Genomic DNA, 72,089 nt, shown 5'->3' on the forward strand with positions numbered 1-72,089 from the left:
TTTATTTCGGTAACTGAGGCCAAGTGCCTGAGGATGCAGTCAGAATGTAGTCAGAAAAGGCTTAAAAATGGACTTCAAATAAAGAAAACAACTAGCACGACTTGAAAATTATTACGGATAAACCCTTTCTGTTCCAAAACAAAATAATTTACAGGCCAAATCGCAGTTATCTAGTGTCATGGAAGTAACAAGATTGCTTTCTTCATGGCTTTCGTTAGGGTGGCGATGTGCTTCTCGTCACCATATATGATACTCGTGCTCTAGACACTATTTATACTGCGTAACGATGCAAAGTACTTCACATTTTTTTGAAGGCTATTACTGGTAGCCTGTATCAATTTCTCGAGGTAGAGGATGTACCCGCGAACTCTACCAAAAAAATTTCGGTAGGTCATCTGGGATATTTTCTGAGTGTTTTGATACAAGGTAGCAGTGGTCCCTTGAGACACGTTACAGAGTACCTGCCTTTCGTTTGACTTCTTACTTCTCTCCCTTTTGCTGCACAGTCGCAACGGTATGTGCTATGTATGTTGTTTGCAAACAGATTTGTTTAATTCACTCGCAGCATTTGGTATTGAGAACAATACTGCACATTTTACTCTTGGTCCTCAAACTTGCGCCGGCCGTTGTGGCTTAGCGGTTCTAGGCGCTTTAGTCCGCAACCGCGCTGATGCTACGGTCCCAGGTTCCAATCCGGCCTCTAGCATGGATGTGTGTGATGTCCTTAGGTTAGTTAGGTTTAAGTAGTTCTAAGTCTAGGGGACTGATGACCTCAGATGTTAAGTCCCATAGTGCTTATAGCCATGTGAACCATCTCAAACTTGTATTTAGCACTTCTCGTTCCTGCCTCTGGTTATTTCTACGTTGAATGTGGTAGCTAAGTGGGACCGTTGTTCCTTCAAAATTGACTGACAGTGTTCTGGAGACAGGTGCAACAAAATCCCGGATATGTCCGAGGTTAGCAGCTTAGCTGAATAGCTTGGGCAACACAGTCTATATTTTAACGTCAATGCTTCCTGTTAAGTTCCGATCTCTTGGTCCGAGAAGGTACTCTGCAGAAGTGCCATATCACAGAGTACAGATGTTTCGGCTATTTTCAGTCCGAAGTATTTGGTGGATTTGATCATTTCTGAAGGAAAAGTAACACTCTGCGAAGTACTATTCTGTGGTCATTCAATTTCTTACGTTACATATTAGTCGAGGTTGCATTTAAAGCTATGTTCTTCTGATTTATAGAAACTGATATATAACTAAAAAGGTAGTTATAAATGATCTGCGAAGATCTTGGAGGGCCATCGTAGGCACTGGAGGACGCTGCTTCAGAATTTGCTTAGGGCATTCTGTCGACTTGTTACTTTTATCCTGCCTTGACTCACTTCAGTTTTAGGACCTGTTGTAGAAAATGTATGGTTATTTCTTGTGTACTCGCTCTGTGTGGATACAGAAATGTTGGCAAAGGTATTTACTATTAATTATATTTAACGTGACTGTTGATGCTTCCAGCTAATGGATTTCTGTCAGCCTCTGCGACCGAACAGTCAAGTAACATTGTAGAGGCACCACGCCGTCACCGAACTCTCCCTTTCGTCTGTTGTGCTGCGTTTAGAACGCCGTGTGCGCACTTCACTGGTGGGTCCTCACAGGCGCGATCATAGCTACTCCTTGACGAAGCAGGCTCACCTTCTATTGTTGGTGTCGTTGAAAAACTGATTGCGTTTTGAATACTGTAGATGTTCTGTACGAAGTCAAAACATAGCCCCCACGTGTCTTGCTATCATGGCTGCGTGAGGTACTATGGTCGCGCCACAAGAAGTCAGCTGTCTGAGGGGCTGTAGGAGGATAGTGTCGCATGCGCATGCGCAGTACGAGTAACGAAGTCTATCCGGAAAACATCAGGAGTCTTACTGTTAGAGAGGTAAGTGGGCGAATGTTGGCAGTTTAGGCTGTAGTATCGGCACCGGCTCATTTGGCTTCAGTCTACTGCGACATCTGCAGGAGTGAGAATAGAATGTGCGATTTATCTCCGTGCAAAACTCTAATGCGGAGCTCGCTCCTTCCGCTACGTGTCTTTGTAAGACGGCAGGCAGCAGTGGTGAGTTAATACTTCGTATCATTTCTCAAATGACATCTGGATCTCTTCAGGGGGAAAGGGGGGGGGGCATATTCTGTGGCTTTTGGTGAAGAAGAGTAGGAGTGAGATATTAACAGACTGAAAGCGTGAGGTGAGCTCGGAACGTTTGCTACGTAGAACATCGTTAAGAAAACGCAAATGACAGTTTCGAGTCCCGAGCGTACACTCAGCTTTAATCTGTTTTGATACTTCATTGCAGCTTACAACTCGCTTCCCCATTTATGGGTGCGCAAATGGTCACAGCTTTGTTTAATAGGTGCAACGGAAATGCTGAAAAATCTGAACTGGCAGATATCTTTCGGGAGGCGCCGTAGGTCTCGCAGAAAGCGTACTTCCGCAATTCCAAGAACCGTCTCCGCAGGTAGGTACTACAGTCTACTCACTTGTGACAGGAAAGGTAGTGATGAAGCGTTTAAAAGTTGCCGAACCCATTGAACTGGCTGTTGTTCTGTACTCTCCTGAGATAGTCCCCCTTGATATGGTTTTACCTCTTTATGGCTCTTCTTCCCGATTTCATCTGAGAATCTCAGTGTTTCGTTAACACATTTTAGTAAACCTGATTCTGATCTTAACATTATATTTCGTAAGAAGATCCAAGTTAACAGCAATAATTAAACAAAATAATTGCGTATCAAATGATATAATAACACTTCAAAATCGTTTCAAGCGTTTCAGATGTAATTTATAATGTCGGAGATGCCTTTTTTCACCTATTGTTGGCAACTGTGTCTCAGACAGCACCCTGTATATAAATATGGAACGTTCTGGTGCAATTGTTACGACAGTAGAAGTCTGTTCACAAGGTGAACGTTTGAAATTGATGTCTCGTAATGTTTTTTGTAGCTTTCGTCGCTATATTCAAATGAATGCTACAATAATTACTTCAACAAAGGCATGGCCAATTACTCAACTGTCGTCTGTAGTGACGAGATGTAAAACCATCAGGCTTATTCTTTTTATTACATCAAAGCAAGCCTCCGATGATGGCAGCTACGTGTTCATGTCGGTTCCTTGTGCAGTATAATCTCATAAATGTAGTTCCTTAGCTACACATCCTGTACATAAAGGCAAATAAGAATTCAGTTGTGGAACTGAGAACAAAAGACAAACGTGGCAGATAGAGTCCAGACCTGTGGAAAGCTTGTGACATGTTACGCAATATTGTTCACCGTGCCTTAAAACATGTCGCCATTACTAGGTCGCTCATTTAGCAATCTTACCTAAGTACTGAAGACACAAACACCTGGGAGGAAGGCCAGATTGTAGCGCTCCGTCTACAATTGGGCCGTTACAGTCAGAGCATTAGCTCAGCTGGAGAACAGTGTGGGAGGGAATCGCCTGCGATCTTTACGAAGGTTCCGCCCCAGTATTTGCTTTGATCGTTTTACAGAAGCTGCAGAATTCGGAAATCAGAATGATCGGAAGGAGATCTTAATCGCATACGTCGAATCTAGCGTCAACTGCTGCACAGGTTGCCTGGTGAGATACTGGCATCCGCAAATCAGGGATGGTGTAAGGTTTGGAACATATTGCACAACGTAGTTTGTGTTCTCGTAAAACATCTTCTCATCAGCGCGCCAGGAGAAGCACTTTATTAGAAGGGATTAGTGACTCTTTTGATATGGCCTAGTCTTTTTTCTTTTTTTTAATTCGATATGTTTTTGTATCGTTTTGCATCTGTACGTGGAAGACTGTGGAATTATCGGTGTGGGACGTCGGAAAGTTCGAGCTGTGCAGTGAAGCGTTCCTTGTCGAGAGCTCACGACAAGTTTCCCGCAGGGTGTAAGTCTGGTTAGGTAGTTGGTACGCAAGGATGATTAAAATTTAGCGTGTCACCGATACAAAAATCATTGAATACGGAAATATGACTCAGATTGGTGTATGAGAAAGGAAATCACCCATTTGCTTTATGTCACTTGAGAAACCATGGAAAATCGAATTGCAGAAAGAGAAAGGGATGAAGCTTTAACTTCCTCTCGAAGACGAAGTTATTAGAGACGGAGGGAAGCTCGTATAGCAAAAGTCGAAATCTTACTAGTCTTTTTGAAGGAACCATCCAAGCATTCGACTTAATTGCTTAGGGAAATAATGGAAAGAGCAGGTAGTGTTGCTAGAAGCAGATTGGAACCCTGCTCTTTCCAAACTCGAGTAGGGTGTGTTAAGTTCTCTGTGGACACTGGAAGAACGGGAGAGGGACGAGTACCAGCAACAAATTAGCGCTTCCAGTCGGGATTTTGATGATACCCCAGTACTTCAGACGGCAGATTATTACCTTTGAATGCCATAGATCTGCTTCTAAGATCGATTAGCTCAGTTGGTAATGGGTTTCCCACGGAATGTTGAGGTCCATGCCCCAAATATGTTCTGGCACACATTGGGTCCACTCGCTCAATGGAACCTTAATCTCGACCACTGTAGTTCGTAGGCTAGACGTTTTTCTTGGTTGCTACCTGCATATGAGCAATGTAGCGAAGTGGTTAATGTTTAGCTAAGTGGTTTACGCACTGTAGAGCCATTAGGGAGAAATAGGATTAAAATGGCGATCCGACTTTGTCGATGAAGGTCTTTCATAATGAGACTTTCACTCTGCAGCGGAGTGTGCGCTGATATGAAACTTCGTGGCAGATTAAAACTGTGTGCCCGACCGAGACTCGAACACGGGACCTTTGCCTTTCGCGGGCAAGTGCTCTACCATCTGAGCTACCGAAGCACGACTCACGTCCGGTACTCACAGCTTTACTTCTGCCAATATCTCGTCTTCTACCTTCCAAACTTTACAGAAGCTCTTCTGCGAACCTTGCAGAACTAGCACTCCTGAAAGAAAGGTAGGAGACGAGATACTGAAGTAAAGCTGTGAGTACCGGGCCTAAGTCGTGCTTCGGTAGCTCAGATGGTAGAGCACTTGCCCGCGAAAGGCAAAGGTCCCGTGTTCGAGTCTCGGTCGGGCACACAGTTTTAATCTGCCAGGAAGTTTCGTAAGGTCTTTCATGTTTTCCCTAAGTCGATCAAAGCGAATTCAGGGATAGTTCATACGTCTAAACCTACAAAAGTACCACTCAAGGCACCGTATGCTGAGTAGCAGCTAATTATCCCCCTTCCTGTTCCACGGCCGACCTTTGTGGCCGAGCGGTTCTAGGCGCTACAGCCTGGAACCGCGCGACCGCTGCGGTCACAGGTTCGAATCCCGCCTCGGGCGTGGATGTGTGTGATGTCCTTAGGTTAGTTAGGTTTAAGTAGTTATAAGTTCTAGGGGGCTGATGACCTGAGAAGTTAAGTGCCACAGTTCTCAGAGCCATTTGAACCATCCTGTTTCACTCGCAAATGGGCCACGGGAAAAATGACGGTCTATGTGCTTCCGTACGGGCCTTGATGTCTATTAACTTTTGTTTCTGGTCCCTATGCGAGAAGTGCGTTGGTGGCAGTAAGATCGATGTGCATTCTGTTGCAAATACCGGTTCTCTAAAATTCCTCAGTTGCGTTTCACGAAAAGAACAGGTTCCCTCTAGGAACCCCAGTTCATGGGGCAATTCCTTAAAGCTCGCATCATGATCGAACCTACCGGTAACAAATCTAAGCAGCACGCCTCAGAATTGTCGCGTTGGTTTATTTTACACTGAGGTGACAAAAGTCATCGGATACCTCCTAATACTGTCTCGGACCTCCGGCCCAGCGTAGTGCAGGAACTCAACGTGGCATGGACTCAACAAGTCTTTGGAAGTCCCCTGCAGAAATATCGAGCCACGCTGACTCTATAGCCGACTATAATTGCAAAAGTGTTGCCGGTGCAGAATTTTGTGCACGAACTGACCGTCCGATTATGTCCTATAAATGTTCGATGGGTTTCATATCGGGTGATCTGGGTGGCCAAGTCATTCACTCGGACTGTCCAGAATGTTCTTCGAACCAATGGCAAACAACTGTGGCCCGGTGACAAGATATCATTGTTCGCTAATAGCCCATGAATGGCTGCAAATGATCTCAAAGTAGCCGAACATCCATACCATGTAAATAGAGTCCACACCATTAGGAAGCCACCACCAGATTGCACAGTGTCTTGTTGATAACTTGGATCCATGGCTTCGTCGGGTCAGCACGACACTCGAATCCTACCATTAACTGAAATTGGGACTCATCTGACCAGGCCACCGTTTTCCAGTGTTCTAGGATCCAATCGCTATGCTAACGAGCCCAGAAGAGGCGCGTCGTGCTGTTAGCAAAGGCACTCGCGTCAGTCTTCTGTTGCCACAGCCAATTGATGCCAAATTCCGCCGCACTGACCTAACGAGTACGTTCGTCGTTAGTGCAATATTGATTTCTGCTGCTATTTCATGCAGTGTTGCTTGTCTGTTAGCACTGCTGACTCTACACAAACGCTACTGCTCTCGGTCGTTACGTGAAGGCCGTCGGCCACTGTGTTGTCTGTGGTGAGTGGCAATGCCTGAAATTTGGTATTTTCGACACACTGTTGATACTGAGGATCTCGCAATATTGAATTACGTAACGGTTTCCGAAGTTGAATGTAGAATGTGTCTAGATCCAACTACCATTTCTGCATCTACATCCATACTCCGCAAGCCACCTGACGGTGTGTGGCGGAGGTTACCTTGAGTACCTCTATCGGGTCTCCCTTCTAAGCCAGTCTCGTATTGTTCGCGTTCAGTAGTGCGGCCATAATCACGTCGGAAACCTTTTCACAAGAATCACCTAAGCACAGATGACTGTATGTGTGAATATCGCTAACCGATGACTTTGTCACCTCTGTGTACAGACATACAATAACGACATTTTCCGTACAGTAGGTCGTCATCAGCAACCAGTCTGAGATTGCTGTTCACCCTATCCGTCAGATCGTATATGTTCGTTTGGGAAAGAACATGGCTCATCTCTTTAGCCAGCCTTTACCAAAATTGCACTCATCCTTAATTATCTCGCTATCGACATGACTTTAAAACCTAATCATCCTTTCCTTATTTGCTAGGTTCGAACACGAACATGAGCTTATTCTGTCTGTAGGGACCAGTTTTACAGAAAAGGCTTTACTTTGTTTAAATCAGGTGCAACAAGTTTAACATTCTCGTAAGGGAGAAGCTACAAAAGGGCAGGCGTGTCTTTAAACAGGCATTCTAGTATCCTTTTCGCCAGGCGTGGTTCACCTAGTCGCTGCAGTGGTAGCTGGAATGCCCCTTTCGCTCGTGAAGAAGCTCCCGAGTACCCCTGGAAAAGGCGGCTGCGGTGAACGGTGGAGCGGCTTGTCCTTAGAGGCCGGATCGCCCGGAATGTGGGATTTTCGCACGAGCGGGCAAAAGCGGTCGCTTCCTGACATTCCGTGCGTTTGGAAAGGAATCGGCGGCCGTGGCATTTGGCGCCCCCTCGCTCCAGAAACATTCAGCGCCGGCCGCCCCCGCGACCCGTCAGTTCCGATCAGGCCGCCGCCTCCGCCGCTGCACACTGCGGTGTTGGCTCGCCTCTACACGGACAGCGGACAGCACGCTGTCGGGTCCCTGTCCCCTTCCCTTCCACTGCTGTCGCCGCTGTGCTCTGTCGCTACCTGCGTCATTTCGCCCTCGTGGGTAAGACACCTGAATGACTTGAAGGCCTACTGTGCCTTCTCCTTGAGCGCTAGACTCTATTTTCAGTATCACATGGTCGACAACAGATAACATTGTGCTTCACTTCTCATTGTCTAACTAGGGACGTTTCAGTACCACTTTCGTTACTGTATTTGACATCCATACCAGTACCTAAAATTCCTTCAATATCTCGATAATATCGGACGGGTATTGATGGGTTGTTTTTTAACCTTCTCTTTAATTCTTTAGAATACGAGGGGAAACGTAGAAATAATGTTTTCATGAACCAACTTGAGTGTAAAATCAAAGAGGAACGTAAGTGATAAAGGACTAATATTCCAGCGAAATATAGGTCTTGACATATATTATCTGTTTCCCACACAGCCGGCCGCTGTGGCCGAGCGGTTCTAGGTGCTTCAGTCCGGAACCGCGCTGCTGCTACGGTCGCAGGTTCAAATCCTGCCTCGGGCATGGACGTGTGTGATGTCCTTAGGTTAGGTAGGATTAAGTAGTTGTAAGTCTAGGGGACTGATGACCTCAGATGTTAATTGCCCATAGTGCTCAGAGCCATTTGAACGATTTGTTTCCCACACATGCCATTATTAGTCCATCATCGTAAACTTTTCTTTAAGGTGAAAGCACTGATTTACAATCAGCTTCACTTCAACACAAAAGCGCTTATTTTTAATAATGGGCAAACTGTAGAACTTCTACCATGTTTGCATGAACAGCTCTCGTTCCTTTTTTTTTTTTTTTTTTTTTTTCTTCCCTTCAGTGTTGCTCTTACACCCTACGTGGTTCAAAATGGTTCAAATGGCTCTGAGCACTATGCGACTTAACATCTGAGGTCATCAGTCCCCTAAAACTTAGAACTACTTAAACCTAACTAACCTAAGGACGTCACACACCTCCATGCCCGAGGCAGGATTCGAACCTGCTACCGTAGCGGTCTCGCGGTTCCAGACTGAAGCGCCTAGAACCTCTCGGCCACGTCGGCCGTCCCCTATGTGGTCAATTATTTGCTAGATGTATTCCAATCTCTGTCTTTCCGTACAGTTCTTACCCTTTACAGCTCACTGTAGCATTACGGAGGTTACTGACTGATGTCTTAACACATATCTTGTCATCTTTTCCCTCCTCTTTTCCAGTGTTTTCCGTATATTCCTTTCTTCGCCGATTCTAAGGAGAACATCCTCATTGCCTACCTTATCAGTCCACCTAATTTTCAGCATTCTTCTGTAGCACCATCTCCCACAAAAACAGATACTCGAGCCACTTGAGAAGGTAACTGGTATTTATTTAATATAACTGGTGTATGTTGCTGGAATATCTTGTGTTTATTGTGCACCGCACGTGGTATGTAATTTTTACCACTCCACTTGTGTTTCCTGTATAACTACACAGGAGGTCCTTGCATTTTAATTCTGATTAAACTAACAGTGAAAGATTATTTTCTGCAACACCATTCGATACTTCAGAAACCTATATTTTGACATTTCGTTGGTTTTCTTATTACCAGTAGTCACAGCTATATGTAACTGTGTAAATCACAATGCTTTCGGCGTCTGACTGATTTTATTTCTTTCTGAATGCACTACTGCAATTTCGGTTTTGCAGTTGTTGTCTACGATTCATTACTGTCCTTTCGAAGTTAGGGTTGGGTTGTTAGGGGAAGGAGACCAGACAGCGAGGTCATCGGTCTCGTCGGATTAGGGAAGTATGGGGAAGGAAGTCGGCCGTGCCCTTTCAGAGGAACCATCCCGGCATTTGCCTGGAGTGATTTAGGGAAATCACGGAAAACCTAAATCAGGATGGCCGGACGCGGGATTGAACCGTCGTCCTCCCGAATGCGAGTCCAGTGTCTAACCACTGCGCCACCTCTCTCGGTTTTCGAAGTTAGTTACATCGGAAGAAATCCATATCCTTTATTTGTCCATGCAGCGATTGTGTTGTTAATGTCACAAAACTTCTGATTATGAGGGTAGGAACTTAAATCGTGGCAACTATTTATTCACAACCGATACAAAAGAGTTACATGTTTGCACCTGTTACTGTTCTTCAGAGTAGTCACCAGCGTTGTGTAGAACCCGTTGCCAGCGATGTGGAAGGAGTAGTATGCCGTTAGCACAGTCTGTTCTGTTGATGGTGCGAATGGCGCAGTCTACTGCCTGTCGAATCTCTGGAACAGTTCTGAAGCGAGTGCCACGAAGTGGTTCCTTCATCTTAGGTATCAAATCAAAGTCACAAGGACTTAAGTCCGGGAGGTATGGTGGATGGTACAGTAGTACCTAGTCCCATCGACCTAACAGTGCAGCCACAGCTTGCGCTGTATGGGCCAGCGCATTGTCGTGCAAAATGATAGGTGGGTTGCGCAGAAAGTGTCACAAATTCTTTCGCAAAGCTTGTCGCAGGTGATGCTCCAAAAGAGAAGAGTAATACTGTGCATTGACGGTCTGCCTTGGAGGAACGTAATGCGTTAGGATAACACCATCACAGTCATTCACGAGAATCACCCTAACTTTAGACCACTCCATTCGCACCATCAACAAAACAGGCTCTGCTAACGCTATACTACGCCTTCCACATTGCTGGCAACGGGTTCTACACAACGCTGGTGAATACTTTGAAGTACAATAGGAAGTGCAAACATGTAACTCTTTTGTATCGGTTGTGAATAAATAGTTACCACTATGCAAGTTCCAACCCTCATACTTGATACCACATGTGTCGTAACAAAAGCATCCGCACTCGCTCGCATCACTGATACCGGAATGTTTTCAAGTGTATCGGTAAAGCTGCTTTGGGCAACCGTACATAAGACTAATGCAGCTATAATTATGGGCGCTGAAAGAAAACAGCCGGCTGGTTGGCCGAGAGGCTCTACGCATTTCAGTCTGGAACCGTGCGACCGCCACAGGTTCGAATCCTGACTCGGGCATGGATGTGTGTGATGTCTTTAGGTTAGTTAGGTTTAAGTAGTTCTAAGTTCTAGAGGACTGATGACCTCAGAAGTTAAGTCCCATAGTGCTCAGAGCCATTTGAACCATTTTTTTTTTGTTTAGTGCCATAGTACTTAGAGCCATTTTTGAACTGCTGACCTCAGGTGTTAAGTCCCATAGTGCTCAGAGCATTTGAACCTGGAGGAATGTGCTGTAACGCAAGCTTCTGGCAAATAACTGTTTGGCGGATCGGTACTCGGCTCAGACCGTCAGCTCTAGTTGTTTATCTCACGATCTGTCTGCAGGTTTGTATGTATTAGTGTGTATCTCGTACTTTCCTAACTGTTTGTCAGAAAGTTTCATTATGGCATGCAATCAGCTAGAATGCGTAAGACGTGTTCTTAAAAACGTAATATATGCCGTAAGTCATTATCCTTCGTAAGTGTTAGCCCAGCAAAGTACTCAGAAAAACCACTCCAGAGTTCGAAAGGAACAAGAGGGGTACGGACAAACGGAAGCATTCCGCCGAGCCATGTAACTTCCATGGGCACTTGGTAAGGGCAATGAGCTCCAAAGACAATGATTTGGAACCCGGTTCTGCTATGCCTCACATATTTAATTTATCAGAAGTTGTCATGATGCTTGCTACGGTCGTAGGTTCGAATCCTGCCTCGGGCATGGATGTGTGTCATGTCCTTAGGTTAGTTAGGTTTAAGTTGTTCTAAGTTCTAGGGGACTGATGACCTCAGATGTTAAGTCCCATAGTGCTCAGAGCCATTTGAACCATTTTTGTCACGATGCTTGCTCCGTAAATCCTAGGTTATCGGTGGGGTATCCAAAGCTGCAGGGTGCTGAGTTTCCGGTGTCTGTACAATTTGAAAGTGATCTGGCTCGATAATCTACCTCAATCCCTACGTATCTGGCTAATAACTTGCAATTTTTCACGTCCATTTGAATAAGTTGCACTCGATTGTTCCACTGGCGTGGGTGTCCAAAGGTTAGGCGCAGGTAGTTGGTGGAGGCGCCCGCTCGTGGCCAGTGTCAGATGGTGGCCAGATAAGAACTTCAGTGCTGTTGTTCCGCCCGCCCGGCCCTGAGCTCTGTGACACTGGACTCCGGCCAGAGGTCGCGCACGTGAGCCGATGAGCAGCAGACCGCACGGTTCCGTGATGGCTGCTTTGCATCATCTCCCCTGGGGATTTTCACTCGCATGAGTGATGCATCCGGCTTTGAGGTGTCTGCTCGGTGCTTCGTAAACGCCCCTAGCTTACCACGGTTTCCTCTGTGACGGGCATGCACGGTTGGGAGGGGGGGGGGGGGGGGGCATATATGCCGCTTATGAAACTTCCTGGCATAGTAAACTTGTGTGCCATATCGAGACACAAAACTGGGACCTTTGCCTTTTGAGGGTACGTGCTCTTACGACTGAACTGAAGCTAAAGTTTGGAAGTTAGGAGAAGCGGTAGTGTCGAAAGTAAAGTTGTGAGGGCGGTCAGTGAATCGTTCTGAGATAGCCCAGTCGGTAGAGCACTTGTCCACGAAAAGCAAAGGCCCCAGGTCCAAGTACCTGTTCGACATATGGTTCTAATCTGGCAGGAAGTTTCAAACCGGGGCGTACTCCTTCGCAGGGTGCAAATTCATTCAGGAATATAAGATTCCTCTAAAGATACGCTTTACATCTAAAACAGATATTTTTACACTAGTTCTTTGGTAACGGTGCCAAGTAACTGAGCTCTGTGATAAAGACTTCGAACTTGCATTCATAAGAAGAAAAATTGAAGTTAGGGTTCAACGTGCCGTTGACGATGTGGTCATTAGGGACGGATTGCTCACTCGGATGGGGGACGGATGGAGAGGGAAATCGACCATGTCATTTTCGAGGGAGCTGTCGCGTGTGTCGTAAGTGGTTCGATGAATCCACGATAAACCAAATGTGAATCATCGGAGGGGGATTTGAACTGGAGTCTTCCGGAACGGCAGACCTTGGCGGCCACTAGGGATACTCTTCGTCGTTTCAAACACAGCTATTTCACCGCCTTTGAGTGATACAAAAGTGGAAAGCTTACTTATCGTTTTGTTATGACACCTTCGGACTAGTATTGGGAAGAGACAAATACATCAAAAAACCATGAAAGTGTAGTGTAGAAGTTAAGCTTCTCGCCGACAACAAATTCGTTACACACGAAACCCTAGCTGGTTTTCGAAAGAAAGTGCGAAGAAATTGACGTCAAGTGTTTCGTGGAAATATGGAAATCGTGTATGATAAAGAGCAAACGTCGGTCATGTCGTATGTACTAAACACGGAAAGCACTGGACGCAATGACGCAGACATGAGCTAGCAACGCTAGATGTGCAACTTTTGCAGGGAGTTCAACAGTTCAGGATCACCTGACGACCCCATATTCCAGGCTTCGTATTACAACAGCAACCCTTTGTCACACTCATTAAAATCACAGTGTCGTGTGTGTGTGTGTGTGTGTGTGTGTGTGTGTGTGTGTGTGTTTGGAGCTTGCGGTCGCTCAGCGGTACTCCTCGAAGATGGATCGTCAAATGCTAATCTTACTTCGGTAAGTGTAATTTAAGTGAAGCACTAACTTGAGAATATACACGCCGCCTTAATAAACTACATTCGTTCGATCTCCCGCCACAGTTTAAACAAGGATAACCTTTTGGAAACGAAACCAGGATTTCAGATGACGTGGTGACCCGTTTCTAAGCTCCCTCCGACATGAGTGACTGATGATCTATTTCCCGCCCGGATCTCGTGGTCGTGCGGTAGCGTTCTCGCTTCCCACGCCCGGGTTCCCGGGTTCGATTCCCGGCGGGGTCAGGGATTTTCTCTGCCTCGTGATGGCTGGGTGTTGTGTGCTGTCCTTAGGTTAGTTAGGTTTAAGTAGTTCTAAGTTCTAGGGGACTGATGACCATAGATGTTAAGTCCCATAGTGCTCAGAGCCATTTGATCTATTTCCCGATCCTCGTCCTGGCTTATGATTCAATTTTTCTGCACAGCATTTCATCGATGGACAGGTGTTTCACATAATCTCCAGTCATGTAGAAGAATAAACTAGTCTATCCGCGTAAATAGTCAGAAAAGTTACTGATAAATATTTTCAAGTTATCTCACTGGTGTGATTTTGCGACGAATTCCCCCTAGCCATCATCAAGAGAAACGAGTCCCTATTTTAGTTTTGTAGCCTGCCTGTCTGTGTCGCCAGACTAGAACGAAATCCTTGTTTGTTATCGGAAAACCACACATGGGCTTAAGAGATCTGAAAATGGTTAAAGCGTTTGTTATGTACCTTTGACTGGTAAGGCATTCATTAAAAGGCTGTTGTTTGATATTCTGCACCATTAAATCAATATACTACATTCACACTTCTGAAATGCGGATACTAAAAGCTATCACTCCAAATGCTGAGTTAAACATGACCTGCTAGATATAATATCGAGCGAAAAATTTGACTAACAACTGGATAGCATTTGATATTTAAACAGATAAATAAACATTCAGAGCGTTACATGTATGTGTATTGCTTGGTATTGCGCAGGCGATAGTTCTCGCTAGTAGTGTAACATGCTTGGTCGGCTGGTGTGGCCGAGCGGTTCGAGGCGCTTCAGTCTGGAACCGCGCGACCGCTATGGTCGCAGGCTCGAATCCTGCCTCGGGCATGGCTATGTGTGATGTCCTTAGGTTAGTTAGGTTTAAGTAGTTCTAAGTTCAAGGGGAATGATGACCTCAGATGTTAGGTCCCATAGTACTCAGAACCAACTCCTTCACTGGGTGGTATGCTGTAGTCTTTGGAGTTCAAAATGTAGTGTTTGAAATGTGTGTAAACTCATCTAGGATCATAAAGGCCTATTGCCGTACCACCCAACTGTGTCAGAGCCAAACGTTCAGTAATTCGACGAGTAAACTGACCACAACGTGTAAAAAAACATTCATATTTCTTTACGTACTACACGAATATGTAATAAAAAATGGGGGTTCATGTTTAAAAAAACGCAGTTTATATCCGTTTGACCTATGGCAGCATCATCTATAGTCTGTCGGTAAACTGAAGAGCGAGCGCGCGAGTCCCCACCCTGCCCTCCGCCACACACCGTTGGGTGGCTTGCGGAGTATAAATGTAGATGTAGATGTAGATGCCTACCCTGCTACGTCACAGGGCGCTTCTACAGGCTGTTCCACAACGTAGTACAGTCCCTGTCGCGGCGCGCGCTTTAAAGCTGTGACGACGCCGTGTACAGATACGTCCCGTCTGCGTTTATTTTTGGACAAATGCGGTAAGATTATAAGGAAAACAAAAGACGATAGCTTCTTCGAAACAAAACATTATAGAGTAAATAATATTAATATAAGAACGGATGTCAGGATTCTACTACAAACATAGAACCGAATGCCTGTTCATCTGAATGTATGTTCCTCTATTCGTAAGACGAACCAGATATAGTGCAATCAGTATGTAGAATTTAAGGCTTGTTCTTACTTTGTGCTTCTACTAAAAGGTAGAAGTTTTCTTTGAAGGGCTGCATTAAAACTTAACAATTTTTGCAACATGAAGAGTGTTTAAAAAATACACAGAAATTTATAATTACGTGTTTTGCATTGGTTCGATTCGCACTGCTTTTTTGTCATTGTCTTCGTAAACATGTCTGAAAAATATCTTCAGGTAAATCCCATTTCACGCAATGTCTTGTGTAAAATATCTTTCTGCAACGAAAATGTACTTTTTGTTTCACGCCAGTAAGTAATTTCCGTAATGTGGGCATTATTTTTTGGTTTTCCTTCGCGGCGATTCCAGTAAACCATGCGTCTTGTTTTCGCGTTCCTTCCTTATGCGTCCTATTTTTGCGAGGCTGACGTTTGCATAAACTGCAGCCTTTGATTGGGATTGGTAATACTAGCCAACAGTTCTTTTTGTGTAGCCTCCTTAACACAAGCTATAATAACGTTAGAGACGATCTAACGCTAGTTACTCTGCAAATACCTTCTCTTCTTCGTATTCTGCACATTTTCTTGCAATGCATGGGGAATATCCATCACTTCCGGATACTGAAATATATCAGTGAGTACACAGAGTCAACTGAATGAGATTGGCAACTAAGATCCCACGAACAGAATCGACGTATATCACTGCACGCCGAACTACACCGCTAGAAAGGTAACGGGCAGCTGATTTTGAGTTGCCCTGTAGGCCAGTGGCAGGGTTCTTCCGGGAAAGGCCACTTCCCCCACCAAAGGCGCTGCTCGCTTTTCAGTTTACAGACAGACTATAGCGGGCCAACATTAGCGCCATCTGGTTTCCCCCTTCAAACTAGACGAGTTCCGTTGTTTGTAGTTTTTTCGTTTGACGCTTATTTCGTGCGATATTTGGCCCGCTCACGATGAATGGATCACCCTGTATACACACCTTACCTGAGGCGTTGAACGGCAATTGGCTTACTATCTTGCTGCAATCCCGTAGGTCGTTCACTCGTTTAGTGGATGGTATGGTGACGTTTCAAGGGACCAGAATGTATGGAAACACCTAAGAGCTTGAGAGTGCGCTGGTATGCCACTCAGCCGCGGCCAGACCGACCGTTCGGTCGACTATTCGTCGCGCAGTACTGTCAGTGAGACGCGGCGCGGAGCTGCCCGCAGTGGTGGCAGTGGGTGACACTTGGCGATCCGGCCGCGAGGCGGCGCGCGCTCCCGGCGCTGCCGCTGCTGGCGTGGGCGGCGGCTCTCGCGAATTTCGCGTCCGGCCGCGGCGGCGCTCGGCGGACCGGGCCGGTGCAGGCCGCAGCGCGGTGCAGCGCGACGTCACGCGTGACTCAGGGGCTGGCGGCGGCGGCGGCTGCAGCGCCAGCGGCAGCCACCAGTCTGTCGCCAGCGCCGCTCCGGTCTGCACGCAGCCACCAGCCACCAGCCAGCAGCAGCCGCAGCGCACCGCACGGCCATGGCGGCGCCACATGTCTCGCACGGTACGCGAGCGCACCCGCCGCTGCACTGCCGGCTCTGCGCCCGCGGTCTGTGCGCGACCTGCTCGTGACGGTAACGAAGTCGAGCTCCGTAGCAGGTAGGGATGTCCGCGGACATTCTGTCAACTGTGCCAGTCGGCGCCTGAAGACGCCTCGTGTGTACAGCGAAATGCGTTCCCTTAACGTCGTCTTAAATGTTACGTCGAGTCCGTGAAACAACTGCATACCAAAATCCAACTCCTGCGAACAGTACCGTGACAGACATAGCTTTTGCAATTGCTTTTTATATCCACTTATACGCCTTTTCTTTGTATACTTGCTTAACACTGAAGTCGTATCACAATGTATGTAATAACACATAATTATATCCCTGCTAATCTGTCTAAATATTGGAGACAATATAGCAAACGATCAATTACTAAATCATTTAAGGTAGCCCTTCGTTGAGCCATGGATATTGTCGAGGGCGTTCGTTCGTTTGCCGGGGAAGAGAATGACATCCTTAATAGATACGAACTACTAGATGCACTGTGATATTGAGCGAACAAGCGAACTCGGAACTTTTACTAGCGTGTTAAAATATATGTGACGTTGCAGTTATGAAATTTCTTCGAAGAGAAATGCATTGATAAATGAACTTCGAAAACTGAGAGGTTTTTTTTTTTTTTTTTTTTTTTTTTTTACGTGAGCAACTTTTTCCTTTTGTAATGTTCTTGTGTTGCGCGTTCTATTCAAAAGCACGGTATCCATGATTTACGATCCATTTAGTGTAATTTTTTATTGCATACAAATAATAAGGTTCATAATGGTTCAAATCGCTCTGAGCACTATGGGACTTAACTTCCGAGGTCATCAGTCCCCTAGAACTTAGAACTACTTAAACCTAACTAACCTAAGGACATCACACACATCCATGCCCGAGGCAGGATTCGAACCTGCGATCGTAGCGGTCGCACGGTTCTAGACTGATTCGCCTAGAACCGCTCGGCCACACCGGCCGGCTCAAGTAATAAGGGTCGAGTGGACTGATGACCTCAGATGTTAACTCACATAGTGCTCAGAGCCATTTGAATAAGGGTCGATTTTGTTTAATTAATGTCTGACATTGCGTACTTCATGTATGTCGCGTGAAAAGCATACCCTCTAGTTTAGCGGAAGTTTTCGTGGATCTACTGGAATAGAACAGAATAGAATTTGAGAACCTGTATGGGGCTATGCGAGCTTTCAGTACTAACCGAAAATTACACTCGTTCGAGGCCTATTTCTGTATTTCGTAATTACGTCAACTCGTTTTTTTTTTTAATCCTTTGTTCCCCAACGGCACAAGCTTAATGCCTCTTACAGTACAGAAGTAATTTCACCTTCGTATGACTAATTATATGGTTGTAACGGAAAATGGTTTTCGAGGATTGCAGTTATGGCACAGGACAGTGATACTATAGAAAGAAGAATGGTCGTATACTTTCGAATCATCAGTTTTCTTCAAATAATACACGAATTGTGTTCAAAACTCAGCGCACCAAGTCTGGAGTTAGTATCATTTGAAATGGATTTATGACTTTGATTCCAGTCATAGTTTTTGTTTTCATGATTTTTCGACGTTTCATGAGAAAAAACATCTTCCCGTTTCATAGTTGTCAGGTAGCTGGCGGCCAACTAGGTGAGACTCGCTGCTACCTGAGATTCAAGTAACCAAACTAACACAAAATAAGAAATAATACACAAACGTGGGCGACTCTAGATCGGCATCTTGTATTCTCTTGTCTCTCATTTAATGACGTCGTCTCACAGAGATTCAAAAGCGACTATTCTCAAAGTATTAAATCTATTTTCAATTATCCTTACGTTACAAGTACTGAACTGAGCAAATACAGTGTTTCTGCTCCAATAGCGTTTCTGTCCTGGTGGTTACTTTACTTCATTGTTGTATTTCCCGTCAAATATCTCACCTTTTCATTCATCCTCTGACTGCCCAGCAAATACCTGTTTGAATATTCATACGTGTCTTTATGAAAGGCTAAGTAAGGATGGGAGAGGACCTAACTGCATCCCGCTGCTCTCGAATACGAGGTAAGTGTCCAATTCGCTACGCCCTATCGCTCAGTGCGATTCCCATTGTAGACGAGGAGCAGCTCAGTTCTCGGCAGGTTGTCGGTAAAGAGTAGTCGCGATCTGTTCGACAGATCCTCCACTAACTTTTTAGAAATAATATTGCGGAGACGCAGGGAACCTAAGTGATGATTTGTGACTTGTGTTTCAAAATAGCTCCTGCAGATGAAGAATGTAGTGCCTAACTACCCAGCTATCACTCTCGCTGACACAACTGCATTTCGAGTCATCTGAAGAGTTGAGTTTTTCACAGTGACTTCTATGCTTTAATAAACTTACTCGCAGTTGAAAATATGAACCACCTTCGGCTCTGTGTCAAGAGTGACGACAGTGAAAATTTGTGGTGGACCGCGACTCGAACGAGTATTTCCCACTTTACGCGAGCGATCGGCCTGATCGCTTCGGCTACCTGTCCACGAATCACAGCCAGACCCAAACTTCCACGTGTCGCCCTTATGTCACAACCTGCACTCGCACGTTACGTATATTCTCATCCGGGAATGACATATTTATCGAAGAGTACAGCACCAGGTATTAGCGAATAAATACGAAACAGCAGTGCTAGTGTTAAAAACTGAATACTTATTTGAAAATGGGAATTACACTTTCACTCGGAAGTGATATTCACACGTCATGTTTCGTCTTCCGAACAACTTTTCTCTCTCCTACGGCAGAAGGAAGCAGGTTTGTTGCAAGTAGTTTAATATTCTTAAAGCCAAAGCGCCATGTTTTAGCTACTCCTACAGGGATGGTACATCTCCATTTCTCTCCGATTCCTTAAGCAGCACCCTCATTCATTAAAGGTACCGTCGATGGCACGAAGAGATAAGCTTTCGATTTCTATTTGCGCTATGAGAAGCGACAGAGTGAAATTGTGCCGAGTAAATTGCTCCCTCGGGTCCACAGCGATGGTTTTGCAGCGCGGCGCAAACCTGTCTTCATTCTAGACGCCATAGGTCCGCCTGTGGGCACTCGCGTTACCGTGCGGCCGAGGAAGGCGCACACTGTTGCGCTACCGGTCTTCGCGGGCTGCGCCGCGCCGATGTCTGGGGGGCCCCTTATCGAGCAGGCTCGTGTGACCCCGCGTAGCAGTAAACACCGGAGCGTCTCCAGCCTGGTGTCTGCGTTGTCTCCTTTTATGTTGTGAAATACCGGGAAAAGGCGAGTCATACAGCTGCGGGAAGCTGTGCAATAAACGCGGCGTGCCGATCTTCCCCAACCGCAGACAGTAACGTTAGTGGAGGGCCGCTACGCATGCGTTGCGAAGTTTCATCGTTACTATCGGCTGTTCTACACGCCCTTTTTTTCTCGTTTCATTCCTCGGCCTTGTAGGTAGTATGCACTGTTGTACAAGCTATGAATGTTTTTCATCCAGCTGCCAACCAGCTGGGACGCTGCCAAGAGCGGTCCCATTCGACAATGTGTAAATGTGTAGGTGGCGCTTTCCATTTCCGCTGTTCGGCTTTCAATTAAGAGAAATCTATTTCGAGGACTTGCAGACTACTGATGTACGAGTCTACTGTGTGTGCCTGTGAACCCTTTGGCGGTATGAAGACAGTCAAATAGATAACTCTTTCGAACTTTACTGGAGTCTGCCAGATAACATCTTTTATACCTCTGAGACAGAGAGTTCGAAACGAACTAGACTTATTTTTTAGAAACAAATCAATGAAATAAATTATTAGGCAATTCATTTTTATGTCAAACCAAGAGTTTTATAAATCTGAACTGCATATCATACAGTTTTGTTCATCTCTAGTCAGTTAATTATTACATACCGTTATTGTTATTAAGTACTCTGACTTACGACAAGTCAAATAAGATCTTTTATTTTCCCCCTCCAAGTCTCCCAATATCCTCAGTTCTTCTGCATGAAGAGCGCTGACTTCTTCCTGTAAATCATACTTTAATTAGATTCATTGCTTCACTTTCTATGCAATAACTACTTATGGCAACATTTACTTCTTGAGCTGAGTCATGTTACCATAGGCGGCATCTATCTTCCATCCCCGACTCTGCTATGCATACCTTCATTAAAAACCTTATCCCTTCAGTTTAGTAATTCCATAATTTTCCACCCCACGTCTTAGAACTCCGTCCAGCCACCCTGATCTAGGTTTCTTCAAAAGCACGGCTACATCTGCTCCATATCCCTCTTCATCTGAGCTCCTACGTCTCAAATTAATTGTGTATAATTTCCAATTTCTATCTGTATTTTAAAACTCACTTTTGGTTTGTAAGTATTTTTAATTCAATCATAGGTATTCGAGCAATTCGAGTTCTTAAATTCAGCTGTCTTCTTTTCATCCTTGGGTGAACGACTAGGCTGATTCGGAAACTGTATTACCAGTTACAGGCTTAAAGAGCCAAGATAATCTATTCTCCAGCGATGTAGCAAGCCAATGCCGCTAGATCAGAGAGCAAAATTTCGGTTGCTACTTGCTTGATTCTGGGTAACAAGAAATGTTTCTCTTTAGGATTTCATTTAGCAGATGGCGGGCTCCAGTTGTCCAAACGTAGCCATAAAAAAATGCAGCCTCTTTCAAATTCGGTTCGATTGCATAAAAACGCAGGTGTTCGCCTCGTTGGGGTGGTCGGTTAGGGAAGGCTCGAGACAGGGTTGTAGGCACCCACCCGCTCCCCCCTCCCCAGCGAAGTTGACGTGTCTGGGACGAGACCCACTCAGCATGATAAGACCGGCTAAGGAATTACTCGGGTCAAGAAGCAGCCTCATCATGACTCAACTTCTCGCCGTAACGCTCGAAGTGACGTGGCCGATCACGTGACTCCCTTGAACGGGCCAATCGCGACAACTCACGGATGTGATTGGTGGAATGAAGAACGCACCTCTTCCTCGATTCACTCCTGACTCTCGTGTGAAATTAACGGAGAACGGTATTGTCTTCATCAGTATCAAGGATGCTGCCGCCGCCAATATGGCTTTGCTATGAGACTACAGATACGACTTTTGAGAACTGCTCTTTAATACGGATGATATTGTGTCAGGAGAGAAACAAGATAAGATCTTTCCCCTCCATAAATTCGTTCTGTTTGACTGCGTTAGAAATTTAGCAATTTCCTCTGCCTCTCTCACTACATTTGTGCGTGTTGTACCGTAATTACTGTCCATGGGCCTTAATTACGATTGCTATCAATAGTTTATAGGGTTGTAGTGTCTGTGATTGACTCATAACACGAGTCAATAGTACCAAAATAATGACACGGTCATTTTTAATTGTATGGTTGGGATTTTTGTTTTTTAGTATACCTTCTGCACAATATTTACACTTAATTGCAGGAGCTATGCTCTATTATGGGCTGCTGAAGTCTGCATTAAATTACAGTAATGAATTTATAAGTATGAGAGCTTCGCCTGCATCGTATGTTGACCCAGTCAAACCTATAGACAGATTATTGCATAGTTGTTGCGGCACTGGTATTTAAGGGTATCTGGTTGCTTTGCTCGGCGTCTAAACAGGGCAGCTGGCACAATGTCTCTTCTAAAACTGACAAGAGAATTTCAGTAAAGTATTATCGAACTTTCACACCGACTTCCAGTTTCTCCGCAGTATAGGCAACGGCAGAGCTGTGTCAACTGACTATACTTTTTATCGTCTTGAAATTGGTATTAAAGACACCTCCCATAGCACGATAATATAGCAGTTAAATACCTACTCTTCAGAATGAGAATTCCACTCTGTCGCGGAGTGTGGGCTGATACGAAACTTCCTGGCAGATTAAAACTGTGCGCCGGACCGAGACTCGAACTCGGGACCTTTGCCTTTCGCGGGCAAGTGCTCTACCAACTGAGCTACAGAAGCGCGACTCACGCCCCGTCCTCACAGCTGTACTTCTGCCAGTACCTCGTCTCCTACCTTCCAAACTTTACAGAAGCTCTCCTGCGAACCTTGCAGAACTAGCACTCCTGAAAGAAAGGATGTGGAAGGTAGGAGACGAGGTACTGGCAGAAGTAAAGCTGTGAGGACGGAGCATGAGTTTTGCTTGGGTAGCTCAGTTGGTAGAGCACTTGACCGCGAAAGGCAAAGGTCCCGAGTTCGAGTCTCGGTCCGGCACACAGTTTTAATCTGCCAGGACGTTTCAAATACCTACTCTGCTTGCAGTTGAAGATTATGCTTGACGTTAGTTTTACTTCCGTTTCCCAATGACTTAAGTTCTCTGTGACGCACAGCACTTTGCTCAGATGCCTGATTCCACCTCTCCGTCCGTCGCTCAAACTGTTGCCTTACATGCCCTTTTATTGGATCGGTACAAGTTTCGGAAGTTGAAGATATTACCTGAATCCAAATGTTCCTCTATTGATTCGCGCAAATAGAGTGGAATTACATGCTCTCTAAGCCATGTAGCTGAGACGGTGACTATAACTTGCAATAGAAGTGCAGACTGAAGCACAGAAGTACAGTGTGCATGCAGTCTGACATGTTCGTTATAGTGTGCCGTCTGCATTCATATTAAAGTATTTATAATATTTACGCTAACGGTTTGGTAAATTAAAATAAGTCATGAGGCTAGGGCCTTCCGTCGGGTAGACCGTTCGCCGGTTGCAGGTATTTCGAGTTGACGCCACTTCGGCGACCTGCGCGTCGATGGGGATGAAATATGATGCTGATTAGGACAACACAACACCTAGTCACTGAGCGGAGAAAAATCTCCGACCCAGCCGGGAATCGAACCCGGGCCCTGAGGATTGAAATTCTGTCGCGCTGACCACTCAGCAAGGGGGTAGACAACGGTTTGGTTATAATGCGCTTTATTCATCCAAATTCAGGCATTTGTTGTTGCACACAATACGAAACACTGTAATACGCATTGCTTCCAGAATGCATATCTATTACGCGCTATCTAATAAGCTTCCCTGCTGAAGCATTGCTGACAGCATTAAATACATACTTAATTTACTGGTTAGAATGTGCAAGATTTGTGTAGAGTAAAATGTTAATTACAGTGTGCAAGATCGTATACATATTGAAGTCATTTCTGTAACTTGTAATACGTGTACAAGTCGAAATTTTGATGACAGCATGGAACCTGCGTTCAGGATGTGTTGTTCAGCATGTGTTATATGGATGCAAGTCGAAGTGCTCACAGAAACTGACAATATGAATGCTTGAATGTATGTCCCATGACAATACAAACCAATAAAATATCCATAAGCTTTCGGACGGGAGCTTCTCGCCCTTTGTAACTACTTGACAAAGGTGGAGCTGTACTCGTCCGAAAGCTTGTGGATATTTAACCGCTTGACAAGATTGGAAGTTCGAAAAATTTTATTGTTACCTGGCCATGCTGCAATGTTTACACCAAGGTGAAACTTGAGCCGCAGCGGACGAAGGCATGTTCCTGCCTGACGGCCCCTCTCTGTCTCTTTGTTGCAGATGCCCAAACAGCGAACGCACGCGCTCTGATACACGGCCGCGGCAATGTTCGCCATAATGCCCATTGAGACGGACGAGCGGCGAGAGTTCCGACGCAAGATGCGCGCCAAGTGCGAATTCGTGTGCAAGTACTGCCAGCGCCGCTTCACCAAGCCGTACAACCTGATGATCCACGAGCGCACGCACAAGGACGACGTCACCTTCACCTGCGAGACCTGCGGCAAGACCTTCAAGCGGCAGGACAACCTCAAACAGCACAGGTGGGCCACCAGCCGATCGGCCGCGATACGGCGAGCAGGCGCGCTCGGCACGTGATGCTGCGATTTATGCGCTAGCACTGCCTTAACGCGCCCGCCACTTTCTTCACCCAGCCTGTGAAACCTGTTCTCACATTGTAACACAGTCTATTTGCGCTGGACTGTGCTCCGATCGCTGTCCCCGTGTGGTTGCAAGGCCACAGCTCCTTGCCGGTTGTGCCACTGAGCTCCTTACAACCTCACTCCCTCGTGTACGATGGCCACCGACTCGACACAAAATAGACACAAATTTTCAGTACAAAACAGTGACCATAGGAAATATGTCTAGGAAACAAATACGGTTGGATGACACTTTTACGCGTCTCACCCCGTCGGAGGTTCGAGTCCTCCCTCGGGCATGGGTGTCTGTGTTGTCCTTAGCCTAAGGTAGATTAAGTTGCATGTAAGCCTAGGGACCGATGACCTCCACAGTTTGGTCCCATAGGAACTTACCGCAAATTTCCAATGACATTTTTACCTTTAAGTGCTTCACACTGAGGTCCCAAATGTCGTGAGATACCTCCTAACAGTTTAATACGTAACTTAAAGTCAAAAACCCATAGAATTCATTGACGATACAAGATATCGAAATAAAGGCGCAACCTATTTACTTTGAAATGACACAGGTGATGGGATGCCTTCTAACCTCCTTTTGCTTGTCTTAGTGCAGCAACTCAAATGGCATGAGCTCAACAAGTCGTTGCAAGTACCCTGTAGAAACACTGAGCTATGCTGACTTTTGCGAAAGTGTTCCCGATCCAGGATTTTCTGCACGGTCTAGCTTCTCCATTATGTCCCGTAAATAGTCGATGGAATTCAGGGTGGTCAAATGATTCTCTCGAATTGCCCCGAATGTTCTTTACATCAATCGCGAAAAATCGTGGCTCGGTGACATGGCAACGTTGGTAACATGAAGTCCATGAATGGCTGCATATCGTCTCGAGTCAATTATCATTTTATTTGGGCCAGAGGACAGTCCATTCCATGTAAACTCTGTCAACACCATTACGGAACCATAACCAGCTTGCACAGTGTCTTGTTGACGAACTGGATCCATGGTTTCGTGGGGTCTGCGCCACACTCGAACGTTACCATCAGCTCTTACCAACTGAAATCGGGACTGGTCTGACCAGGCCATGTTTTCCAGTCGTCTGGGATCCAATCGATATGGTCAAGAGCCCAGAAGAGACGCTGCAGGCGATATCGTGCTATTAGCAAAGGCACTCGTTTTGTCCGTGTGCTGCCACAGCCCACCAACGCCAAATTTCGCAGCACTAACGGATGCGTTCGTCGTGCGTCTCTCGTTGATTTTTCCGATTACTCAACGCAGTGTTGCTTATTTGTTACCACCGACAACTCGACGCAAATGCCACTGCACTTTGCCGTTCAGTGAAGTCCGTCGGGCACTGTGTTGTCCACGTTAAGAGGTTATGTGCCTGAAATCAAGTATTCTCGGCACTCTCTTGACACTGTGAATCTCGGAATATTTAATTCCCTAATGATCTCTGAAATGGAATATCCCATGCATCTAATTCCAAACACCATTTGCGTTCAAAGTTTAGTAATTCCCGTTGTGCTTTCATAGCCTTTTCACATGAATCACATGTGTACAAATGACGGCTCCGTCAATTCACTGCCCTTTTATACTTCGTGTACGCGATACTACCACCATCTGTATATGTGCAAATAGTTGTGCCTTGCCTTTTGTCACCGCAGAGTATGTGACTTACTACTACACAAAACTGTAGCCATTCGATCATGAAAGAAACTAACTCAGAAATGTCATTTATCAAATTCGCACTAATGTCGACATTAGTGTTGAAAATTACGTGTTTGTTTCTATGTTTGTCTTGGCAAAAGATCTGCCGTGAAAATTAACTGGTTAGTTCCTGGTAAGGGCTTTGCAATGAAAAATTTAGCGCTTGTCACAGTGTAAAACAAGTTACACCCGACTGCCACCAATAAAAAAAAAAACCAAATAATTAGCTCTGATTATGGTCGTGTAGAAATGAAACGAAAAGTATTCAAATGTCCCCTTACACATTGCCTTCATACATAGCTACACTCCACAAAATACTTTCAGTACAGACGTCCTAAAACTTAAATACATATTCGACGTAAACAAATTTCTCTTCTTCAGAAACGCTTTCTTGCCACTGCCACTCAACATTTTGTACACTGTGTATTTCGGCTTTAATCAGTTATTTTACTGTTCATCAAATAGCAAAACTCATTTACTGCTTTATGTGTCTTGTTTCCTAATCTAATTACCTCCCATCACCTGACTTAATTATACTACATTCAATTATCCTTTTTTGCTTTTGTTCATGTTCATCTTATATCCGCCTTTCAACACACTGTCCATTCAGCTCAACTGCTCTTCCAAGTCCTTTGCTGTCACTGACAGAATTACAATTAATCGGCAAAACTCAAAGTTTTTATTCCTTCTCTATGAACTTTAATTCCTTCTCCAATTTTTTTTTTTTTGTTTCCTTTACTGCTTTATCAGTGCACAGACTGAATAACATCGGGGATAGACTACTGCTCTGTCTCACTCCCTTTCCAGCCACTGCTTCCCTTTCATGCCCCTCGACTCATTATAACTGCTGTCCGGTTGCTGTACAAGTTGTAAATAGCTTTTCGCTCCCTGTATTTTACCCCTGACACCTTCAGAATTTGCCCGTTGGAGGTTAGAGTCCTCCCTCGGGCATGGGTCTGTGTGTTGTCCTTAGTTAGTTTCAGTTAGATTAAGCAGTGTGTAAGCTTAGGGACCGATGACCCCAGTAGTTTGGTCCCATAAGACCTTACCACAAATTTGCTTTCCTTCAGAATTTCAAAGAGAGTATTCCTGTCAACATTGTCAGAAGCTTTGCTTAAGTCCTCAAACCCTAGAAACATACGTTTGCCTTTCCTTAAGGCCTTTCCTTAACCAGCTTTGTAAACAAATCGCAGGGTAAGTAATGCCTCGCGTGCTCCAACATTTCTGTGGAATGCAAACTGGTCTTCTCCCTTGCCGTTTTTTATCAGTTTTTCCATTCTTTCGTATAGAATTCGTGTTCGTATTTTGCGACCATAACTTATTAAACTGATAGTTGGTAATATTCACACCCGTCAGCACCTTTCAGTGGATTTGAAGTCTGAGGGTATTTCGCCTATCTCATATGTCTTGCACACCAGGTGGAAGAGTTTTGTCATAACTGGCTCTCCCAAGGCTATCACTAGGTCTGACGGAACGTCGTATTGTTTCGACTCAGGTCTTTTAAGTGCTCAGTCAAATTCTTCTCGCAGTATCATTCTCCCATTTCCTCTACGTCAGCACCGCCCGGAGTGGCCGAGCGGTTAAAGGCGCTACAGTCTGGAACCGCACGGCCGCTACGGTCGCAGGTTCGAATCCTGCCTCGGGCAAGGATGTGTGTGATGTCCTTAGGTTAGTTAGGTTTAAGTAGTTCTAAGTTCTAGGGGACTTATGACCTAAGATGTTGAGTCCCATAGTGCTCAGAGCCATTTGAATTTTTAGTTTCATTTTTAGGCGTTTGTTGTCCTTTTCACCTACTTCATTTGCTGTATTTTTTAATTTTTTTATTTCATCAATTAAATTCAATATCTTCTGCATTATCCAAGGATTTCTATTAAGCCTTGTCTTTTTTATCCAATTGATCCGCAGCAGCCTTCACTATTTCATCTCTCAAATCTACCCATACGTTTTCTACTGTAATCCCTTCCACTGCTCTAGTCAATCGTTATCTAATGCTCGCTCTGAAACACGCAACAACCTCTGGTTATTTCAACTTTTACAGGTTTCATCTCCCTAATTTCCTACCTTTTCGCAGTTTCTTTGGCTTTAATTTACTATTCATAACTAATAAATTTTGGCCAGAGTCTGCATGAGCCTCTGGTAATGTCTTACAATTTAAAACCTGATTCGAAAATCTCTGTCTTACTATTATGTAATCAATCTGTAACATTCCACGTAGACAGGCTTCTTTCATGATTCTTAAATGAAGTGTTAGCGGTGATTAAGCTACACTCTGAGCAAAATTCTACCATGCCGTTTCCTCTTTCAGTTCTTTCCCCCAATCCCTGTTCACCTACAATTTTTCCTAACCTTCCTTTTTCTGCTATCGAATTTCAATTCCTCACAACAATTAAATTTTATTCTCCCTTATCTAGCTGAATAGTTTCTTTTATCTCATCATACATTTTTCTTCGATCTCTTTATCATCTGCAGAGCTAATTGGCGCAGAAACCTGTACTACCGTGGTAGGCGTGGGCTTCGTGCCTGCCTGTATTTTGGCCACGATAATGCCTTCACTACGCTGTTCGTTGTAGCTTGCACGCATTTCTGTTTCCTTATTCATTATTAAACCTACTCCTGCATTACCCCTATTTGATTTTGTATTTGTAATCCTGTATTCACCAGACCGAAAGTATGGTTCTGCTGCCATCGAACTTCACTAATTGACACCATATCTAACTCCAACCAATCCATTTCCCTTTTTAAACTGTCTAACCTACCTGCCCGATTAAGGGATCTAACATTCCACGCTCCGATCTGCAGAACAGCAATTTCGTGTCTCCTGATGACGATATCCTCTTGAGTAGCCCCCCGCCCAGAGATACGAATGGGGAACTATTTTACCTCCGGAACATTTTACCCAAGAGGATGCCATCATCATTTAACCATACAGCAGAGCTGTATGCTCTCGGGAAGAATTAAGTCTGTAGTTTCCTCTTGCTTTCACCCGTTCGCAATACCAGCACAGCAAGGCCGTTTTGGTTGATGTTACAAGGCCAAATCAGTCATCCAAACTGTTGCTCCTGCAACACTGAAAAGGCTGCTGCTCCTCGTCAGGAACCATATGTTGTTCTGGCCTCTCAATAGACACCCCTCCGAAGTTGTTGCACCAACGGTGGGGCTGTCTGTATGGCTGAGGCACGCAAGCCACCCTAGCAACGGCGATGTCCATTGTTCACGTCAAATTAGCGGAAGGCAACAGAAAATTCCCGCTCAAGCTATAGAGAAATGCATGTTACGGTTCATTAGATTGGTAGTGGTACCGAAGTGTTGGACAGCATCTTTTGCTCGATGTCTGGTGGTGGAACGATACGGTATGTAAACTGGAGGGAAAGTAGTGAACTTTCTCACGTGGCTAGGGTGGCGTCGGTAGGCAGTTCTTTTTGATGTGCAAACAGAAAGCGAAATTTCATGCTTAAATATCCACAGGGAAACGCTGTGTAGACCGGTGGTGCTGTGCCAGCTGCAGTGGATTATCGCCGGGACTGACCATGATAACATTTTGGAAAACAGGTCCTTTCTGCGAAAACTGGGCGTCTCCGCACTATTGAGAACCAGTTCATCCCTTCCCCGGACTCACTCCTTTCCTGTGAGAAGTCGAATAACTCCTAACCCCCCCCCCCTCCACCCATCCGCTCCGTCTCTTCCTCGGTCTCTGTTGTGAGGAAAATATGGGGAACATATACAATAAATAATATTAATGTCATTGATGTTAGTGCATGTTTCCTAGATAAACTCACGAACTTACTTCCCGAAAGACACTAACAGCTGCAAAATGTGGTTCCTAGAGAAACTGGAAGAATGCTGAATACGATCTCTGCGAATGGGAAGATAATAGAAACAAACTGGAGACTGCAAAAAGCCATGAGGAAGTATATTATGATCCAGAAGACAAAACATCCCCAAAAATGCTGACAAATTTTTAACTGAATACCATCGCCAGAAAGGGTAAACATATAAAAAAATGCAAATAAGTATGAGAAGCATCATTTTATAAAACCACAAGCAGCTGAATGGGCTGACAGGCATTCGCTTTTCAGGGATTTTTCAGTATTAATGGAAGGGAGATGCTGGAAATTACTATCAGTGGAAATTCAGACACATATAGTAAAAATTGAGCATAGTGAATACGTCACCAGCCACTCGATGAACCTGAAATATTGCAACTTACAACCTCATGCTGTTTCTGTTGTTAGGAGGCACCATTACAGCCTCGTAAAACAGAGATTAGTGATGATTAGAGTCTTTCGTTGTAAGTAAAAATGGATTTTACGGTTACCACGTGTATCCATGAAATAATTCATACAAGACCTCAGATTCAGGATTTACATACTGTATCGCTTAAAGATATAAGAAAGTAATTCACAGAACACTCTGAATTCTAACTTCAGTTGTTAAAGGCTGGTTGAATGATGTCCAGAGGCTAAATAAAAATAAATAAGTAAATAAAAAGTGAACAAGTATTTTCTGTTTTATCTCGGTAGAGGGAGACTCGTATTTGGTGAGCAATATATTCAGATTCTGACCTATAGTAGTTGCATGCAGGGGTACATACCAAGTCACGACCAGTTCATTCTAATCCTCATACAAATCAAATAGTATTCCCTCAGTTATGAACCTAATGTCAACGAGACGTTAAAAGGCAGAAAAGTAAACTACGGTAGTTCAGTCTTAATCAGTTATGCCAATCGTTTCTTCACAATTTTCGCTACTTATTCTTGTTCGTACTACATATTATTTCGTTTGACAGATGGTGACTTTAGTTGCTTAGGAATGTGATTAATCTCACGAGGTTACCAAGTAAAGCTCCGCGCATTAATTAATTACAAACAGCATTTCACATGTCTATTTGCTTTTAGCAGTCCGCCGGTTCCCTTTATGGAGATCAGGTACTCACGGAATGTCGTACAAGGCTAACTGTGAGGTTCATTGAGTCCGCTGCTTGTATTTCCACTGTAACTCTTACCTATTCGTCAATTTACTCGTGGTGTAGAAGTAAAGCGAACACTCTCTTTTCCAAATGTTCGAGAACACTAATGATTTTTAGTGAGGTAATACTGATCATTCTATTATTTTAGTTTAGGTATTTGGCAATTTGTCACGGGAATTGCTCTGGCGGGATGTAAGCAGACAATGTTAGTGCGTACATTCGCGACTAAAGAGGCAAAATAGAAGTAGCGTGGTAACACTGGCCTCGGGTTCTATGATATGGTAGAAATATCACCTACCATAATTTTAAGGGATGACACTCTGTGTTATACATTCCTCGTCATCACGCTGTACGTCAGTGTTCTCCATTATTCCATACAGTATTTCGCTGCAAGAACATGGAGTATGGCTGACGGTAACCTTTCCGTAGTAAGAGCAGGCGACGGCTTATCGATTTTCAAAGGCAGATGGCGTGTCATTCTGTCCTAATCCATACTCATTCTTTACGTGACGCAAGAAACGCTATTACCAAGAAACCAATCGCTAATTGACAACCATAGGATACAGTTACAGACTTTAAGCATCATTCACTGCTAGGGAAAGAAAACCTGTAATTCAGGAGTAACTAAGTTGTTGCGATAAACCGTTAGTGTTATCCGGGCTTTCATTTCAGATAAGTATAATAATGATCAACTGTTATACGTATAACTTTTATAAAAGACAATTATGATCGTTTGCCATGGAGTCCATTTCAGAAACGATCAAGTGTTCATGCTTGTGGATAATACTTTAGGTTAAGTAGTGTGTAAGCTTAGGGACTGATGACCTTAGCAGTTAAGTCCCATAAGATATATAAAAAAACAGATAATACGTTTTGGAGCATTTAGTAGGATATCAACACTATATGTCACCGAACTGAAGAATAATAGTAACACAGTGATATAGTCTTGGAAACAGCGAAAAAGAATTCGCACTACAACAGATGGAAAAACAATATGTTTTTATAGATGTCATCTGCACCCAAGAACGTATCATGTAGAGAAGGGGGCGGTGGATACAGACGTCGAAACGCTCTTGGAAGTATCACCAAGCTTTAATTAGGTATTGTAATTTCACTGCTAGCTGCTGCATACCATAGCTCTGTCAGTACTTGCCACTACTGCTGATTTTTTATGTCGGAAAGAAATTGTCGTTACAGTCGAATTTCGGTGTTCGAAGGCGTCAGAGGCTAATTACTAGAATTAGAGTCTGAAGAGATTAACAAGCGTTGGACAGTCACTAACAACAATGGATTTATACTGCAGTCTAAGAGAAACGTATTATATGTTGTTTAATCGTCTTCACATTTATGCTAATATAAAGTAATAGTTTTTGCTGTTTCAATTGCTGGTTGAATTAAGTTCTTCTGATTGTGAGTCCCTCACCTTACGTTGTTCTGAACATTATTTCTGCGTTCAGAAAATAACCCGTTCTAATTTCTTACCATCGTACTCGATTTATACTCTTAGATTGTTCATGTGCTTCAGATGGATGTCATGTAAAAATAAAAATACTAACGTCAGAGAAATTAATTTTCTACGGTACATTGCTGTGGCTTAAGGAGTGCTGGATACGAACACCAGTAATTAAGTAAAGCGATAGTCCGTTTGTGTTACTGGTATAGGGTGTTTGAAGTCTACCTTTGCTCTTCGATGCGGCATCATGTGGAAGTACAGTTCCACAAAGCCTGCCCGGCTAGCCGCGCGGTCTTAAGCGCTGCTTCCCTTGCGGGAAAGCGTGCCATTCTCCGGCACGAATCCGCTCGGTGGATTAGTGTCGAGGTCCGGTGTGCCGTCCAGTCTGTGGATGGTTTTAAGGCGGTTCCCCTTATTCCGCCTCAGTTACACTATGTCGACGATTGCTGCACAAACAGTTTCCATGTACGCGTACACCATAATTACACTACCACGTAACAATTTAGGGCTACACTCGTCTGGTATGAGACGTTCCTTGGGGAGGGGGGTGGGGTCCACTGGGGGCCGAACCGCACTATAACCCTGGGTTCGGTTTGGGGCGGCGGCGGGGTGGGTGGACTGCTGAGGCCTGTTGTGGGGTTCCGAACCACTGAGGGATACAGCGAAACGAAGCCTCTCTGTCATTTATAGGTCCCCGGCTTAATACACAATATACACACTGTTGCACAATATGGTGAAAGTGTTTGAGATGCAGCATAGACTCAGTAGAGTTCAAAGGTGCTACATAAATTGTCTGTTCGGTGTGTTTACGAGGAATAAACCTAATGCATTTAAGTTGCTCGCCCACGAAAAAGAGTATCGACCATTGCACTCCCATCACCACTATCAGAAACACGACATCTTCAATCAAACATTCCTAGGGGAGTGATCACGCAAGTAGAGCAAGTTGCCATCATCATGATGACAGTAATAGAAAATTTAGTTTATAACCTACTAGGGAGAGGTCGCTATCGGTAACCATGTCAACGAGATACGGGCAAAACATATGCAAAGTTCTATGATGACGAGAAGTCGTCATCTCACCTGGTTGGACACAGGCCAGTGGTAACGTATCTGGAAACCTGTTTTAATGAAGATAGCAACCAACCTCAGTGGAAGCCTGCTTTTGGTCAAAACCGACAACCTACATCACATAATGGCACATCAGAAAAAGCAAGAAAGGTACTCAACGGCTACGAGCAAAGAAAGCTCTTCTAATTCGGGTGACTGGACCCCTATGGGGTATTCCAGACGATAATTCCATAAATTTATATTGCTCATGTGCTACTATACCGGTTACGCAAAATACGAAAGTGGCTCTTATGTGGCGAGAAAACATGTCCGACGAAAGATTCGGCGCTATCTTTTGAAGAAATTTAGGAAATAGATATTTACATAATCTAGGTCGCTTTGAAGAAGGTGCAATCGAATCAAGCATGTATGGTAATAACTGCTCACATTTTCATGCTGAAATAGACACATCAAAAAAAGGTTTGAGTCACCTCGGTTCCGAGAGTTCCGGAACCTTTGCAGATAATTGGAATAGAGATCAACATAAACATCATTTCCGCTCTTTTTATTGCTCATGAAAACCACACATTGCATGTTGTACCACCATACATCGAGACCTTCAGAGGTGGTTGTACAGATTTCTGTACACACCGTCCTCTTGCATTGATGTGTCAGCCGTGGTGGCCGAGCGGTTCTAGGCGCTACAGTCTCGAACCGCCCGACCGCTACGGTCGCAGATTCGAATCCTGCCTTGGGCATGGGTGTACGTGATGTCCCTAGGTTAGTTAGGTTTAAGTAGTTCTAAGTTCTAGGGGATTGCTGACCTCGAAGTTAAGTCCCATAGTGCTCAGAGCCATTTTCTTGCATTGCATTCGGTGCAGATCACTCAGAGTGGTTTGTGGGTCACGTCGGCCATAAACAGCCCTTTTCCATCTATCCCAGGCGTGTTCGACAGGGTTCATGTCTGGAGAACATGCTGGCCACTCTAGTACAGCAATGTCGTTATCCTGAAAGAAGTCATTCACAAGATGTGCACGATGGGGGTGCGAATTGTCGTCCATGAAGACGAATGCCTCACCAATATGCTACCGATATGGTTGCAATATCGGTCGGAGTGCGGCATTCACGTATCGTACAGCCGTTACGGCGCCTTCCATAACCACCAGCGGCGTACGTCGGCCCCACATAATGCCACACCAAAACATCACACCTTGCTGCATTTGCTGGGCAGTGTGTCTAAGGCGTTCAGCCTGACCGGGTTGCCTCCAAACACGTCTACGACGATTGGCTGGTTGAAGGCATATGTGACACTCATCGGTGAAGAGATCGTGATGCCAATCCCGAGCCGTCCATTCGACCTGTTACTGGGCCCATCCGTACTGCGCTGCTCTGTGTCGTGGCTGCAAAGATGGATCTAGCGATACACGTCGGGAGTGAAGTTGCGCATCATGCAGCCTATTGCTCACAGTTTGACTCATAACACGACGTCCTGTGGCTGCACGAAAAGAATTATTCAAGAGGGTGACGTTGTTGTCAGGGTTCCTCCGAGCCATAATCCGTTGGTAGCGGTCATCCACTGCAGTAGTAGCCCTTGGACGGCCTGAGCGAGTCATATCATCGACAGTTCCTTTCTCCCGGTATATCCTCCACATCCGAACAACATTGCTTTGGTTCACATCGAGACGAATGGACACTTCCCTTGTTGAGAGCACCTCCTGGCACAAAGTAACACACTACTTAACCTAAATTATCCTAAAGACAAACACACACAGACAACACGAGTCGTGTACCTCCTTCCTGGTGGAATGACTGGAACTGATCGCCTGTCGGACCCCCTCCGTCTAGTGGACGCTTCTCATGCATGGTGGTTTACATCTTTGCGCGGGTTGAATGACATTTCTGAACAGTCACAGGGACTGTGTCTGTGATACAATATCCACAGTCAACGTCTATTTTCAGGAATTCTGGGAACCGGGGTAATGCAAAACTTTTTTGATGTGTGTATTTTGTTACGTGTAGTAAGACTGCAGTCTCGTGTTCCTTCGGTACAACGATGACTGTTATGATAATGATTATCAAATGTGTCTTTAGACAGTACATGTAAGGGAATGTTATGGCTACTTCGGTTAAATTGTCTAACACGAGTTAAATGACGACGTCAGTTGAAGATATTCACGGAGAGGATTCCACCCACCTACGTAGGAAGGTGTGAAGGAAGAGCTCCGTTCCACCGCACTCACTGTATCTGAATATTTACAACAGTGTTTACGCTCCAGACACGACATAGTAAAGAGACTGTTGTCAGCAGTAGCGCCTCAGAGAAATCTCTTACCTCCTCGCAGTGAATACCGATTTGCTTCGGTGCAGTAGAGGTGAAAGTAAGTACAGGCGGAGGTATCGTTAGCGTAGAATGAGATATGCACGCCAGTGAATCAGACGGCGGCTACCGGCCGTGACCTTGATGAGACAGCAGCGCCTGCACTGACTCAGGAAGGAATGCAAAGAGAAGCCGAAGCGAGCCGGGGCTCGATCCCGCGACCAGCTGAGCGGCTCTCTGGGTCACTGGGTGCGCTTTAAAAGCTCCTCACCTCACCTCAGCTAACCTCCGCTCTCTCGCTGAGCAACACGCGCCGGCGGCGCCTTTAAAACAGGTAACGCGGGGCACGGAGGGGGATAACCGTGTAGCATTGCGTGCAGCGACAACAGCAGGTAGGAAAACACATTAAATACCTTCCACCGCGAACGGACAGGTTGCGATCAAGTAAGCATTACTGCAACGATTCCGAAAATATCGGCTATGCACAACGCAGCTCGCACTTTCTTACGTGACATCCTGGAACACAAGGGTCGTGGCACTCAGCTAGATGTTCTATTTGTTGTCTTCCGAAAATCACTTGACACAAAACCATATCAACACTAACGAAAGCCGCGCGGGGTTAGCCGAGCGGTCTGGGGCGCTGCAGTCATGGACTGTGCGACTGGTCCCGGCGGAGATTAGAGTCCACCCTCGGGCATGGGTGTGTGTGTTTGTCTTTAGGATAATTTAGGTTAAGTAGTGTGTAAGCTTAGGGACTGATGACCTTAGTAGTTAAGACCAATAAGATTTCACACACATTTGAACATTTTTGAACTTACTAACGAAATAAGGACCTGACTGGACTGAGGATTATCTTGTTTCCTGGATGGCTAATCTTCAACGTAGGTAGAAGTTAACTTCAGGCGTACTTCAGGTAACTGTATTCGGATCATTGCTATTCATGTTGTAGGTCAATGACTTGGTACACAATATTAATAGTAGTTTCAAACTTTCCCCGGGTTACGCAGTTGTTCATAATGACGTACGACCTGAAAAAAAGTTACACAAATAGGCTAAAATTTCAGAGTTGTCCAAATGTTCAGAAATATTAAATTTGGCACATACACATATCCGGGAATTGCAGTTTGAAGGGATATGGAACTGAACGACGGAAAAGCTCTGTTGTACACTCCTGGAAATTGAAATAAGAACACCGTGAATTCATTGTCCCAGGAAGGGGAAACTTTATTGACACATTCCTGGGGTCAGATACATCACATGATCACACTGACAGAACCACAGGCACATAGACACAGGCAACAGAGCATGCACAATGTCGGCACTAGGACAGTGTATATCCACCTTTCACAGCAATGCAGGCTGCTATTCTCCCATGGAGACGATCGTAGAGATGCTGGATGTAGTCCTGTGGAACGGCTTGCCATGCCATTTCCACCTGGCGCCTCAGTTGGACCAGCGTTCGTGCTGGACGTGCAGACCGCGTGAGACGACGCTTCATCCAGTCCCAAACATGCTCAATGGGGGACAGATCCGGAGATCTTGCTGGCCAGGGTAGTTGACTTACACCTTCTAGAGCACGTTGGGTGGCACGGGATACATGCGGACGTGCATTGTCCTGTTGGAACAGCAAGTTCCCTTGCCGGTCTAGGAATGGTAGAACAATGGGTTCGATGACGGTTTGGATGTACCGTGCACTATTCAGTGTCCCCTCGACGATCACCAGTGGTGTACGGCCAGTGTAGGAGATCGCTCCCCACACCATGATGCCGGGTGTTGGCCCTGTGTGCCTCGGTCGTATGCAGTCCCGATTGTGGCGCTCACCTGCACGGCGCCAAACACGCATACGACCATCATTGGCACCAAGGCAGAAGCGACTCTCATCGCTGAAGACGACACGTCTCCATTCGTCCCTCCATTCACGCCTGTCGCGACACCACTGGAGGCGGGCTGCACGATGTTGGGGCGTGAGCGGAAGACGGCCTAACGGTGTGCGGGACCGTAGCCCAGCTTCATGGAGACGGTTGCGAATGGTCCTCGCCGATACCCCAGGAGCAACAGTGTCCCTAATTTGCTGGGAAGTGGCGGTGCGGTCCCCTACGGCACTGCGTAGGATCCTACGGTCTTGGCGTGCATCCGTGCGTCGCTGCGGTCCGGTCCCAGGTCGACGGGCACGTGCACCTTCCGCCGACCACTGGCGACAACATCGATGTACTGTGGAGACCTCACGCCCCAATTGTTGAGCAATTCGGCGGTACGTCCACCCGGCCTCCCGCATGCCCACTATATGCCCTCGCTCAAAGTCCGTCAACTGCACATACGGTTTATGTCCACGCTGTCGCGGCATGCTACCAGTGTTAAAGACTGCGATGGAGCTCCGTATGCCACGGCAAACTGGCTGACACTGACGGCGGCGGTGCACAAATGCTGCGCAGCTAGCGCCATTCGACGGCCAACACCGCGGTTCCTGGTGTGTCCGCTGTGCCGTGCGTGTGATCATTGCTTGTACAGCCCTCTTGCAGTGTCCGGAGCAAGTATGGTGGGTCTGACACACCGGTGTCAATGTGTTCTTTTTTCCATTTCCAGGAGTGTAGATAAATTTGCTGGCAGACTTGGGTTCGCTGGTAGCATGTTGGAAAAATGCAATCAGTTTACTAAGATACCAGATAGGACTAACAGGAAAACTGAACGTATGTGCTATAAGATCCCCCCGCTCCCGCCCCCCCCCCCCTCCCGCGCCACCCTCGCCCGACGACCTCTGCGTATCGCTTTGGGATCTCAAGAGAAAATTAGATTCGTTGTTGCGGGAGCAGAAAAGTTTATGCAATAATATTTCTGGAGATCCATACGCGAGTGGAACGGGAGGTAGGCGCAGTTGAGATCCGGAGAATATGGCGCCCATTCCATCTGACTGTGTGTATGGTTCACCAGAAGGCTGTTCACAAGATAGTGACTACGGGGGCGGGCGTTGTCGCTCGTCAGCGTGAATTCCGCTCCAGTCTGTTCATCCGATGGGGTCAGCATGCGTGCAGGGATATAGTACCGACGCTTTACACCAGTCATCTTCCCATTTATTAACACAAGGGTTTTCTGCGGCCACACGTGATTCCACCCCAAAACGTGACTGAACCGCCTTGATAAGAATGGCGCTCTACGATACAAATGGGTTGCAAAAGTCGTCTTCGTTGCCTCCACACTCGAAGAGCAGTATTGTTAGGTTCTCATCAAACGGCTCTGAGCACTATGGGACTTAACATCTGAGGTCATCAGTCCCCTAGAACTTAGAACTGCTTAAACCTAACTAACCTAAGGACAACACGCACATCCATGCCCGAGGCAGGATTCAACCTGCAACCGTAGCAGTCGCGCGGTTCCGGACTGAAGCGCCTAGAACCGCTAGGCCACCGCGGCCGGCTGGTTCTCATCAGAGAAGAGCGTTGTGTCTCACTGGTCCCTAGCCGACGAAGGGTGGTTTCGTGCCCACGCGACACGAGCCCCTGTCTGAACTTTAATTAGAGGAGGAGCCTTGAAAGGGCTTCTGGCACGTAGCGCCTGCTCATGGAGCCTGTTTGGTATCATCTGTGTTGACGGCTGAACTTCTGTGCCTGTTTGGAACTGCCGCCACAAAAGTATCGCGTTGTGTTGAGATGCCCACTTGCTGCCTTACGCAGATGTCGGTCCTGCATACCTGTTGTTTTTCTTTCATGGCCATTCTCTGCGACATTCGCCTGTCTCATTCGGTGCCCCTTAGAGTGGCTATAGGGAGCCTCTAATTGTACCTTACGTTCTCTAAACCATCCTGATGCGACACGACTATCGTGATGATACACATCACAAGCACTGCGGTGTTTGCAGGCGATATGGTTGCCATAGACAACACATATTGTCCTCTCACGGACGAAGACGGCCTGTTTCCCCTGGAGTTACATTAAAAACAAACCAATGTACTGATACCATAACGCGTTTTTGGACAACAACGTTCAGTTTTAATGTTTCGGCAGTATGCAACATTTATTTTCACCATTGTACCGTAAGGAGGTAAGCCTATACCAGTCTCTCCAGAACCTTGAGTGCGCCCTCACGCGGTAATGGCAGTTCGAAAGGAAGGATGACGTCAGTTGTGGTTTGTGAGACGCGTGGATGATGATCTCCAGCTCCAGACTGAAACTTTGTTTTAACTCGCCAGAACTTTACCAGGATTGACAGGTTTAGATGCGATTTGCCCCTCCGTTGACCTGTAAACTGACTCACCCTGCCAGATAATAGCAGAGTTTGCCCACGGCACAAGTTTTCCGCATTCAGCAACCACTGGCAGAAGTAAGCGTCGAGTGGAAGGCGGTAATAGAACCCAGACTTGTTCGCACTGTAATATGATATTTATCCACTGAGCCACGAAATTAAACACGTTCCTGGTAGCCTTAGGCTATTGAGCACAGTTGATGCTGGCCTTCACTTGAGATGCGAGAGAGTGCACGCGTCCGGCTTGTCTCGCGTGCAGGCAGCGGCTGGTCTAATTAAGCACTCGACAGTGCCTCAGCGGCTGTAGACTGCCAAGCGAGCTGAGCTGGCCCGGCCCGATCTGAGCGGAGGTGCGACGGGCCGGCGTGAGGCGCCGTGAAAGCTGACAGCCGCGTCGGCCGACCCCGAGGTCGCGTCGGCCGCAGTGCCAGCAGCCGCGGTCGCTCTCACACGGGACGCCGGGGGCAGGACAAGGGAGGGCCAGGCAAGGCCTCCTAATTGGGAGACGAGACGAGACTAGGCCGGACAAGATCGGCGTCGCCGCCTCCACGGAAAGTTTCCAAAATCACTGCGGGGGCAGTGTTCCCCTTTCGCTCCTCGGACGTGCGTACAGAACGTCAGCACTTTCCTTACCGACGTTCCACCTGTGAACGCTCCAACAGTAATCAATCCGAGTTGACTTCCGAGTGTGCCTCTTTACTCTTTGAGACGCCGTAACCACCAGAGTCAAAGCTGTTAAGTGGAGTGCAAAGAGTCACATGTGACTTAGTAAGGACAACGGCACCACTTGTTGTGGATTGGCAAGAGAGCCAACCCGGTACTACGAGAGGAAGCCGAAAAGCACGCGTTTTAGCGCACGCAGGCTGGCGTGAGGTCTGGAACAGGTCAAGGAAATTAGACTAGCAAAAAAGAACGTAGCTGTGGAATACTTAACTTTAATCCATAAATGGTGAACATCGCTCTTGACAGTACATGTTTTACATTATCAATAGTAACTGGTAATGGCGCCTTGCTAGGTCGTAGCAAATGACGTAGCTGAAGGCTATACTAACTATCGTCTCGGCAAATGAGAGCGTATTTTGTCAGTGAACCATCGCTAGCAAAGTCGGCTGTACAACTGGGGCCAGTGCTAGGAAGTGTCTCTAGACCTGCCGTGTGGCGGCGCTCGGTCTGCAATCACAGATAGTGGCGACACGCGGGTCCGACGTATACTAACGGACCGCGGTCGATTTAAAGGCTACCACCTAGCAAGTGTGGTGTCTGGCGGTGACACCACACCACTCACAGATACGAGGCTAATCCAGAAATTAAGGTTACAAGAATTTTTTGAAGTACAGAAAATGAATTTATTTTAATAAAATTTACGTGTTTTGTAGTATAGGACTTGCACTATTTTTACGCATAATCACCATTTACCTCGATAAATTTTTTCATCCCTGGGACGAGTTTTTGGCTCTTGTTTCATAGACGTCTTCCGTTGTCTTTTTCAGCCTGTTCTTCACTTTGATTTTCACCTCGTCGTCGTCGGAAAAGTGTTTTCCCCGAATGTGTTTCTTCAATTTAGTGAACAGATGATACTCACTAGGTGCGCGATCGGGGCTGTGAGAGGGGTGGCTTAAAATATCCCAACCAAACGAAGTCAACAACTCTTGTGTTGCATGAGCGGTGCCAGGACGCAAATTGTCATGAAGGAGACAGATTTCTGTTGTCAGCACCCCACTACGTTTGTTCTGCATAGCTCTGCGAAGGTTCTTCGTGGTCTCAAATTATCTTGCAACGTTTATTATTTCACATCTTTCTGAAAAATCAACGAGCAGAACCCCATTTTTCCGAAAACACTGACACCATGATTTTCCTTCTAGTTTACTGAGTTTTTAATTTTTCGACTGAACGAGTATGGGTATGGCTTCACTGATTGTCGTTTGCTCTCTAGAGTATGGTGATAAGCCCGAGATTCATCTCCTGTCACCTCGCGTTCAGCCTGAAAACTGTCAAGAAATACGCGAGTGGCACTGACTCTGTTGATTTTGTGTGTTTCGGTAAGCATCTTGAGCACTTTCGCGCACACAACATGTGATAATTTAATCAACCAGTTACGATTTCTGGATGAGATGTCGGGCCTTACGGAGTACATCTGAGAAGGACCCAGCACCGGCCGGTGAGGCCGAGAGGTTCTAGGTGCTACAGTCTGGAACCACGCGATCGCTACGGTCGCAGGTTCGAATCCTGCCTCGGGCATGGATGTGTGTGATGTCCTTGGATTAGTTAGGTTTAAGTAATTCTAAGTTCTAGGGGACTGATGACCTCATAAGTTAAGTCCCATAGTGCTCAGAGCCATTTGAACCTAGACCGGCTGCTGAAAATGTGGCAGTGAGTCTGTTGTGTATTCTTGGAAGGCAGGTGTGGATGTTCTTGAGTTGTGATGTCCTTTGTGCACAGTGCGGCTATCATCCGTTGTGGTCATCCAACATGGTCGAACGGAATCTTGAGAACAAGTGCGTCTGCTTTCACGTTCCCACAAAGTCCAACATTGAGTCACTCCCACATCTGAATGCCCCTCAAATCTTGACTTATATCTACATTTACAGCTACGTCATGCTCCTCAAGCCACATAACGGTGTGTGACAGAGAGTGTTTCTGTTACCATTAACTGATCCTCTCTTCCCTGTTCCAGTCGCGAATGGCGTGCGGAAAGAATGTTTGTCGATAAGCCTCTGTATTAGCTCTAATTTTTCGAATTATCTCGACGTCGTCTTTTCGCAAGATGTGTGTGTGGAAGGAAGTAATACGTTGTCTGATTCTTCCCGGAAAGAGCTTCCCCGAAATTGCAGTAGTAAACCTCTGTTTGATGCACAATATTTCTCTTGTAATGTCGGCCACTGGAGTTCGTTGAGCATCTTTGTAACGCTCTAGCATCGACTAAACGATCCGGCAACGAAACACAACGCTCTTCGTTGGACCTTCTCTATCTCTTCTACCAGTTCCACTTGGTAAGGATCCTGTATTGATGAACAGTACTCAAGAATCGTCAGGACATGCGCATTCTAAGCCACTTACTTCGTGGACGCCGGCCGCTGTGGCCGAGCGGTTCTAGGCGCTTCAGTCCGGAATCGCGCTGCCACTACGGTCACAGGTTCGAATCCTGCCTCGGGCATGGATGTGTGTGATGTCCTTAGGCTAGTTAGGTTTAATTAGTTCTAAGTCTATGGGACTGATGACCTGAGATGTTAAGTCCCAGAGTGCTTAGAGCCATTTGAACCATTTTACTTCGTGGATGAGTTACATTTCTTTAAGAATGTCAGTATGGCATCTGCTTCTTTTACTATTTTTTCTATGTGACGATTCCACTTCAGGTCGCTATGGATAGTTACTCCTGGATATTTTACGATAGATACTATGTTCAGCAGTTTGCCACCAATAGTGTAGTTGTATAGTAGTCGATTTCTTTTCCTATTTATGAGCAATACATTGCACTTATTTACGTTCAGAGTCAACTGCCAGAGCCTGCACCAGTCATCAACCCTTTTAATGTCATTCAGCAATTCGATACCGTCTTGTGTCATTGGTGTTTGCTTATAGGCAACCACATTACGTGCGAAGAGACTTAAAGAGCTTCTGATGCTCCCTACTAGATCATTTATATACTTGGTGAACAGTAACTGACCTTACACGCTTCCCTGGGGTACTCCGCAAATTTCCTTTACATCTGTCGATTTTGTACCGTTACGAGCCATTTGCTGAGTTCTCTCTGCAAGGAAGTTTGAACCCAATAGCAAATATTGCGCGATTCGAGTAGCCGGAGAAATGGAGACGCACAATGAGGCCCCACTAAACCTCTGCAGTTTCACACTGGTATGTAGCATCTCCGTATTCTCTGTACTGGTCACTTAACATCTGACGTAATTCAGGACCTCATATACACTACAAGGTCTGGTAACAACACTAAATAAGATCAACAATAATGCACCGTGTGTGCAGTTCTACTCGTCAGAGAATTGCAGCTCTAACTATTTACATAACCACCGATGGTGTGTAGGTGTAAGAAATTACATTGACATCCGATCATATCTTCTGGAGTTTCACATATTTTATGAGGCAGCGTACACTGGAATGCATGGATTTGGGCTCCGACAGTATCATCAGTTGAGGAGGAGAACGGTATATTAATAATTTTTACTTATGAACCGTCTGACAGCAACTGATTGAATAAAAGTTGAAGATGAGGAGGAGAAGTAATGGAAATAAGGTAATTCAGTTTAGCTACCAAGGATCTCTGCCAGTCGTTGCCACAAGTAGACGTTATGTCAGATCTTTAGTTAGCTGCGACTAGCCGAGTCTTCGCAAGAGTGGCATTACGCTGTTGGAAAGGTCTGAGGTAATCTGACGTGGTTGGGCACGTCTTGTCGCTGGCGACACTGCAGGGATTTTCCGCGGCGGACAGTGGCTGAGCGACCGCAGAAACACGTTCTGCTGCCGGAGAAGCGCGAGGAGCGGTCGCCGGGCCGCTCATTTGAATAGAAATCCCGCGACGCTCCCGTGATGGTCGGCGCACTAATCCCCACACCTACAGCGACGCGGCTTCTGCAGGCTGCGTTCCCAGCCAGCGCTCCGCCGCGCGGACGCCCCCTCTGAGATCCGGCCGGCAGGTGGTTCACCCTCACTCTCTAAACGCTGGCAAACGTGCTTCGCCACCACAGTTACCCACATCATCCACAATAATGTCTTTACATTGGGAATCAATATGTCTAGACGGTTGTAGCTTTAGTATGACTCGTGTTTGACACGGGTAGATGTCAGGAGCTTACACATCTCCCCTCCTTGCAACCGCAGCTCAGAACGAGTTGCCACTACTTAAATGTTGACTTCTTCTTTCTTGTGACAATTAGTCTAATATGACATTGTCGTATTACATATGCTCCTCTATTTCATTATGGGTTGATAAAAGACACACCAGATGAAATATCATCTTAATTAGTGTAATTGTCACATTATACACTCCTGGAAATTGAAATAAGAACACCGTGAATTCATTGTCCCAGGAAGGGGAAACTTTATTGACACATTCCTGGGGTCAGATACATCACATGATCACACTGACAGAACCACAGGCACATAGACACAGGCAACAGAGCATGCACAATGTCGGCACTAGTACAGTGTATATCCACCTTTCGCAGCAATGCAGGCTGCTATTCTCCCATGGAGACGATCGTAGAGATGCTGGATGTAGTCCAGTGGAACGGCTTGCCATGCCATTTCCACCTGGCGCCTCAGTTGGACCAGCGTTCGTGCTGGACGTGCAGACCGCGTGAGACGACGCTTCATCCAGTCCCAAACATGCTCAATGGGGGACAGATCCGGAGATCTTGCTGGCCAGGGTAGTTGACGTACACCTTCTAGAGCACGTTGGGTGGCACGTGATACATGCGGACGTGCATTGTCCTGTTGGAACAGCAAGTTCCCTTGCCGGTCTAGGAATGGTAGAACGATGGGTTCGATGACGGTTTGGATATACCGTGCACTATTCAGTGTCCCCTCGACGATCACCAGTGGTGTACGGCCAGTGTAGGAGATCGCTCCCCACACCATGATGCCGGGTGTTGGCCCTGTGTGCCTCGGTCGTATGCAGTCCTCATTGTGGCGCTCACCTGCACGGCGCCAAACACGCATACGACCATCATTGGCACCAAGGCAGAAGCGACTCTCATCGCTGAAGACGACACGTCTCCATTCGTCCCTCCATTCACGCCTGTCGCGACACCACTGGAGGCGGGCTGCACGATGTTGGGGCGTGAGCGGAAGACGGCCTAACGGTGTGCGGGACCGTAGCCCAGCTTCATGGAGACGGTTGCGAATGGTCCTCGCCGATACCCCAGGAGCAACAGTGTCCCTAATTTGCTGGGAAGTGGCGGTGCGGTCCCCTACGGCACTGCGTAGGATCCTACGGTCTTGGCGTGCATCCGTGCGTCGCTGCGGTCCGGTCCCAGGTCGACGGGCACGTGCACCTTCCGCCGACCACTGGCGACAACATCGATGTACTGTGGAGACCTCACGCCCCACGTGTTGAGCAATTCGGCGGTACGTCCACCCGGCCTCCCGCATGCCCACTATACGCCCTCGCTCAAAGTCCGTCAACTGCACATACGGTTCACGTCCACGTTGTCGCGGCATGCTACCAGTGTTAAAGTTTGTGATGGAGCTCCGTATGCCACGGCAAACTGGCTGACACTGACGGCGGCGGTGCACAAATGCTGCGCAGCTAGCGCCATTCGACGGCCAACACCGCGGTTTCTGGTGTGTCCGTTGTGCCGTGCGTGTGATCATTGCTTGTACAGCCCTCTCGCTGTGTCCGGAGCAAGTATGGTGGGTCTGACACACCGGTGTCAATGTGTTCTTTTTTCCATTTCCAGGAGTGTATTTCTATAACTGTTTGTACCTAGCATAAACTTTTCATCTGCATCTGTCTTAGTCGGAACAAGTTATTATACCTTCGATACATGCATAATCATTAAAAAATATTCATACTGCCCTTATATTCTCTCATCCCCTTAATTACACAAGCTACTGCAATATTGCTATTTCAATATTTTTTTCTACAAACACTACCACAGTAACAAATGTATCTTACACTGTCACAGTTCTTACTGGTGTTCGAAACACTGAATGCCTGTCTTTTGGTACATTTCATTCATTTAATCTTTCACCATTTCATTCCTATATCCTCTTTTGATAGAGTTTTAAGTCTGTTATGTTATGTACTCCATATTTTTTGTTTGATTTGGGAAAAAATAAGTAATACGTATTGGGATGAGGTATGTCAGCCATCTCAAAGGGATCTTTGTATGTATCAAAAAAACTGAGAAATTACTGTAGTAGTTTGTTACGATTTTTCGGGGGATTTGACCATCATGAGGACCCCTATCTCTACTTTAGTTAATTTCGTTTCTCATCATGTCTTTTCTTACGCTTCAACATCTGATTTTCAATATGCTCTTTTACTAATTTTTTCTTTCCTACCAATGTTATATCCTTTCTGTAAGGAAAAACAACATTTTCTTCTATAATGTTAGCTTCTTTTTCTCCCATTATTATTTCATTGGTTTTAAATCCTGTGCTTTCATGTCTCAGATTATCCAAAATATTTTCTATGTCAGATATATATTTTGCCCAACTGCTATGCCTGTCATGACAAAATGTCCCACAACGCCTCCCTGTCTCCCTCACATAGAGCTTTGCTGGATTGCTAGTGGCATGATATACTGCAATATACCTTAGTTCTACTCCTTGTTCCTGCATATTGCACTTTCATTTCGTGGAAGTGAATTGAGACCCATTGTCTGATAGTACGCTACCTGATTTACCTACTTTTACAAAATAGTCTTTAACAATCTTGTCAAAGACTGTTTTCCCTGTGGCATTTCTCAGATGGTGTAACTTTATAAATTTAGAAAATACATCAACTGCTACTTGAATATAACAAAAACCTCCTGACGTCTTTGGTAGTAGAAATCCAAAGCCACGATTCCTAGCATTTCTTTGGTTGGCGTAGATTGCATCAGACCCATACTCTTTTCATTACTTACTCTGATTTTCTAGAAGAGGTCATACGTTTTCTCCTATACATATTCTTAAAGTACACTGACTCCATTAGGGTTTCTAAATACTTCTCTGTTCCACAGTGTCCATAACTGAAATGGATACAATCAGTTAATGTTACTACATGTTCCTCTGACCAGCATGCTCTCCAAATATCAAATATTTCCTCTTTCCATCTAAGCAACAGTCCATTAAAAGTACCTTTTTTTTCTAAGTTCTGTCTCAACTAGTACCAAAAATGGGTCCTCATTTTGTTCGTTTCTTAAATTTTTACAAATGTGTTTGATTTCTTTCTTGGTGTTTCACCCCTTTTATATAACAGATTCTCTTATAGCCCTCTTCTCCTAATACTCCATCCTCCGGTCTTATTCCTGAGGATAACCTGGACAAAGCATCTGATAGAATGTTCTGTTCACCTTTCATATAGTTTATTTCAATATCAACTTGCTATAAATATAACAAACATCATGTCAGTCTAGTATGTACTAGCTAACATTTGTTAATAATTGTTAGTGCTTGAGGGTCTGTATACACTATCACTGTGTGTCCCCTTGAAAAGTTGTAAAATATTTTAAATGCCCAAATTACTACTGAAGCTGCCTTTTCTGAAATGGTATAGTTCCTTTAACACTTGTTCAATGTTATGCTTGCAAATGCTATGGATTTTCTTTCTTCATGCCCGTCTTGATTAACTATTTGAAATAAGTGTACTCCTGATCCGTATGTGCAGTGTTCGTCTCTGAGCAAAATGGAAATCTTCAGTCTTGATGATTCAAAATACCGTCTTCACTGAGTTTTTGTTTCAACTGTTCAAATACTGTCACTCTTTTGTCCAAATAACAGCTTTACTTTTCTTTTGTAATTCTTTCAGTGCTCTACTATTAAAAGTTTGATATCACACAAATTTTAGGTAGAATCTGCATAATCCTAGAAATGTCTTCTACATTTGGGGACCAGGAATTATTTAACTGCTCTAATTTTCTCAGGGTCTTTAGTGATTTCCTGACTACTAATTAGATATCCTACAAACATAATTTCACTTTTCACGAATTCCGATTTCCTTAATTGTAAAGTCATTCCTCCTTTATGCAAGGCCTGAAACACTTATCTTAACAAATTGTGTTCCTCCCAAATCTTGGTCGTTCTCAGTATATCATTCATGTATACAGTAATTTTGCTTTTCAGCTCCTTGCCTAGTACTTTATCGAAAGCCTGTAAAAATATGGATACTGATATGTTTAAATCAAATGGCAGCACACAATGTTAGTACCATATCGTTCCAAATAAAAAAGCTGCACATTCCTTATAGTCTTTAGCCAAGTGCATCTGCCAGTGTTTCACTATTAAATCGAGGCTGCTCAGATACTTAATTCCATAAAAAATTTGTATTATGTCATTTAAACTATCCAGTTTGCTGCACTCTCTTTCAGTTATTGAATTCACTTTTGTGGCATCTAGTACCACTCTGTTTCCATCATCCTTTTTTTGTACACACATTATGTGGTTATTATAGTTGCTTTTACTTCTTCCTATAACTTCTAACTTTTCCTCTCTCTGCCATTCAGTAATATCAGGTACTTAATGCACCTCTTGTTGAAATAATTTCTCTTTGTCTAGCCTGAGCCTATAATAATGTTTATGATTAAATTAAAAACTACCAAAACCACATTTTCCATCGAACAGTTACCAGTTTTGAAAGACAGATACACTTGTTTCCTCACAAGATTACTTAATTTTCCTGTGTCACTCACAATCTTAAGTACAGATACAGACATTACTGGAATTTCATATCCACCAGTTACCTGTTTCCACAGAGATTCAGAAATATATGCCGTTTCAACACCAGTATCTATGTAATGCATATTCATTCACACCATATAACTGTACACTTATTAAAGGTCAACCTAAGCTAATTGAGTATCCCTCTTCGATCGTGTGGGCCAGGGTGGAAAGAGCTATAGCACGATTGTTTCGTTATTGATTTTTTCCCTTCTGACCCAACACTTTCATTACCCATTTGTACTATATCAATATCGTACTAGTCTTCACTTGAATCATACCCATTGGAAGATTCCTCTTGCATTTCCTGTCTATTGTGTTCACTCTCACTATACACTTAATACTATCAACAGTAGCACTCTGTTCTATTCCACCTCATCACTCTCGCCACTACTAGTTTCATTATCATCACTTTCATCATAGGAATTACTTACTGATTCCTCCTCCTCACTAAAGGCTACTAGACTATCCTAAATATTCTCCTCTAATTCATTATTACACCTTTCAATTTCCTCATTTCTACTTCGCATGTCTTCTCCCCCCCCCCCCCTCCCCATACTCAGTTACGTAAATCACATTAGTTTTTTACCCTCTGATCATATGCTTCCTCTTCACTAGTATTTTTATGGCAATTATTCTCTATAACTTCTTCTCCTACTACTTTTCCTGTGTTACGATTATTTACTTTCCCTATTAATTTGCAAGTATCAGATTTCTGCTTTTTGGGTATTCCCTCTTTACTATTGGTGATGTTGCTCTGTTCCTTCCATTCATAAAATGGCAAGATATCATTTACATTTACGTGATATGCATTTCTTAACTTATAATACATCTTCAGCTCCTTTTCTCTACAAAATTCCGGTAAACCTCATACCCACTTTAATGTAGAGTCCCTTTCTCTTTTTCTCCACTGATTTATATCTTTCTCGTACTAAGCGCGGTAGTCATTATTCCTACTTTTATTGCAATAATTTACTCTTTACTTATTGTACTACGTATTATTATTAAAATTATTATTCTGGTGATAATGTTGGTTCTCCTGATGCTGCTGTTGGGGCTTACCCCTATGTTCCACTCCAGCTCAACTCTTTGCTGTGGCGGACCCTCATTTTCTGACTGGTGTTGGGCTCTGCAATTGTGACTACATCTATTTCCATAACCTCTTTGGCCTCTCCTACCTCTGTTGGTTCTCACTGATCTCACTCCATATTCTTGTTTGTTGCCATTTATGCTGTTATTGTTATTGCTATTATTATAATTCTATCTATTCTGGTTACGGTTGGGGGGCCTATTTTCATTGGCCCTATTCCCCACATGAAGTTCACCTACTGGCCTCAAGAAATCTTTCCTATCAGAATTTCCCAAACTAATGCACCCTTCACGGTTCAGTGATTCCAGAGGAAAAATTCGTAAACAATTCGGTAAATGGAGCGTTCTATACGTATTTGAGGTCTTTTAAGAAGCACCAAGGCAAACTGCGAAACTGTTCGTCACCCAGTCTCACCTGGGTGGTTGATCTTTTACGTGTCCCTAAAGACGATGTGACATTTATTCGACTTAACAAAGTAGAAGGCAAGCTTATCCCTAAATAACATCCCATCGCCAACGAGTTTCCAGTATCGATACTGTCGAACATCCTCAAGTCTTCTTCGACTGTACGTAGTGGCTACCCTGCAGGCGGGTACTACTGTGAAGTCATTTTTTCAACATGGGTGTCTGAAAATCTTTGTCGGCTATGTGTTGAAAAACTCGAGATGTATTTGCATGGCAACTTCGCCGATTCATTGAATTATTACTCCAAGAACGTATAACGTAAATTTCGAGGTTTGTCGAATACTGATGTGGTAGGTTGCAGGAACGTACGCCGAGTCACGCTGAATCGGCATTAGGCGACTAAGCGTTTGACTTCCACGATACAATGTGAACAATGGAAGTGTGTAGGCTATGTGAAAGAGCGTAAATCGATCGTGTATAATGAGATACCTAGTTGAGTATACTGCTTGCTTTGCTTTGGAAAGTTTGCTTTGCAGCACAAGATTGGCCGGAGATTGCTACTGCTAGGGTACCACAGAAGGCAACTCATATTTGTGCCAATGTTGGCGTAACGCCGTAGTCACAGGACGTGCGGCTAACGTTTCGAACCTTAGTCAACGGGAGAGGGTTTCCTGATGGCATGAACCATACTTCCTTCTGCATGAAATCAATGGTTCCAATAAGGTGGAGAGGTAGGAAGCGCTAGAGTTTAACATCTCGTATACAGCTACATCCACATGCGCGTTCCACAAACCACTGTACAGTGCATGGCGGAGGACACACCGTACTAATCTAATCGATTTATTTCTACTTCATTCGACTGGTGGCTGAGGACCAACGTCAGTCTGTATGCTGTCGCCTTGCTTTCGTGATGCCTACTCAAGATATACGTTACTGCCAAAAAAACAGTTACACAGTCTTCGTCAAATGCAGTTTCTTTAAATTTACTCAACAGGATTTGATGAAAACTATGTCGTCTTTCCTGCAAGGATTCCCATTTAAGTTGCTCAAGTATTTCTGTTAGAGTTTCGTATGGACTACAGTGCTATACCGACCCATTAGGAGCCTAGCGGCGCTTCACTGAATTCGTTCGATATTATTTACCATGGCTGCTTGATGATAACTCTAAAACTTCAAACAGTATTCTAGAATTGGTCGCAGTAACGCCACATATGCCAGTTTCCTTCGCAGAAACGTTAAATTTTCCCACAACCCTGACGAAAAATCAAAGCCTCTCTTCCATCTTCCCTGATACTGACTTGGCAAGATCGTTTCCTTAATATTGCATGTCAGTGTTGCTTCTAGATACTTACACGATGTAAGATGCTCAAGATACTCACCACTAATCTTGTACCCAGTACAGGGTTCTTCCTCTGTTTTACGCGTCATTCTATATTCGCTTACATTTGAAAGGAACCATTCAATACTTAACTGGGAATTTCGTCGAAGCCATTCTGCAATTCCTTACGATCACATCAACAATGAATCTGTGTGATAAGTCGTATAGGTAAAGTGAAAACATCAGATCTGCAGTTACTCTTCCAGTGAAACAGATTACGTGCAGTATAAGACACTGAGTTCTATTAATCAAATATTCCTTGAGCCAATCCTACACTCTTTGTGAGCATATGTTGATTAGGAGCCGATGATGTAACACACGCTATCTGATCAGGGGATCCGTACCGAAATCAGAGAAGGTAGTCATGTTGGACGGTGTTGTCTCGAGCAAAGTCGACTTTCTAACTCATCGCAAAAGTGTTCCACTGGGTCCAGATCGATTCTCTCGGCAGGCAAGTCCATTTGAGAAATGTTTTTGTTCATCCTCATGGATGCTGCTCTATGACAGGGTGCAGTGTCAGGCACACGCAAACAGTTGTCGTCTCCGATCCCTTCCTCTGCTATGCCAAACACACAGTGATGTAAAATGTGTTTAGGTCCTTCCACATTTTGCGTCTTCTTCAGCGCACTGGGGGACCACATCCTAAACACGAGGAATACTCACATACTGTAACACTGCCTCCTTGGTGCTCCAGCGTTGGCACTACACGCGATGGCAGGTAAGGTTCTCCGGGCATTCGCCAAAACCAAACCTTTCCTTCAGGTTGCCACAATTGCCAATATATATTGACTCATCGCACCAAGTCACTCGTTACCAGTCATACACTGTCTAGCGGCTTCGCTCTTTACTCCATCACAAGCATCGCTTTGCGCTGACAACAGAAATGAATGGCTTCTGAGGACCAGCTTGGTCATTGTGCCCCATTGTTTTTAACTCCTTACGCATAGTCACTGTGCTAGCTACGCTGCTGCTAGCACTTGAGAATTCACGACTGATTCCATCCGAAGATTTCATACGACTTTTTACAACCACTGTCTGCAAATTTTCAATGGTCACTGTCCGACAGTACATGAGGCCAACTTGGTTTAGCTGTGGTTCTTCCTTCCCGTTTGCACTTTACAATCACAACACCAATAGTCGATTTGGGCTGCTTTAAGATGGTTGAAATGTCTGTGATTTATTTGCTTCTCAGGATGCTCGAAGTCACTGAGCTATCCTGCTGTTACTGTTTCAATACTGACAACAGAATGTTGTTCGATACAGTTCCGCACTGTCGCCTGATAAACAAAGTAAGAGCCTACGGAGCATCAGACTAGCTGTGTGGCTGGATTGAAGAGTTTTTAGCAAACAGAACACAGCGTGTTGTTCTCAATGGAGAGACGTCTACAGACGTTAAAGTAAGCTCTGGCGTGACTCAGGGGAGTGTTCTGGGACCATTGCTTTTCACAATATATATAAATGACGTAGTAGATAGTGTCGGAAGTTCCATGCGGCTTTTCGCGGATGATGCAGTAGTATACAGAGAAATTGCAGCAAAATGCAGGAAGATCTGCAGCGGATAGGCACTTGGTGCAGGGAGTGGCAACTGACTCTTAACACAGACAAAGGTAATGTATTCCGAATACATAGAAAGATCTTTTATTGTATGATTGTATGATAGCGGAACAAACACTGGTAGCAGTTACTTCTGTAAAATATCTGGGAGTATGCGTAAGGAACGATTTGAAGTGGAATGATCATATAAAATTAATTGTTGGTAAGGTGGGTGTCAAGTTGAGATTCATTGAGGGAGTCCTTAGAAAATGTAGTCCATTAACAAAGGAGGTGGCTTACAAAACACTCGTTCGACCTATACTTGAGTATTACTCATCAGTGTGGGATCCGTACCAGGTCGGGTTGACGGAGGAGATAGAGAAGATCCAAAGAAGAGCAGCGCGTTTCGTCACAGGGTTATTTGGTAAGCGTGATAGCGTTACGGAGGTGTTCAGCAAACTCAAGTGGCAGACTCTGCAAGAGAGGCGGTCTGCATCGCGGTGTAGTTTGCTGGCCAGGTTTCGAGAAGTTGCGTTTCTGGATGAGGTATCGGATATATTGGTTCAAATGGCTCTGAGCACTATGGGTCTTAACTTCTGAGGTCATCAGTCCCCTAGAACTTAGAACTACTTAAACCTAACTAAACTAAGGACATCACACACATCCATGCCCGAGGCAGGATTCGAACCTGCGACCGTAGCGGTCGCGCGGTTCCAGACTGTAGGCCTAGAACCGCTCGGCCACTCCGTCCGGCTCGAATACATTGCTTCCTCCTACTTATATCTCCCGAGGAGATCACGAATGTAAAATTAGAGAGATTCGAGCGCGCACGGAGGCTTTTCGGCAGTCGTCCTTCCCGCGAACCATGCGCGACTCTAACAGGAAAGGGAGGTAGTGACAGTGGCATGTAAAGTGCCCTCCGCCACACACCGTTGGGTGGCTTGCGTAGTATAAATATAGATGTAGAATGCTCGCGGCCTGCGTTGATACTGGCGGGCCCCCTCGCATGACATCTAGTGGTCAATTCTCCATTACACGCGAGTGTCCAGATACTTTTCATCCGGTACTATACACGCCCACGTAGAAAGGAATGGGGAACGAAAGTGGCCTTGCGTATTGAGACGAACCATCCCGGAATTTGAAAAAAACGTAATTAAAGGGAAAGAAACGAAAATCTAAATCGGAAGGATTGTCGAAAGTCTGGAGTTCATAACTTTCAGTCGCTTCACAGACTCTCTAGGTGGGTTAGAAGACACGGAGCCTGTGAGGAGAATGTAACCAGTGGGAACGTGTGTGGAAGTAGCGGCGCGAATCGCGGAGAAAACGGCGGCCGCGCACTGGCTGACCTGGAGGCGGGCGGAGGCGGCGGCCCGGGGTCGTGGCATTCCGGGATGACACCGCAGCCGCAGCCGCGGAGAAAGCCGCTGCCGGTGGGGGCCCGCGAGGCGTGACCCCGCCGCGCACAGTGGCTCTTCGCGGGTCACCGGGCCAAGCGGCCGCTCCCAGCACGGCGCCCACGCGTCAGCTCGGCGATCCGCCCCGCAGGAGCCACGGGTGCGGGCCGCGGCTCGCCCCTGCTAATCCCTCCAGTCACCAGCTGTCCCGCCGCCTTCTACGGCTCTTGCTACGCACGCCGGAGAATTCTTATTGTCTTCCTTATGTGCTCGTCACACACGTCTCGTCACATTCAACGTACACTGAGATATGTAAACAGGCAGAATACGTCACTGCGCTCGTCAACGCCTCAATAAGATAACTAGTATCCATCTTTTTGATTTCCAGCTCCTTGTATTGACCGTGTTTGCAGTTAAAATTTTTGGATGTGAGGTCCGCCAGTTATGCAAAACACCGTTTTTCTCAGTACCCAAACATGTTTCGGCACCACTGTGCTATTATCAGTGGGTTGTCCGCAGCTCGTGGTCTTGCGGTACCGTTCTCGCTTCCCGCGCACGGGGCCCCGGGTTCGATTCCCGGCGGGGTCAGGGATTTTCACTCCCTCGTGATGACGGTGTTGTGTCTCTTTCATCATCATTGACTCGCAAGTCGCCGAAGTGGCGTTAAAGGACTTGCAGTACGGCGGCCGAACTTCCCCACATGAGGCCTCCCGGCCAACAATGCCATACCATCATTTCATCAGTGGGTTTTCGGTTTTATTTCTAACAAGTGTCTGGCACAGTTATTAGATCGGTTATTGCTGCTGCAATGGCAGGTTATCAAGATTCAAGTGAGATTGAACGTCGTGCTATAGTCGCCGCACGAGCGACAGGACACAGCATCTCCGAGGTAGCGATGAACCGGCGGTCTTCCGTAAGACAATTTTACTAGTGTACCGTGAATATCAGGAATCCGGAAAAAGCATCAAATCGCCGACATCGCTGCCGTCGGAAAAAGATCCTGCAAGAACGGGACCAACGACACCCGAAAAGAACCGTTCAGAGTGGCAGAACTGCAACCCTTCCGCAAACTGCTGCAGATTACAATGCTGGGCCATCAACAAGCGTCAGCGTGCGAACCATTCAGCGAACCATTCAGCGAAACATCAAGGGCTGGCCGGAGTGGCCGAGCGGTTCTAGGCGCTACAGTCTGGAACCGCGTGACGGCTACGGTTGCAGGTTCGAATCCTCCCTCGGGCATGGATGTGTGTGATGTCCTTAGGTAAGTTAGATTTAAGTGGTTCTAACTTCTAGGGGACTGATGACCTCAGCAGTTAAGTCCCATAGTGCTCAGAGCCATTTGAACCATTTTGTTTTTTTTTTAAAAAAAACATCAAGGATGTGGGATTTTGTAATCGGAAGCCTACTCGTGTAACCTTGATAGCTGCACGACACAAAGATTGACGCCTCGTCTGGGCCCGTCAACACCGATATTGGACTGTCGATGACTGGAAACATGTTCCCTGGTCGAATGAGTCTCGTTTCAAATTGTAGCGAGTGTATGGACGTGTACAGGTATGGAGGCGACCTCATGAATCTATGAAGCCTGCATGTCAGCAGGGGACTGTTCAAGCTGGTGGAGATTCTTTAATGGTGTGGAGTGAGTGCAGCTGGAGTGACATGGGACCCCCGATATGTCTTGATACGACTCTGACTGATTACACATACGTAAGCATCCTGTCTGACCACCTGCATCCGCTCACGTTCATTGTGCATTCCGACGGACTAGGGCATTTCCAGCAGGACAATGCGACACTCCACACGTGTAGAATCGCTGCAGAGTGGCTGTAGGAACACTCTTCTGAGTTTAAAGATTTCTGCTGCCCACCAAACTCCCCAGACATGAACATTATTGACCATATGTGGGATGCCTTGCAACGTGCTGTTCAGAAGAGATCTCCACCCCCTCGTACTCTTTCGAATTTATGGATAGCCCTGCAGATCTCATGGTGTCATTTGCTTCCATCACTCCTTCAGACATTAGTCGAGTCCATTCCAGGTCGTGTTGCGGCACTTCTAGCTCACGGGGGCCCTACACGATATTTGGCACGTGCACCAGTTTGTTTTGTTCTTCAGTGTAGGACACGTTCGAAAATGTCAGTCACTGTTAGACTTGGTAATTCGTTTCGTACGGTTTAAACCCTTTTACAAAACACAAGGGTTATTTTTTTTCAAGATCCAATAGTCACCAAATGGTAACAACAGCGAATATAAAAATGTTTTATTTGCAAAATTTAACTACACCTTCTAGCTACTTCTCTACATAGTCGTCGTTCCAACGCGCGTCGTAGCGTTGTGCCAACTTTCCAATTCCCTCGTCACAAAATGAGACGCCTGTACTCCCCGCCAGTTCTCTATGCTGGTCCGAAACTCACTATTCCAAAATGCTATCGTCATAGCCAGCGGTTCATATGAGCAGAGAGATGAAAATAGAGGTAGCCGAGTCCGGGCTGTATGGTGGATAATCAAACACTTCCACCAAAAACGCTGCAGGGAAGTCTTTGTTGGAGTTTCCCTGTGCGGTCGAGCATTCTCATGAAGAATGGCAGTGCCTGACGGCAATATTTCTCTTTATTTGTTCTGAACTGCCCTTCTTAGACAATTTTCTCGAATCGCATGATCCGTACACTAGACAAGACCATCGGTTGACTCTCCCTTTTTTTCTCCGGTCGCTGGCATCATGAACGTTTGTGCGCACTGCTCCAAAGTCCCTGCAGCACTGCAGCACCTTGTTGTCATGCATGACAGTTACGTTAAGTGGGCTGCAGGAAATCAGGCAGAACCACTCAATACGAAGAAATCGAATGGCAGCACGCACCTCACACTTGACAGGAGACTCTGTTGTTCCAGAAATCTTTACTTGGTCACTGTGTGCCCAGAAATGAAAAGCGCGATGTGACGCCATGGTCACACTACTAAAAAATAATCAGATTTTCAGTGTGATTTTAATTTTGCGTCCGATCTGAAAAGAAGATTTCCCTCGTAAATACACTGATGGCAATAGAAAATATTACAGAGACTGCCATATTTCCTGAACGGAAAAATAAAAGGATCGTTTACCCACAAATGTTTGTAATTGATTGAACAGAACAACAATTGTCCAGTTGACATTCAGTACGCTGTACATATGGCACCCCCTGCAAGTTTACTGCAAAGTACATGAGCTACCCATAAGCTCCAGTGAGTGCTGAAAACTGTCTCTCAATTCTTGTCCTGAAAACTCTTAAAGCTTTTTACATAAATTTAACGTTATTAACATTCTCCATCTTTAATCTTCACGTTTAAGTATTTATTTCTCAACATAGTCACCCTAGCGACGAACACATTTCTGCCATGTAGAGGCCATTTTGTTGATACTGTCTCTGTAGAATATTTGACTTAGGTGACGGAGCCACAACCTCACCTCTACTTGCACGGCTTCATCACTCTCAAAGTGAAGTCCTCGAAGATGTTCTTTAAGGTTTCGAAACAGATGAAATTTGGATGGGCTAGGTCGGGACTGTATGGAGGATGGTCGATGACAGTGAGTCCAAGGCGTCGGATTGTTGTAGCGCTCGTGTGTGTTCTGGCAATGGCATGCTGAAGGGCAGAATGCTTCATGTGTCGACGAACCCTTGGAATTTAAAACTGGATTACAACACGCTGTTTCTCATGCACCGACGTATATTAACATAAAATATTCGGAGGCATTAATATTCGGCACGCCATCATAACTTCGGGGATTCAAAAGATAACTGCGCGAGAATAACCAGACGTGTACAAAAATGACTCATATCAGTGGATACAGTATCTTTCCAAGTTTTGATACATAACACGCATCAAGGTGTAGTTGCATAGCGCGCGACTGGAGGGTCGCAGCCGTGTCAGAAAATGCAGAAAAACCAGCTGCTGTATTATCACATCGAATTAGTTCGCATCCAGAAGGTAGGCAACCTTTGAAACAGTTTTCCAAATCAGGCAGCTGTCTCTACGCCTTCCCACACAGCAGCAGCAACTTCAGTGAACTGCGTACGTGTACTGGCACTTGATGGGTCATCAGTGGCGCTCATATTGAACACCCGCAGTGTGAATTATAGACTCGGAGAGATGTTCTGTCCACAAGTTTGTATCTTCTGTAAGTCTAGTCCAGTCATATCCTGAAACACAGGAGGTACTGAATAAATATGTATAAAATACACGAATTTCACAGTTATTTGTTCATTCTTCGCCAGAAAAGAACGAATTTAGTCCAAGAGCTGGACTGCGCAAATAATTGCGCCGACATATTTTGGATAAAATTGCTACATACAAAACTGTTCTGCTGGTATAAGCTTTCATTTTCCGTATACCATTTGCAAAGTACTACATTGCTAACACACTTTTCGCTTTCCAACTGATGTCACATTCTTCAGGGCCCGAAATTATCATTGATCAATGTTTTTATTCTATGAAATCTTAAGAAATTATACCTCATTGAATCATACCTACGTACTTCTTACACTGCGAACCCAGAAATAAATTTCTTAAGATAGTTACTCGTAAGCGGATTTATAAAGTCAGACCACTTCCGTAATTTACTTCAACTAAATGAAACAGTTTCGGCTTTGCCTAAAATTCACTTGTGTATCGCCTGCAGCGCTTCCACGCAATTATGACGCTCCGTGAAATATAATCTTGGGATTGCAGGTACAGAGCCTAGCCCATATTTATGTATGTGATGTGCAGAAAAGAAATTTGCCTTCTAAAAGGGAACACAAAGTAATATATCGCCATTGGTGCGGTAGGGACGCCACTAACTGGAATGGAAAGTATTAACCCTTCAAAAAACGAAGGAATACTGATAGAACGATACTCCAATATTTCCGTACCTACAGGATATGACGATTAAAATTTAATCCTTTCTTAACATATCGCAGAATAAAATAATGGAACTGACGAAGTTTTCATTTTCATTAGATTATCATCGAGGGGAGGAAGGTAAGAAAGTATTCAACACTGTAGTTCTCGCAGACGGTGTGTGGAGTCTGAGAACTCGGACGAGTAGCCTTACTCCCTACAACCCCCCTCCCCCTCCCCCACCCCTACATCCCACCCCCAAATCTCTATACAGATAGAAATTCCATGTATAAAATGCTATTGGCGTCGTAGAATGATATAATTTTGTAAGCACATTCAGAGGTATATGTTAATACTGTTTGCAAAACGTGGTACGAATAAAGTTAATACTAAAAAAGTTATAAATTGGAAGGTCATGCCCGATGCTAAATTTTTTACTGCATGAAGAGCTACGTAATAATGCAGTGAGCGATAAACATTTTCGTTTTAATCGTATTGTGGCCGAGCAGTTCTAGGCGCTACAGCCCGGAACCGCGCGACCGCTACGGTCGCAGGTTCGAATCCCGCCTCAGGCATGGATGTGTGTGATGTCCTTAGGTTAGTTAGGTTTAAGTAGTTCTAAGTTCTAGGGGTCTGATGACCTCAGCAGTTAAGTCCCATAGTGCTCAGAGCCATTTGAACTATTTTTTTAAATCGTTTTGTGGGTGTTTCAGCGAGAAAAAAGTATTGACGATCTTCTAAATTATGTGCAAAATTTGATGTCGCGAAATACTCCCATTCTCAAATCCTGAATGAATATAATGTGAGCGATTTTCGCGCCATGTTTTACGCTGTCTTAAGACATGTACACAGTTTCTAATTTTAATGCTTGACTTCTTGTGTTGAACATTTAACGGAAGATCATGCCTCTTAATAAGTAAAATTATGCCAGCATATTAAATTTTTAAATTAGATCAATAGCTGTCTGAAATATTGAAATTCAAGTTTTTGTTGACCCTTTAAACCATTAGATGGGCTGCCCGTAACTACGACCGTGCACCGGTTTAGCCATTTAGTAATAAAGGTCTAGCATTGCTGTCTGAAATGTCTCTATATTGTTATTTTCCCAGTTAGAATTTAGGTAACCTTCTTTTCGGTACTTGAGTCCCTCGTTATTCTAGTGAGGGATGAACTGGCTCTGAGCACTATGGGACCTAACATCTGAGGTCATCAGTCCCCTAGAACTTAGAACTACTTAAACCTAACTAACCTAAGGACATCACACACATCCATGCCCGAGGCAGGATTCGAACCTGCGACCGTAGCAGTCCCGCGGTTCGGGACTGAGCGCCTAGAACCGCTAGACCACCGCGGCCGGCTAAGAGGGATGAACTAATCAGTCCTGAACTGCACAATATATTTCGCTGTAAGCTTTTATGAACTCTCGTATGTGAGGACTAGAGAAGGGTACCTAGGACGATTGCTGGTACCACTGAGTTCTTTTTGAGTCTTCGCGGGTACATTATTCTTCCAATCTTCTGTTAAGGAAATATGGCGCCTCCGTAGCTGATAATGTTATTTGGATTGGTATACACGTCTGCTACGCTATACGCGAGTGAATACAACACTGTACTCTTGTGATGTTGGGACAAAAGGAATGTCTTGGCATCTGAATGTGTGACTGCTTCTCTGTTTGTCGGTGGCGCTGAGCGCTCTGCAGCACTGACCCATGTCTCGCTTTCTGCTTACAGATGCGGCTGGCGGTGATGAGTCTCGGACCCGCGGGCTCATGGTGAGTACTGGCGGGTTGCTGGCCGTCTTTCGCCGCGCTGCAGCATTAGCCATCTCTCTCAGCAATGAACATACGATGCTTGTCGAGCGAAACTCTTTTAGATGGTTGAAATAACTGTGACCACACAAAGAAATCATCCCCCGTAACGGATGGGTGAATTGCAGTCCGGTATTCATAGCCTTCATCATCTTGCAAAGTGTCGTTGCGGATGTGCTAGCGTGAGCCTAGTTTTCCAGTGGTCACCTGGCGTTCTGCGTGTTAAATGGATGAGAGAATCAGAGACGGGGGATATCAAACGCTTGTATTTAGAAGTTTTTATCTAATCTGGATTGTAAATTGATGCCGTAATGTGTGCCTCATTCCACAGCGCTTACACTGGCGCGATGGGGCAGAAAGCGTAGTTGTCCGCTGACGTCCAGTCACTGGCAATCAGACCAGAGAGAGCTTTATTATCTCTGCTGATTTGAGAAGATGCGAGCCTGCTGGAGCATTTGGCAGAAAAGAACCTCTCCTGCCTATTCGGTTTCCACAGCTGTCACTATATCCCACAAATATATTGCCATCTGCTTCTATCTTCCCAAATTTCCTAGTATTCTTCTACTTCTCTTCTTCTCGTGGCCTCCTTTACCTCATCTAACAAGTCAACTTTCGTTCATCCTTGAGGAAGGTACATCAACATCTTCTTTGGCCGTCTATCATTCAAACTGTATGTCCGTACCTGGCGAGCTGCCGTTCTTCAGTTCTATCTGTGATGCTTTCTTGAGTTTCCGTTATATCCCTAATCTTTTTATTTCTTACGTGGTCTCACCGAGGTATTCTACACGATCTTCTGAGACAGTGAGTTTCTAGAACAACAAATTTGTTTTTATTTTTTCCAAGAATCTCTCAATAGTCGCATCAATAGCTCTTTATAGGCTCTGCAATACTTCTACAGCCGGCCGGAGTGGTCGAGCGGTTCTAGGCGCTACAGTCTGGAACCGCGCGACCGCTACGGTCGCAGGTTCGAATCCTGCCTCGGGTATGGATGTGTGTGATTCCTTAGGTTAGTTAGGTTTAAGTAGTTCTAAGTTCTAGGGGACTGATGACCTCAGAAGTTAAGACCCATAGTGCTCAAAGCCATTCGAACCATACTTCTACAGAGCATCCTCTGTACCGATTTCCGGCATGCTGCATCTTCTTAATTTGCCGACTTATCTTAGAAGACCACAACAGGCAATTTGGCCTGTGGAGTTCTGTTTTCCCATGGGGTACATCCGCAATTACTTGTTCTATCTTCCGATAGGAGGGTACACAAGTATTTAACATTTGTACAAATCTTGATACGCTGGGCCTCTACTATTAAGTTTCCTATGTTTTCTTCACGCCATAAGTATTCAGTCTTCTGAAAATTTGCATTCCATCTCCACTTATCGTATCCTTCTAATAATTATCAGAGCAGAAAGCAGGTATCATCCTATTCACTGGTCACCACGAATAAGGTGTACAAACATTCATACTTTGTTATCTGAATACCTTTTCCTGCACATTTACTACTTCACAAGTCTAAGGCTTTCTGTGTGTATATTTTAAACAATGTAGGAGATAAGCAGTATCCCTGTCTCAATCTTTTTGTAGTTGTGAAAGGCTGTGACAAAATTTTATTCCCCACATTGATTAGACACTCTGCGTGTGCCAATAAGATATCTATTTTCAAGACCATTTCCTCTCAGGACTTCAAACAATTTCGTTAGAGGCACTTTGTCATCTGTCTTTTCGAAAACTTTGAACAATGAATGACTACTCACATTCCTTTCCTCTTCGCGACTCTTTAACCCTTTGGGGCAGGTATCTACTGCAGTGGATATGGGGTCTTGTCCACTGGTCTCGTACAGGGTGCCTAAAGCATGGCCCGCATCTCGTGGTCGTGCGGTAGCGTTCTCGCTTCCCACGCCCGGGTTCCCGGGTTCGATTCCCAGCGGGGTCAGGGATTTTCTCTGCCTCGTGATGGCTGGGTGTTGTGTGCTGTCCTTAGGTTAGTTAGGTTTAAGTGGTTCTAAGTTCTAGGGGACTGATGACCATAGATGTTAAGTCCCATAGTGCTCAGAGCCATTTGAACCTAAAGGATGCTGCGTTCTCGGAATGCTATGCAATAATTCAAGCGGATCACATAAATAGCTTTTCTTCCAAATAAAGACGTTTGACGATACTTAACTTTGAATTTACAACGGTGTCGCAAGTGATGGGCGACATGCAAACAAGTAATGTTCTTCGCTATAGACAATGCCCATGTAAGCAACTGATATGGATCACACGTCACTGCTGTCGTAGTGCTCTCTGCTAGTGTCGTATACTATCCCCGAGACTGACAGGAACGGCGTTTACATTCACTTCGGCCAGAGGGCGCTCCTCTCTGGTGCGGCCCTTGTCAGCGGGCCATTGGCTGACATCGTCTTATCGCCTTCTTTCCTCTTGCCATCTTCGTCTTCGTGCCGGCGCTTGTCGGTATGCCGCAACAGTGGACAACCGTTAATGTCGCTTCTTTGTCGTTCTTAATCAGTCCCGAGGCTGCAATCGCACGCAGAGCACTAATAGGGAGTGAACTTTTTGCATTCTCAGCTTTAGGACTGATTAAAAACGCCCTAGAGGGGATATTAAAAGCTGTCCACTGCAGTGGACACCTGCACCACAGGGTTAATGGGCCACATCTCAAACAGCCTGCTATGTTACGTTGAACAGTGCATGAACAAAAGCACGTAAGTTCGTCGCTTTCGGGTGTCTAATGTACAAGTAAGAGGATTTTCACAAGTTGTGGTGTACCTGGAAGTATGAAGTCCCCGAGCTACATTCCACAAGCTGCTTGTTTGTATTCGATGATAGCTAGCCTCTGTTATCGAGTATTTCCGGGCAGCACCCTATTACTCGTTTCTTCGGCCTCTGATTACGCCAGCGCAAGAGATTTTCTCCTGTCGGCAAGTAATGCTGTCTTTTCCTGATCCCCCGAAATGGGTAATCGTCTGGGCGTAAGGACCAACTCAGAGTCCTCATGACGGCTATTGCAGAGAAACTTCTAAGACAACTGGCAGCAGGAAGCACCTTAGAGAAGCAGAGAGCAGGAAAGTGTCAATGAAGATGCCAAAATTCTGCTCTTGTTTCTCATTAGCTGGAAGGCCCAAACGTAAACATGTTCATGGTGCGGCCTGGAGCTCACGAAATCGATGTGTCGGCACACAGCACTGGCTGCGTTGAGGTGGGAAATGGTGGGATTCTCTGAGGTGGAGTTTGCGTTTTAAAGTGGTGCGTTATGGAGCACTAGCGTGGAATTCTGCTTAGGCAGTTTCCAGGTTTTCTCACAACTGTTGCGTAGTTAGTGAGCGAACACTTGCTCCATAGGAAGAGGGCTTTCAAGTGTAAAATGAATGAAATAAATTTCGTTTCTTTCCATCCACACTTGAGTGGTATTTTTGTGTAACTTTTTTCCTTATTGACGATGAGCTGTATTATTATTTTGGGCTGCGATGTAGATGGGAGATGGTAGTATCCAGTAGCTGCCGGTGCACTGAACTGTTAGGGTGAGCATATTCCAGTCAAGTCGCCGGATATTTCCTGAGAAGAGATAGTTACAGGGATTTGACGATTGACCAGAGAGTTCTGAGAAGTTTAATACCGTATGAAGAGTCAGAGTGGTTAGTAACTCTTATTTGAACTGATTTTATATTATAGCAGAGCGGAGAATTAATGTGGGTCCACCATTAAACGTTTACGATTAGATCCTCGAGAAATCGTTACATAATTTGTCTCCCGCGCTGCATATTGTCAACTGTGCGCGGACTGTGCCTACGGCCGCAACGGAAGCTCCGCGGCGCGGATGAAAGGAAATTTCAAGTCTGTCCAATACTCTCACAACATGCCGCTGATGTTCACACTGTCAAAACGGCAGTAGACTTCCACCACAAAAAGGAGAAAATTTACGTAGAACATCTATGCCCCATCTCAGTCTGTACACGGTGTCCCAGAATTGTTGCGACAAATTTCGAGGGGTTATAGAGGGTGTCATGAGGAGCAAATCGAGGATACGAACTCGTGTTCAGAAACCTGATCCAACGACACCACAGTGTCAAAGTTACAAGCACCGGTACCTCCCAGCAGGCCATACCTTTGGTAGCAAATGTGACTTTGTACGCTAAGAGACTATAGGCAGAACGTCTCGCAATGTTGTGTGTTAGTCATTAATCACGACTGATTTCCACCAGCTCCATTGGAGAAGACTGAGCTAGTTGCTGCGCCGAAAGGTCTAGTCTCCTATGAACGCCATGCTCTGTTGCCTTGATGGACGATTGTTTCAGACCGGGGTTTCTATTCGCAGTTTATTTTTCTTCTGGGACGTTCTATAATATCCAATGTTTTTGTGGAACTCTTTAAAATCTCCAATGATTTTCGGTGTACAGGAGAAAAATAAACTGCAAATGGAAGCCTATGTCTGAAACAGTCATCCACCAAGGCAACAGAGCATTGTATTCATAGGAGACAATGGCTTTCTACTTAGCAGCTAGCTCTATCTTCTCCATTGACTGTCGTAGCACTTACGATCGCTGAATAACAAACAACACTGTGCGACATTCTGCCAGCAGTCCGTCAGCATATATACCTCTCTGTACCGGTATGAAATAAGCGTTTTTTGTGAAAATTAAACACTAATTTTGAATTGAAAAGTAAAAACATTTTATTCAAAGTACTGACCATTGCTTTCTATACATTTTGACAACCGTTCTAGCAATTTGTGGACACCACAGCAATAGAAATGTTCGTCTTTTGAAGCAAACCAATCAGACACTCAATTTTCGACTTCTTTGTAGGAATCGAAGTGTTCCTCAGCCAATGCGTATCCCATTGATGAAAGCAAATGGTAGTCGGAAGGGGCCAAGTCTGGTGAATACGGCGGGTGGGGTAGTAGCTCCCAGCCAAGCGTTTTGATTGTATCCTGAACCAGTTTTGCTTTGTGTGGAGGTGCATTCTCGTGTAAAAAAATTACGTTGCCATGTCTTCTGGTCCATTCTTGTCTTTTTTCGATCAACGCATAGTTCAAATTGATCATTTGTTGTCTGTAGCGATTAGTATCCACAGTTTCACTGGGTTTTAGAAGCTCATGATACACCACACCTTTCTGATCCCACCAAACACAGAGCATTGTCTTCTTGCCGAAACGATGTGGTTTTGCAGTCGATGTTGATGGTTGTGCCGGATTAACTAATAATTTTTCCCGTTTACGATTCTTAAAATAAATCCATTTTTCATTGCCAGTAACAATTCGATGCAAAATTCATTGTTTTCATGTTTCTCAAGCAAAATTTGACATTTTTTTTTCGGTTTTCCATCTGTCTTTCATTCAATTCATGTGGCACCCATTTTCCACACTTTTAGATCTTTCCCATAGCTTTCAAACGGTCATAAATTGTTTGTTGTGCAACATTTAGCATTGCTGCCATTTGCTTCTGACTCAAAGCATCATCTTCATCCAATGTTGCTTGCAATTCGGCGTCTTCGAACTTGTTTGGTGGTCTTCCACGTTCTTCGTTTCTTACATCAAAACCATTATTTTTGAACCGTTGAAACCCTCTTTTGCATGTTTCTTCTGATAAAGCATGATCACCATATGCCTCGATAAGCATTCGATACGACTCTGCAGCACTTTTTTCCAATGAAAACAAAAAATTAATGCTTTCCGCAAATCATCACTTTCTGGTACAAAATTCGACATTGTTAACACGATGAAAACATATGATGTTGTTTGTCCTATGTCTTGATGTATACTAAATATCTTTAACAGATGCCATACAAACCAAACAAAAAAAATTAAGGCTCGTTCACAACAAATGTTCCCTATCGACACATTTGTATCTTAACGCTCATTTCATACCGGGACACCTGGTAGTCACGCTTGCTGCTGAAGGGGTGGTGGTCTCGTGGCAAGCGCCTGCGCCTATAACTTCGATGCTTTGAGGAGTAGATGGAAGACGTTTCCTGACACAGGTTTCTGTTTTCGACCGGTTCCTGAAAATACTCGAGACACCGTCTACAACCCTCGAAGCTGTCGCAACATTTATGGGGTACCCTATACACGAGTGTTACTAACCTAGCTTGTTCTATTATAAAAGGATTCAAAGGCATTTGTTATCGATGGTAAACAGGCACACGCCCACCCAAAAAGTGCGTATAAGACAGTGTCTTAGTGAGCCACCTTCACAATGGGAACGAAGACGCCTGCCGTAAGCCACGCCGGGAACTAGGACCACTCAGCAGCAGGGTGCTTTACCTGCGAGGCGCGCGCTGTGACTCGCTGACGAAGCGGATGCTGAAACGCGGTTCCGATTATAGAAAACAAAAAGGCGCAGCCGGCGGCTACCATAAATCACGTAAAGATCCGGGGAGCGGCCGGATCGGCAGCACGGGCGGCCAGAAAAGGGCTCTCTGTGTCTGCCGTCACGAAGCGCCGGCTGATGGCGAGATAACGCCGCCAGAGGTGCCGCGGTATATCACGACAGTGACGTCACGAGACAAGGTGGTGGTGGGGGGGGGGGGGCGATCGTGATCCGTGGCTACTGCCACCGCTTAATCCGCGCCGTTTCCTTCATCTATGCTGTCCTCAGGAACGGCAATTAGCGTTTCCCCCCGCTGAGCTCATCACACACGCTATTTATACTGATTACCGGCCCGGGACGAGTCGCCGCGAGATTGGCGACGTGGGCCAAGCTCGCCGCGCCGCGAAACTCACTTGTCGACTTTCTTCTTTGTCCGCAGTTCCACCATTAAGGCCATAATTACACTTTTCCGAGGATTTTTATTATTTTTATTACGTACGTGTTTCGGCCATATCGCTTGTCATCAGCAGTGAATCTGCCGAATATATGAGGATTATTAAAAAAAAAACTACATTTAGTCATACATGCGCATGTAGACACAATATTATAAAAACGGACTGCGCTTAATTCGCCGCGTGCTTTCATTCCTTCTCCACGTAGTGGTCTTTAACACTGAAGCATAAATCTTATCTCAACAGAAGTTTAAGTGGTTTCCATCATATGAAGCGCTTCTTTAGCTAATTCAGTCATATTGTGACAACACTCCTTGGGCCTCAGCTTCCCACAGAGAGAGGAATAGTAGTGATCGAAGCAACTGAGCGGCGGGCTGCTACATTTGTTACTAGTAGGTTCGAATAACAAGCAAGTATTACGGAGATTCTTCAGGAACTCAAATGGAAGTCACTGGAGGGAAGTCGACGTTGCCGGCCGTTGTGGTCGAGAGGTTCTAGGCACTTCAGTCTGGAACCACGCGACCGCTACGGTCGCAGGTTCGAATCCTGCCTCGGGCATGGCTGTGTGTGACGTCCTTAGGTTAGTTAGGTTTAAGTAGTTCTAAGTTCTAGGGGACTGATGACCTCAGATGTTAAGTCCCATAGAGCAGCACGCTTCGTTACAGGATCATTTAGTAATCGCGAAAGCGTTACGGAGATGATAGATAAACTCCAGTGGAAGACCCTGCAGGAGAGACGCTCAGTAGCTTGGTACGGGCTTTTGTCAAAGTTTCGAGAACATACCTTCACCGAAGAGTCAAGCAGTATATTGCTCCCTCCTACGCATATCTCGCGAAGAGACCATTAGGATAAAATCAGAGAGATTAGAGCCCACACAGAGGCATACCGACAATCCTTCTTTCCACGAACAATACGAGACTGGAATAGAAGGGAGAACCGATGGAGGTACTCAAGGTACTCTCCGCCACACACCGTCAGGTGGTTTGCGGAGTATGGATGTAGATGTAGTGCTCAGAGACATATTGCTCAGAGCCAAGTCGACGTTATTTTCGAGAGACACTATTGAGAAAATTTAGAGAACTGGCATTTGAGGCTGACTGCAAATCGATTCTACTGCCGTCACCGTACATTTCACGTAAGAACCATGAAGATAAGATTAGAGAGATTAGGGCTCGTATGAAGACACGTAGATAGTCGTTTTTCCCTCTCTCTGTTTACGAGTGGAACATAAAAGGAATTGACTAGTAGTTGTACAGGATAGCTTCCGCCACGCACCATACGGTGGCTTGCGGAATATGCATGCAAGTGTAGATTTAAGCACTCGATTCCCTAATCAAAAGGTCGCAGTTCGAATATGCACTACTGGCCATGAAAATTGCTACACCACGAAGATAACGTGCTACAGACGCGAAATTTAACCGACAGGAAGAAGATGCTGTGATATGAAAATGATCAGCTTTTCAGAGCATTCACACAAGGTTGGCGCCGCTGGCAACACCTACAACGTTCTGACATGTAGAAAGCTTCCAACCGATTTCTCATACACAAACAGCAGTTGACCGCCGTTGCCTCGTCGTGAAACGTTGTTGTGATGCCTCCTGTAAGGAGGAGAAATGCGTACCATCACGTTTCCGACTTTGATAATGGTCGGATTGCAGCCTACCGCGATTGCGGTTTATCATATCACGACATTGCTGCTCGCGTTGGTCGAGATCCAATGACTGTTAGCAGGATATGGAATTGGTGGGTTCAGGAGGGTAATACAGAACGCCGTGCTGGATGCCAACGGCCTCGTATCACTAGCAGTCGAGATAACAGACATCTTATCCTCATGGCTGTAACGGATCGTGCAGCCACGTCTCGATCCATGAGGCAACAGATTGGGACGTTTGCAAGACAACAACCATCTGCACGAACAGTTCGACGACGTTTGCAGCAGCATGGACTATCAACTCGGAGACCGCGGCTGCGGTTACCCTTCACGCTGCATCACAGACAGGAGCGCCTGCGATGGTGTACTCAAGAAAATGGCAATGGCAAAACGCTTTTTTTTTTCGGATGAATCCAGGTTCTGTTTCCAGCATCATGATGGTCGCATCCGTGTTTGGCGACATCGCGGTGAACGCACATTGGAAGCGTGTATTCGTCATCGTCATACTGGCGTATCACCCGGCGTGATGGTATGGGGTGCCAATGTCTACACGTCTCGGTCACATCTTGTTCTCATTGAAGGCACTTTGAACAGTGGACGTTACATTTCAGATGTGTTACGACCCGTTTCTCTACCCTTCATTGGATCCCTGCGAAACCATACATTTCAGCAGGATAATGCACGACCGCATGTTGCAGGTCCTGTACGGGCCTTTCTGGATACAGAAAATGGTCGACTGCTGCCCTGGCCAGCATATTCTCCAGATCTCTCTCCAACTGAAAACGTCTGGTCAATGGTGGCCGAGCAACTGGCTCGTCACAATACGCCAGTCACTACTCTTGATGAACTGTGGAATCGTGTTGAAGCTGCATCCAAGCTCTGTTTGAGTCGACGTCCAGGCGTATCAAGGCCGTTATTACGGCCAGAGGTGGTTGTTCTGGGTACTGATTTCTCAGGATCTATGCACCCAAATTGCTTGAAAATGTAATCACATGTCAGTTCTAGTATAATATATTTGTCCAATGAATACCCGTTTATCATCTGCACTTGTTCTTGGTGTAGCAATTTTAATGACCAGTACTGTATTTTCTGCCAACCAACTTCAGTTTTCTTTCGATTTTTGTAAATTACTTAGGGCAAGAATGGATTTTACGTGCTTTATTTTTGTCATTTCTCTAATGGTGTAGTTGTCGGTGGAACGTAAAACACTAATCTTCCTAGTATTTTATTTTGTCCGTCATAAGTATCTGGCGAATATCTGCGACTGGAAACATTACAGTTTTACTTTCTACAGAACAGAAATTGCAGCTTCTAGTCGCGCTTTTCCTTCATTTTTGGCACGACACATCTCGGGCAAATAATTCCCATTATCAAGTGTTTTTCGTACCATCTCCTGCATTATTACATGCCTGCAGACTCTGATGTTGTCCTCTCACGTAGACACGCATATTATGCATAATTTACACTGCTGACATTTCACACTACAGTTTAAAAACAGGGACGTACAACTGTACTACAGTCACTTTTACGGAAGAATGTCGAGTCCAGTGGAGGAATACATTAGACACAAGGAACACAAGTTGAAAGATTTCTGTTGCAACAAGAAAAAGCTCTCCACACAACCACACCGCCATCATTGTTCTGGGTGCATCCAGCTGTGCACGTGTTACGA

At 45.2% G+C, this 72,089-nt stretch overlaps 1 protein-coding gene across 1 annotated transcript; it reads left to right on the forward strand.

Annotated features, from left to right (window-relative positions):
* The first annotated feature begins 24,160 nt into the window (after nt 1-24,160).
* LOC126158875 (protein odd-skipped-related 1-like) lies at nt 24,161-55,411 on the forward strand. Its single transcript, XM_049916473.1, has 2 exons — nt 24,161-24,363; nt 55,201-55,411. The coding sequence occupies exons 1-2, from the start codon at nt 24,161-24,163 to the stop codon at nt 55,409-55,411; spliced, it is 414 nt and encodes a 137-aa protein (XP_049772430.1).
* Nucleotides 55,412-72,089: the final 16,678 nt, after the last annotated feature.

This window comes from Schistocerca cancellata, chromosome 2 (genome assembly GCF_023864275.1).
Source record: "Schistocerca cancellata isolate TAMUIC-IGC-003103 chromosome 2, iqSchCanc2.1, whole genome shotgun sequence".
Lineage (NCBI taxonomy): Eukaryota > Metazoa > Arthropoda > Insecta > Orthoptera > Acrididae > Schistocerca > Schistocerca cancellata.

Bases quoted from the DNA above. Each gene is read 5' to 3' on its own strand.
- LOC126158875 (XM_049916473.1), top strand. From the start codon at position 24,161: ATGCCCATTGAGACGGACGAGCGGCGAGAGTTCCGACGCAAGATGCGC. The intron at 24,364-55,200 runs GTGGGCCACCAG...CAGACTCTCTAG, and splicing joins GACAACCTCAAACAGCACAG to GTGGGTTAGAAGACACGGAG.